The sequence below is a fragment of the Chelonia mydas genome, chromosome 1, assembly GCF_015237465.2.
Source record: "Chelonia mydas isolate rCheMyd1 chromosome 1, rCheMyd1.pri.v2, whole genome shotgun sequence".
Lineage (NCBI taxonomy): Eukaryota > Metazoa > Chordata > Testudines > Cheloniidae > Chelonia > Chelonia mydas.
The window spans coordinates 317,866,484-317,938,572 of record NC_057849.1 but is presented as its reverse complement, the minus strand read 5'-3'; the positions used below and the strand labels follow the sequence as shown (position 1 = coordinate 317,938,572).

The following is a 72,089-nucleotide window of genomic DNA, read 5'->3' as shown; positions in this document are numbered from 1 at the left end:
GAACCTATGGAACTCTTTGCCAGAGGATATTATGAAGGCCAAGACTATAACAGGGTTCAAAAAACAACTAGATAAGTTCATGGAGGATAGGTCCATCAATGGCTATTAGCCAGGATGGGAGGATAGGTCCATCAATGGCTATTAGCCAGGATGGGCAAGGATGGTGTCCCTAGCCTCTGTTTGCCAGAAGCTGGGAATGGGTGACAAGATGGATCACTTGATGATTACCTGTTCTGTGCATTCCCTCTAGGGCACCTGGCATTGGTCACCGTCGGAAGACAGGATACTGGGCTATATGGTCTGATCCAGTATGGCTATTCTTATGAACTAGAGTCTTCAATTGTGAGCCTCTCATATGATGGACCCCTGCTGTCTTTAAGGCTTCTTTTGAGTGACATTTCTCATGTTTAATCCTCACCATGAATTATATTATTTTAGAAGGTTTGATAAAGAACTAAATAATGAATAGGAAGATATCTTAATACGGAAGAAGAAGGAAAGATTTTTTCCATCTATAAAGAAATATTTCAGCCCCGTCTCTTGTACTCAAATGGTTCTTCTAAAACTTCTTATTTACATAGCCCTTATCAAGGGCTCACAATGTGGCCATTTGGGTTATTTGTGCATGTATGCATTTATTCTGAGGTGCAGAGATGGAAACCATAAGTGCATGACCAGTGTTACCATATGTCCAGCTTCATCTTTACTGAATAATCTGTTGTTTTTCTGATCCTTTTACCTTCACAGGTTCTAGCCAAGTGCTGTCTCAAATGAAATGGAGAATCTGTAGTTTACATGCATCTTTCTGTCTCTCAGGAAAATTTAGACATGACCAATATGATTTCTGGAATTTTAGGACATTGCACAACTGTTGAGAAAATAGATTTTATACATTCATGTACAATAAGAGTACGAGGCTTTGATCTCTAATCCCTTAGGATCCATTAACCGTTAACCCGGGGGAGCAACTTCTCAGGGAGAACAAGGTTTTAAAAGCCAGTTCCTAAGCGACCAGTGAAGCTACCAAACAGGAGTTTTCAGAGGAAGTTTAGAGAGGGAGTGTGAGTCAGATACACCTAACATTTTCTAAACTTAGACCAATAAACACCGCATCCCAAAAGTAAAACAACAACAACAAAACTGCAAGTGTAAAAAAAATGCAGGCAGAAGTCCAGCAGCTACCCAGTTTATTGAACTGAAGGCAGTACGTATGATTATCTGCCTTGTGGGCAGGTGGTACACGTGTGCATTCACTGCAAGATACTCCTGGCCCTTGGAGACTGTATGGGCTCTTGAGACCTGAGTGGCTGAACTGGAGGAGCTAAGGGAGACAGAGAGGTACGTAGATGAGAGTTTCTGGGACACAGAGTGATCCCATCCCTAGTCTGAGAGCCTCTGTGCTGTTGAGGAGGATGAAAGTCTTGGGGAAGACCATCATACTGGAGTGGAGGGAAATGATCCCATAGTTGGGACCCTCCTTCCAAATGATCTCAGTATGAGAGGATTCCATGACGATCTCTCTCCAGAGGAGGAAATCCCAGGTATTAGGAAGAGACAGGTAATAGTAATGAGAGATTCAATCATTAGATATACAGATAGTTGGGTTTGAGATGACCGGGAGAAATGCATGGTGAATTGCCTGCTGGGTGCGAAGGTTGCAGATCTCTACAAACATCTAGACAGACATATGTGCAGTGCTGGAGAGGAGCTGGTGGTCTTGGTACATGTAGGTACTAATGACATAGGAAAAAGGTAGGAGAGAGGTCCTGGAGGCCACATTTAGCCTGCTAGGAAAGAGATTGAAGTCCAGGTCCTTCATGGTAGCATTCTCTGAAATGCCTCCAGTTCCACACGGAGTCAGACAGACAGGCAGAACTGCAGGGTCTCAAGACATGGATGAAACAGTGGTGTAGGGAGGCGAGTTTGATGTTTATTCGGAACTGGGGAACCTTTTGGGAAAGGAGGAGCCTAAAGAGGAAGGATGGGCTCCACCTAACCAAAATGGAACCAGACTGCTGGCATGTCAAACTGAAAAGGTCGTAGTAGAGTTTTTAAACTGAAGCCTTGGGGGGAAAGCCAACAGATGCAGAGCAGCATACGGTTTGGACAGAGACATCCCATAGGGAAGGATCTATTAACGGGGATTCTCTATAGTCTCATAAAAAGGAGAGGGTAGAAGCTGATAAAGCACAGATAGGAACTGACGAGAAAGAGTCAAATGAAAACGTCCCATTCAATTACGTCACATGAAGGCAGACAACTAAAAAGTGACCAATTTTATAAGTGCTTATCTACAAATGCTATATACTAAGATGCATGAACTTGATATGATATTAAATGAGAATATTGATATAATAAGCATCACAGAAACTTGATGGAATGATGACAATAATGGGACACTGTAATGCCGGGGTACAAAATATATAGGAATGACGGAATAGGTTGTGCTGGTGGGGAACTGGCACTATATGAGAAAAAAAGGCATAGAGTTAAATTTAGTAAAAAAAAAAATCTTAAAATGAATCAAACAGTATCATAGGATTGCTATGGATTGAAATACTGTTATTATTCAAGCATGGAATAACAGTAGGAATATACTATCAACCTCCTGATGGTTATGATGATTGTGAGATGCTCAGGAGATTGGAGAGGCTATAAAAATAGAAAACTCAATAATAAGGGGGGATTTCAGCTGTGCCCATATTGACTGTGTTCAGAAATGGCTGCAGAAATAAAGTTTCTGAACACTATTAATGACTGCTTCTTGGAGCAACTAAGTCCTGGAACCCACAAGGGAAGATGCAATTCTTGATTTAATCCTAAGTGGTGCACAGGATCTGGTCCAAGAGGTGAATATAGCTGAACAGCTCAGTAATAGCGACCATAATATAATTAAATTTAACGGGGGGGGGGGGGGGGTGTGGAAACTGACCACCATAGCATTTAACTTGAGAAAGGGGAACTACACAAAAATGAGGAAGCTAGTTAAACGGAAATTAAAAGGAACAATCACAAGAGTGAAATGCCTGCAAGCTGCACAGAAAATTTTTAAAACCACCATTGAGGTGGCAATAGAGGAGGTTTTGGAACAAATTGATTAATTAAACAGGAGTAAGTCACCAGGACCAGGTGCTATTCAGCCAGAGTTCTGACGGAACTCAAACATGAAATTGCAGAACTATTAACTGTGATATGTAACCTATCACTTAAATCAGCTTCTGTACCAGATGACTGGAGGATAGCTAGTGTGATGCCAATTTTTAAAAAAGGCCCCAGAGGCAATCATTGCAGTTACAGGCCAGTAAGTCTAACTTCAGTACCAGGCAAATTGGTTGAAAATATAGTGAAGAACAGAATTATCAGACACTATTTGAACATGATTTGTTAGAGAAGAGTCAATGCAGCTTTTGTAAGGGAAAATCATGCCTTACCAGTCTACTAGAATTCTTTGAGGGTATCAGCAAACGTGTGGACATGGGTGATCCAGTGGATATAGTGTACTTAGACTGTCAGATCCCTCACCTAAGGCTCTTAAGCAAAATAAGCAGTCATGGGATAAGAGGGAAGGTCCTCTCATGGATTGGTAACTGGAGAAAAGGTAGGAAACAAAGGACAGGAATAAATGGTCAGTTTTCAAAATGGAGGCAGGTAAATAACGGTGTACCACGGGACCTGTACTGGGGCCAGTATTGTTCAACATATTTATAAGTAAGGAGGTAAACAATGAGATGGCAAAATTTGCAGATGATAATTATGTTGAGTAATTTTGTAAGTCCAAAGCAGACCGCAAAGAGTTTACTATGCAATCTCATAAAACTAGGTGACTGGGGAATAAAATAGCAGATGAAATTCAATATTGATAAGTGCAAAGTAATGCACACTGGAAAACATAATCCCAGCTATATATACAAAATAGGGCTGTCAAGTGATCAAAAAAAATAATTGCGATTAATCACGCAATTAAAAATGTTAATCGTGATTAACTGCACTGTTAATAACAATAATAATAGAATTTTTGAGTTAATCACGTGAGTTAATTGTGATTAATCGACAGCCCTAATAAAAAATGATGAAGTCTAAATTAGCTGTTGCCTCTCAAGAAAGAGATTGTGGAGTCATTGTGGATAGTTCTCTGAAAACATCCACTCAATGTGAAGCAGCTGTCAAAAAAGCAAACAGCATGCTAGGAACCATTAGGAAAGGGAAAGATAATAAAACAGAAAATATCTTAATGCCACTATATAAATCCATGGTATGCCCACACCTTGAATACTGTGTGCAGTTCCAGTTGCCCCATCTAAAACAAGATATATTAGAAATGGAAAAGGTACAGAGAAGGGCAATAAAAATGATTAAGGGGATGGAATACCTTCTATATGAGGCGAGAATAAAAAGACTGGGACTTTTCAGATTGGAAAAGAGGCAACTAAGGGGGAATAATTATAGACATATATAAAATCATGAATGGTATGTAGAAAGGGAATAGGAAAGTGTTATTTTCCCCTTTACATAACACAAAAGCCACACAAGAAGATAATGGGCAGAAGGTTTTAAAACAAACAAAAGCAAGTATGTCTTCACAGGACGCACAGTCAACCTGTGCGACTCATTGCCAGGGAATGTTGTGAAGACCAAAACTATAACTGGATTCAAAAAAGAACTAGATAAGTTCATGGAGGATAGGTCCATCAATACCTATTAGACAAGATAGTCACAGATGCAACTCCATGATCTGGGTGTCCATTAATTCTGACTGCCAGATGTTGGGACTGGATGACAGGAGATGGATCATTTGATGATTGATGATTGATGATTGCCCTGTTCTGTCTTTTCCCTCTGAAGCATTGGAGTTAGGAATATTGACTACGTATCTGTGTTACAAATATGTTTACAGCTGGGGAACGCCTACTAGGCAAAAGGCTCTCAATCTAGACGGCTGGCTGGGAAGGGCCCATTCAGGTTAATGAGCCATTTGAGAAAACAATAGGCCTTAGAAGAAGTTTATCTCCCACTGGGGTAGGGGTGCGGGATTCCTTCCTGAGGATGCTACAGACAGCCTCTGAGTTATGGCTGCTGTGACACTACAGAGACATGTGACCTGGCACTGGACTCCATCTTGGGATACCACTGTTATTCCACTGACTGGTGTGGGAACCAAGCTTTGAAATAAATGGTTCCTGCCATATGTAAAAGCTATTTAAGGCAGAGGAGTGACATCATTGTGGTTCTTCACTGACTCCCCATCCAAAGAGACTCCTGGAAACACCTGAGGAACAAAGACTGAACTGGGGGAAGTGCTGGACCCAGGCTAACGGGATTTTTAGCCTGCAAATGAAACACCTGGGGATTCCTAGGTGTAAGTTAGTGCAGCTTGCGCCTTAAGAAGCTGCAGCCTGCTTGAATCACCATTTAGGGTGAGAATTTTCTATTCATATCCAATCTATGTGGTATATTGAGTTTAGTTTGCATGTTTTGTTTATTTGCTAGGTAATCTGATTTAACTTGATTGCTATCCCTTATAATTAATTAAAATCTATCTTTTGTAGTTAATAAGCTTGTTTTTGCTTTTTCTAAAACCAGTATGTGGAAATCATAACTCAGGGCAGAAAGCTGTTGCATATTTCTTCTCCACATTGAGAGGGGGTGAATTTCATGAGCTTACACCGTACAGTTACCTGTCCAGCGCAAAATGGTATAATTTTGGGTTTACACTCCAGGGTGTGTGTGTGCCTGGGTAGCTGTGAAGTTCCTCAGCTGTCCCCCATCTGTATGTGTGTTGGTAAAAGTGCAGGCTGGAGTCTGGGAGAGGGCTTGGCTGGCTGGGCGGGCATAGCAATACAGTGTAAAGGGAGCCCAGGCTGGTGCTTCGGGGGGCCCAGTTCCAGGTGGTATCCCGGGGGGGAACCCATCACAATAAGATACTGGGCTAGATGGAACATAGGAATGGCCATACTGGGTCAGACCAATGTTCTTATATTTCCCAGGTATTAGCAGTAATCTGTCAATGACAAGTTACATGCCATTAAAGAACAGGCATCATACATCGAAGTCACCAAAACCCAGACACCTGATGAGCACTCACATATTTCCCTTCCCCACCAACGTCAGGAGAAGAAAGGGAGTTTATAGGGCCATTTTATTAGGATTTGGTGAGGGTTCTGCATGTCACCTAGACAAGAGGGTAGGATCTCCCCTTTTCTTTCTCCACCCTGGGTAGTGCAGCCCAGCCAGCATGAGTACAGAATGTCCTTAGAAGAAAATGAACAGACAGAAGACTCGCCCATAGAATACCTCTTCTCCCAGACAGGCACTGTTGCTGCATCATGTTTGGAAAGGATCAAAAGCTCCTCAGCCAGGTACTAGTTACTCTGGCTGCTCCTAACTTCCATGTTTTCTCCAAACCTATTATTAAAAATTATCTGCTCTGCAAGGATATTTTAAATGAAATGACATATTGAGAAACCAAAGGCATTTTATTTAGAGATACAGTGGTTCAACACACTGTCTTGCTCTCTAGTTGCTTCATCTGAAAGGACTACAATGTCTCCCCAGTAAAACTGCCTCACTTGGACATTACTATATACACCAGTCGTGATTATGTTAGTTTCCCAATCTTAGCTGTGAAAACCCATCTGTCTGTGTCACCCTTTAACTACAGAGTCTAGCAAAATAATGGGGCAAAGAAACAACAGCCACATATGACTATTAAAGCTCTGAAATCGTCTAGTGAATATAGATTCCCACTGAATAATAAAGTCACCTTTCTCAGAAATTGTGTGCCTAGGAGTGCCTTCTTGACAGTTTCACTTTAAACAGACTATGATATTGAAATCAAGTACTGTCTCACAATCCTTCTGACAAAATCTGTGGTTTTATAAATCACATCTTTTTGCTCAATCTTTACCTTTGTGAAAAACATGGGAAACTATTCAGAGAAAATATTGAAAATGTATTTAACAGCATTGTGTGTACAGTCAAAGATCTATTCTTTGTTCTGATCAATGTTATAGCAATCAATCTATTGTTACAAACACTTAAAAGAATGTTCAGAAAAGGGTGATTTTATGTTGACAAGAGAGAGACATACACACACACACCCTTCATACCTGCCTGAACAACAGTGAATACAAACATCAGTAATAACTTCTAGCTTCCCAATGAGAAGTACACATTTTGCTTTGCTCAGTGAAGGAAATTTTTACAAGAAAGAAACAGCTAGTGACAAAAGCTATTTTTCCTCCCATTAGTGTATTCTGCTCCCCTGCCCCGCCAAGTTACATAGAAATCTTGTGCCATATCTGAATGTGTTGATGCTTTGTAAGATGTTAGGAGTCACAAAGCCCTACACACTCCAGTGCAGAAGAAGAAAACATTGGTTTCAGGCACTTATTAGTAATTTGGAACCACAAGCTGCACTGAAACAAACTAAAAGCAAGAAGTGTGGCTTTCAGCCTGTGTTGCAATGTCTGCATCTCAGGCTCAACATTCAGATGTGAATCAAAATCATGTTGCATATCTCACCATAGCTAGATGTTAAAAATGAAGATAGCCAAAAATAAGTCAAGGAACCTTTACAGCACTCCAAAGCATTCTGTAGCATTCCTTAGAAACACCATGTATATTTGCACACTAGACTTCAAAAAGGTTTGGGCTTGGTTCAGAAAAGCATCAAAATCTGGATCCTTAACCAAAGCTGATCGAACTTCTTGAGCCTGGAAAATGTTCAGCCTCTTTGTGCAACAACGAACTTCCTTGTGAGATACCCACTCCTATTCCTGGTGCATGAGAATAGTGCTTCTTGTGGTATAATGGCACTTTCAACTTTGGTGGGAATCCAGGAATGCAGAGACACAATAATGGGGGTAGTGAGGGCAGAGACATTAGTTACATATTTCAGAATCACAAACACAGCTTGGTTTGAGCTGGGTTCCCGAAATGAGGAAAATTTACAGAAGTGGCTATTTTTTCTAGACCTGTTTCACCCATCCATTTACTATTTACCATGACATTTGCAAAAGCAGTGCCTAGGAGTTTAGCATGTGTGAGTCCAATTTCAGTTAATAAAGAACCCTAAGCAGTACTTTGAAAGTGTAGCTGTTCAAGTTAGGTGTCAGGTTTTTAACCGGAACCCCTGGTAGAAAAGGGACCCTGGCAGCTCCAGTCAGCACCGCCGACTGGGCCGTTAAAAGTCTGGTAGGTGGTGCTGCCCAGCTAAGGCAGGCTAGTCCCTACCTGTTCTGACACTGCACTGCACCCCAGAAGCGGCCAGCAGGTCCAGCTCCTAGTTTGGGGGGCTACAGGGCTCCACGCACTGCTCCTGCCCCGAGCACTGGCTTCACACTCCCATTGGCCAGAAACCAGGCCGGCCAATGAGAGCTGGGGGGCAGTGCCTGCAGGCGAGAGCAGCGCGTAGAGCTAGCTGCATGCCTCCGCCTAGGAACCATCCATTTTTGGGGTGCAGTGTGGTCCACGGTGCCAGGAGAGGCAAGAAGCCTGCCTTAGCACCTGAGCTGTGCCACTGACCGGGAGCCACAGGAGATAAGCATGTGCTGCAATTCCCTGCCCCAAACCTCCCAAACCCAGAGCCCCCTCCTGTACCCCAAATCCCTCATCCCCGGCCCCATCCCAGAGCCCTCACCCCCACACACCCTAACCCCCTGCTCCAGCCCAGAGCTCCCTCCCACACCTGAACCCCTCATCTTCGGCCCCAGCCCAAAGCCTGCACCTCCAGGCCAGAGCCCTCACCCCCTCCCACATCCCAATCTCCTGCCCCAGCCCAGCGCCCCCTCCCACACCCTGCACCCCTAATCCCCAGCGCAGAGCCAGCATTCCCAGTCCAGAGCCCTCACCCCTTCCCAAACCCCAACCCCTGCCTCAAACAGCAGCACTCTCCCATACTGCGAATCCCTCTGCCCCATCCCCAAGCCTGGAGCCCACTCCTGCACCCCAACCCCCCTCATCCTTGGCCCCACCCCAGAGCCTGCACCCCCCCAGCGAAACCCCCCCCTCACACCCCAAGTCTCTGCCTCAACCTGCAACTCCCTTCCACATTCCAATCCCTCTGTCCCACTCCCCAGCCTGGAACCGCTTCCTGCACCCCAACGCCCTGCCCCAGCCCAGTGAAAGTGAATGAGGGAGGGGAGAGCAAGCCACCGAGGGCAGGGGAAATGTAGTGAGCAGGTGGTGGGGCCTCGGGGAGGGGGCAGGGCTAGGGTGTTCAGTTTTGTGCAATTAGAGTGTTGGCAACCCTAGTTCAAGTGCCAACACCAGCAAAAACTATTATATTATTAGTCTCTCTAAACCAGGGGTTCTCAAACTGGGGGTCAGGACCCTTCGGGGAGTTGCAAGGTTATTACTGGGGGGGGGGGTTACAAGCTGTCAGCCTCAACCCCAAACCCTGCTTCGCCTCCAGCATTTATAAGTGTTTAAAAAAATATATGTAAGTGTTTTTAATTTATAAGGGGGGGGGGTCGCACTTATAGACTTGCTGTGTGAAAGGGGTCACCAATACAAAAAGGTTTTAGAACCACTGCTCTAAGCTATCAAATTCTATTTAAAATTCACTTCAGCAAGGCCTACAGGTAATGAGCCTGCCAGTGAAGTTCTGGAATTAAAAAAACAGACATCTTGTCCATTTCCTCCCTGCACCTGGAAAATATCCACAAGAGGGGCTAGGAGGTGAGGGAAACTTTTGGTTTTCCCAATTGTTCCATGATGGAGATGTTCCTCCTCACAGAACAGAGGCAGTTCTACCTTCAGAGAACATTATTATCTGTGAAGGGGCTATATGCCCCTGCACCAGCTCTAACGATAGGACTCCTCCCACTGTCAGCATCCACTAGTACTTTCCTTCACCTGACCTCTACCTGACCTCCATAGAGCAAAGGGTGACTGTAGAAAAGTTAGTGAACCTGTGGTAAATGAAGGGTGTGGGGGGTAGCTCCCTTTTATGGACACCCAGCCCTCTTAGTAGCTGTTCTCTAATTGCTCTACCTGTAAAGGGTTAAAAAGTCTCACAGCTATACATAGGTAAAGGGAAGTGAGTGGGCACCTGGCCAAAAGACCCAATGGGAAGGCTAGAACTTTTAAAAATTGAAAAATTTTATTTCTTTATGGCTTGTGGATTCCTCTGTGCTAACCCCAGGTGTTTTTGTTTTGCTTGTAACCTTTAAGCTGGACCTCAAGAGAGCTATACTTGATGCTTGATCCTTGTAGGTTTTTTTTTTAATCTAGCAAAAGCCTAAGTTCCCAGATACATTTTCTTTTTATTAATAAAATTTACCTTTAAGAACAGAATTGGATTTGTGTGTCTTAAGAGGTTTGTGCACACGTTGTTGAATTAGCTGGTGGCAACAGTTGATTTCCCTTTTTTTCCTGAGCTCTTCCCCAGAAAGGTGGGGGGGCCGCAGTGAAAGGCCTTGAGGATACCCCACAGGAAGGAATTGCCAAGTGCGCCTTCCTGGGCTCTCAAAGGGGTTTTGCACTTGGGTGGTGGCAGCATCTGCCAGTCCAAGGTCAGAGAGAAGCTGTAACCTTGGAAGTTTAATACAAGCCTGGAGTGGCAAGTATTAATTTTTAGAGTCCTTGCGGGCCCCCACCATCTGCACTCGAAGTGCCAGAGTGGGGATTCAGCCTTGATAGAACTTAAGGCTGTTACCTCTTAACAATTCCCCACATGACTCAGGGAAGCTGTTGTTCATCTAAGGCCCTCTCTCCTGCCCTAGCCTATTCACATCCCAGGCACAAATCCCAACTCCATGGAGGGCTCTTCATGGGGAATGAAATAAGGAGCAAGAGCCAGTGCTATAGAGGTGGCGGACCTATCACCTGGTCCTCTCTGAGGAGCAAAGGGAAAGAACACTAACAGAAGGCTACTAAAATTGCCATGATGTACGAATCTCAGGATATTAGCATCATCTTCTGGAAGTCCAAGTGCATCTTGTGTTGTCTACCTATTTCAATTTTAAGATCCTTGGAGGACGACATTTTGTAAGGAGTGAAATAAAAAGTAGCAATAATAAACATCAACTGGAAAACAAATCACCTACCCACACTGTGATAACTTCAAAGAAGCAGAAAATTAAGAAATTTTGTTTACAAGACTAGATTTTATATTTTTTAAATATTTCCTGCCTTTTCTGTGCATCTTCCTCAAAAGAGTATTCCCCCCCACCCGCATACACTAGATGCCTTTAAAAATAGCTCCGAGATTGTTTCTTCTAGCAATTGTGATGACATGATACAAGGTTTTTTCCTACACTATTTTGTAGGTGATAAAAATAGAATGACTAAAGTGCTACTCGCTATAATTTTAACCTCCTACACAGGATTGTTTGTGTCTCTTCCCCCCTCCCCAATATAAATTACAGGTCTTGTAACTAAAATTGTAAATCAATTTGTTGAAGCATGCATACTAGAATCATTGGCAACTTTATCTTCCAATCAGTTTGAGTTTACATAGAAAATACAGGATCCCAGTTACTAGATGAGGTACTATACTATTCATGTCTTTTGAAAAAGTTATTTCAAAATGATTCAGTATTAGAGTGGGTTTTTTTATATAAATGTCCAACTAAGTCTTAAGTTTTAATCCTGATACATTAGGTGAATCTTTCATTATTTTCCCTCCCTCCCAATTATTTTTGGGAAAGTGCACTTAATAGAAAATACCCGTACACAAATTTTATTTGACCAATGCTACAAGAAAGATTTAATTTGCACTATAGTCAAGATAAATTTAAATTTTCAAAGAGAAATAAAAAGTGGAGGGGGAGGAGCAGTCGGAATGCCAATGTTGCTAGAATATAGAATTAAAGCACCTGCCATAAAGCAGGGTTGGTGCTAGATTTAGATGTACTAAAAGACTTTAGGGGGGGGAAGTTACATAGAATAGAGCTTGATATCACACTATACTGTGAACCATTATAAGTTAGATTCCAACAATGAGATTCTGATGCCACTTACAATGGAGTAAATATGGAAAATGAAATCCTGGCCCTATTAAGGTCAATGGCAAAACATCTATTGACTTCACTGGAGCCAAGATTTCATCCAGAGTACCTCCATCAAATTCAATGAAATGAGTTTGGACTTACACTGTGGTTAGAAAGGTCAAAATCTGGCCCAACTCTGTGTGCATCTTTGCAGAGGACTATTATTATTAATTACTACTATTATAGAAATTCCAATTAAAACCGGTTGGCCTTGGGAATCAGACTATGATCTTGAGAGTATAGTATCTTGTTTAAAATCCCATTGGGTTAGAAAGTTGTTCTGGTGTTTTATGTTGAAGATAAATTTTAATCAAACTGGATTCTTTCTTGCCAACCTGCTTAGTCACAGCGATGTATTCAAGAGGATCTGAGAATATTTGGAGCCTGTTATGACTCTGGAGGAGCTAAAAAGAAAGGAGGAAAAAAGGTAAATTTGGAGAACCTAAAAGCTGAATCTCCCTCTTACCCTTGCTGTCTGGGGAATTCAACACATAATAGCAGGTGCAGCAGACAAAATTAATTTAAAAAATAAATATACATCCAAAAAAAAAAACTGTTACAAATCATTTGCCACCAGAAATGATCTATGCATCGCTTCTGACCACAGAGACATGACAAACCTACTTTCCTTTGATCTTTAATTAATAAAGCTGAAGAAGAATAGGTTCAGTGGCAGCAAGGACCACTCTGACACCAGTGACATTCCAATGTGTGCTTAGTGACCTTGCTTAGACAAACTCTGCCTGACCAGCTCTTTCTGGCTAACTAACATCCCTTGGGTGCTGTCTATGGGTAACAAGGTATTTGCAGAACAGATAGGACTTTTCACAACACATGCCATGTTAAATGAAAATCTTATACTGTTCTCCATGGGAGAAAAAAACCCAGATGATCAGCTCTGTTAAGGAATTTCCATTCATGGGGTCCTATTTAGTGGATTACGGGTTCCAATGCATATAGTGGATACCAGGCTCTCATTGCCATTAGAACAGAAAAAAACCCCACTTTTTGAGCATGGATTGCTTTTTGTCGGAGAAAAATCAGAGATTTTGTAGCATGGACATGCTATAGAACTGCTCATACATTTAAGGGAAATACAGCACGTTTTACAATGAACTGGACAACTGGGCTGACAGGTTTGTTGTCTAGGTCTCTGTTTATCCCTTATTGTTACAGTAGCACTGAGGAGAGAAATTGAAGTGTCAGTTTAGAAATAAATAGCTGGCATGCCTGTGGCCTTTAGCAATAGGTCTCCTACCCTCACACAGATTTGGGCTGTCAGCAGTTATTTTAAATTACACTGACGTGAAATCATTTGTTTCAGTCAGAGTGGAGCAACGCTTCACAGTTGCTGATGAATTGTACGGTTCCTTAAGTTTCCTGCGCTCAGATTGGCTGTAGCTGACTGATTTGCATAATGACCATACAGCTATTTAAATAATAATCAGAGGAGGTGACTTTTATTATTAATTAATAACAGTGTCCTGGGCTAAACAAACTCTTCACCTGAAGGTGAATCTATTGCTTAGCCCAGGATAAACTTACCACCATGTTACCAGGAGCCCATCATTTTTATTACACTAAAAGATGCATTCCCTCTTCTCACTCCTGCACTCCGCTGACTACTGTTCTCCTCTCCCTGTCTACAAGCCCACAACAAACATGAACACACTAACATGTAATTCACCTCCCCATCCTCTCAAGCTACCAAACCCCAGGCTCCTCAATATTTCCCCATATACATCCATGTCTCTTTAGGAAGAGATGGTCTGACCCTGCCCTTCTATCATTAGAGCAATTCCTTTTTAAAAGTAATGTTACTTCTTATCTTGCATTAAATGTGGTGACGGGGTAAGGATGTGGGGAGGTGAGTAGGTAGAGGAGCCATGCTTGTTATGGGCACATGGGTGAGGTATTATGGGAAAAGTGGCCAAATCAGAATGCACACCCTATAGAGTTAATTGCTCAGTAGTTACGGGCAGAAGGACAAAAACCTTAATGTAAACATTCAACAAGCTTCTTGCACCAAACCAATTAATCCTGGAGTAGTTGTAGAAGAGCTATATGCCAGAAAGATAGGTGAGAAGAAATACCACAGCAAAAATGCCAAACAGGTAATAACCCCAAACAGGTAATAACCCCCACTGCAAGTAGGAGAAAATGCTACATTTCAGCGAGAAAACGGCTGCCAGCCTGCAAAGCTAACTGTCTGCATTCGGATCATACATCATAACCAGGAGCAGAAAACAGGCTCCAGGTGGCACAGCCACCTCAGTAGCTGAACAAGCTACCACAGAAAAAACTATTTTGAGAACAAGTAGAGACTATATTCTCAAAGAGTCACTGAAGTTCAGAAACACTTATTGACAGATGTCCAGTACTCTGACTTTTATCCCAGATTTGTGTGTTTTATTAATTGGCTGTACTGGTTTGTGGTTGTTATTTTTGGTTCCTAGGCTCCAAGGCCAGAAGGGACCATTGTGATCTTCTAGACTGACCTTCTGCATAACTCAGTCCACAAAACTTTAAAATAACTCCTAGAGCATATATTTTAGGAAAAACATCAAATCTTGATTTAAAAATTGCCAGTGATGGTGCATTCACTGCAACCCATGGAAAATTTTTCCAATAGTTAATTGCCCTCACTGTTTAAAAAAAAAAAAAAAAAAAAAGGTATGCCTTGCATCTGGTTGATAGGATTTCTTGTTTAAAGTATATTTTAAAAGGGAAGTGCAACAGAAGCCATAGGAGTCAGGGGATATTGATCTCTGCCATGTGAGAGGGGTATAATTTTTGGTAACTTTGACTTTTGTCCTGCAATAAGAGACAGAAGCTAAAGCTTAGTGTCTTACCAGCACTGCTGGTAAGCCAATATTTTCTTCAAGTCTGCATAAGGAGGCTACCACTCATTAGCTTTGGTTTAAAGAGTATTGTAGATAATGTTTTCTTTATTTGTATTTAATATGAATATTTGTATACTAAGCAACTGTGCAATATTCTTTGACAGAGCTTCTAATGAGACCTAAAATACCAGAGTTTAACTAAAATGGGCCAAATTTTTACTTTAAATAGAATTGTAGGCGTTCAACACTTCTGAAAAATCAGGCCCAATAGCACTAGGTTGGACTCTAAGACTCTCTGAAAAGTCTGTAGATGACAGAACTCCATTTTAACTCTTTGCTAAAGCACAGGCTGAAGAGCAGGAGGGAAGAGTTCTACATAGTTAGCCCCAATCTTCTAGTTACACATATTAGAATGTGTTTTTGCTGTAATCAATGGGGGGGCGGGGGGAGGGAATAAAGTTTCCCACTTTTTTTTGGCTAAATGTCAGCCTTAGTAAGAATATGTATTCAAGAAAGGATACATGCAGGGAGAGCAATTTGCCATGTAGCGTAAGTAAAATATATTAAAGAAGCAGGTAGTTAGGATGGAGTGTAAGCAAGAAGTAACTGGCAAAAAACCAGAAACCCTATTGTTTACTGACGTCAGCCTGCTCTGCAATCATGTATTGTAAAGGGTAGCAACTCCTAGTGAGACACTCCAGAGAACCTTGAGATAGGAGAAACAGTATATTTTCTTTTATTCCACATAAGGACATATTTATATGCAGCAATGCAAAGTAGTTTTTATTTTCTACTAATATTTGTAATGAAAAAATGTCCTTGTGTGCATAAATATCTAGTATCAACTGTTGAGTAGGAAACAATACAGGACTCAAACAAATGACAACAGTAAGGAGAAAGAACAAAAGCATTGTGTGCTTACTTGACATATCTTTGCCTCCCATATCCATTTTCACTCTTATTTGAGCTATATTTAGCATATTGTGTTTTAGACTGAGATATTGAGAAGGGCCAACTAACGTCATTTGCTCCTTTGATTTTCATTAACATTCTGGGTAGATTTCCGTACACTTCATTGTCCTAACATCAGAGCCTCAAAAACACAATCACAATACCGGGAACTAATTGTCTATTTGCTCCGAGTAAGTTGGGGCCACGGGAATTTATTTCAGCTTTTCTTTTCCTTCACAGCCCTTACAGCTCCCCTTCTTTCACTCTGCTCTATACTCTCTCCATATTTAATCCACTTCTGGAGTTACTGAGACTAAATATGATCATGTTGCTCACTGCATGTTGCTCTTATAATAGGAATCATGTTGCCTGAGGACTTTTAAGACAATATTTCAGATTTGGCTAATTTAGGTTGAGATTTTCAAACTTGACTAAGAGATTTAGTCACAAAACTGCTATTATTTTCAATGGAGTTTTGTGGATCTTTTGAGACCCAGAAGTTGCTTTTTGCTTGTCTAAGGCCATACATCTGAGGTTTTCAAAGATGACTAAAAGGGTGTTTTTCAAAGTTACAGGTGGGAGTTAAGTGTTGAGATGCTTTTAGGCACCTGGGGGGGGGAAACAACAACACTGTGATCCACTAAGTCAAGAGTTAGGCACTTAGGTTGCCTACTCGATGAATGGAGAGAGATAGGTACCTCAGAACACAATCCACAAGTCAGCATGCTAGGTGAGGAGTTGCCTAAGCTAGTGAAAGAGCTGTGCTGACAAGAAGCTTGTGCCCTAAACTCTGCCCCTCTCACAGAGCTAGATGCCTAAGTCCAGGCTGCAGGGAGGCACCTATCTCTGTTTGCAAACCCAGGGAAGATAAGTGTTTGACTACCTAACTCATTGTGGCATCCGCTCCAGTAGGCGTGCTCAGAGCCTGCGTAGGCCTACACAAAACAGCTGGGGGAAGAGGGAGGAGACCAACCTCCCTTAAAGCCTTTAGTCCAGTGGTTAGAGCACTCATCTGGGATATGGTAGACCTACATTCAATTCCCCTTCTGCCTCATAAGGAGAAGGGATATGAACAGGGATCTGTTATACCGGAGATGAGTGCCCTAATCCCTGCACTATACTCATTTTGGTGTGGGGTTTCCTCAATCTCTCCTATTGAAGCTGTTCCACTTTAATTAAATAATTAAAATATTAATTGGGCCAGAGAAGAGTGAGAATCACTCTATACTCTAGTGCAGAGGTTCCCAAACTTTTTTTATTGCGTACCCCCTTCCAGACCTACCAGCTGACCACATACCCCATCCCTCCTCATCAGGTACTTTGTGTGTTCTTCTTAACACTACCTGTCTTTAGCCATCTGTCCATATTTCACTGTTACAAACAGATATACTTATAGTGCAACATATACAACTGAAAAAAAACCCTGACTAGGTTCTGAGCTCAGCTAGAATGGACAGTTGCTGGGTAACTGAACCCATGCTGTACGGTGATTGGAAGTGAGGGCTCTGTACATCAGTGTATCTGTGTTCTCATTGGAACATCGACATAAATTAACTACTGTCTTTTATATACTAAATTCCCATAGTTTTAAAGCTCTGAGTAGCCTATTATGAAAATGCAATAAATAAAATTAGATAAAATCCACCATTACACAATTTCTCCCATGTACCCCCCAGAGATGTCTCACGTATCCCCAGGGGTATGCATACCATGGTTCGGGAACCCTTGCTCTAGTGGTTAGGGCACTCAGCTCAGAGGTGGCAGAACCCTGTTCAAATCCCTTCTCATCAGGCAGAAGGGGGACTTTAAGTAGGAGTCACCCACCTCCCAGCTAAGTACTTAACCACTGAACTAAACATTGTAAGAGGGCGTTTTCACGTTATCATCTCTGTCTCCCTCCCCAAGCTGTTTTGCATAGATCAGGGCACCTCTGAGCACATCTACTAGACTGGACCTCACGGGGGAGACAGGCAGTCCTCCATCTATTTCCCCCATAGTTCGTGAAGCACTCTGGGGCTTTGGTGTGAGATAAGCGCCTGGATGCCTACAGTGAAACAGCAGCGCACTTGCTCAGAGGCAGAAACTTAGGCACTGAGGGAACATCTATTGCCAAACTTAGGTGGTGAGTGAGTTCACTTGACTGTTGCCTAACCCTAGACACCTGGAGTTTGGTGGATTGCCCTGGCACCTAAAAATGGGACAGAGTAAGCACCTGTAGAAGTTGTGCCTGATTCAGATGGGAAAGCCAGGCTTGGGTCATGACCATCTACCTCCAGCTGCAGTGTAGGTGCATCCTTAGAATTTACAGCTCATGTAGATGTACCTACAGTATCTTTGATCAAGCTAGCATACTTAAAAATAGCAGCATAGATGCATACCACCTGACTACAATCCTCCCTGACCTCCATGGTAGGAATTTGGACAGCTAACTCATGCCACCACCAGCATAGCTGCAGCCACAGTGCTATTTTTAAGCATGCTAGCTTGACTGAAGTTAACACGAGTATGTCTACTTGAGGCTCCTAGGGTTGCCAGCTTTGTAATATTTAAAGACTGGACACTCCAGGAGGAGTGCCGCAACCTCCCCAGCCCTGCCTCTTCCCCAAGGCCCCCCACTCGCTTTTCTTCCCCTACTGTGAACATAGGGTAAAGCAAGGTTGGAGAAGGGACCTTTATCTATATCCTTTGATATTTTAGGTTGCACCATTAGTACTGTTTTAAATGTTTTGTCTTACTTATGCCTGCACTATGCTTTAGGACAGTTCTAATGATTTTAAAATGCCCACATAGTAATATATTCTCTATATGTGCAGATACGCTTCAGTTTTTCACTTTGAAAAAATAAAAATATGCAATTCTTTATTGGAGAGCCACCATATATAACTTCAGTAAGGGAAGTTACGTTCTGTGAAACAGAGCTCAAAAACTATCAAATAGCATTCACCACTGGAAATCCATCATAGCAAAAGCTGTCAAAGCTTTTAAACCTATTTGCTAAAAGAAAAGCATTCGCTACAAGAAGTTGCTTTTGAGATGCTGTTTTCAGAGTTAGCCGCAGACTACAAGAGTTCATACACCAGGCTTTAAAGGTTTGTTTACTGCCAAGTGTTTGGCAAGAAAATTTGGATGAAACAAGTTTGCTATAATATATGACTTACACGCTAAATTATATGCAACAGCTTTTTGCTAGTCTCTAATATCTTTGTGGTAAAGAGTAAAGATAAAACATGAATCAACTGCAAAGAAATCCAGCTCAAACTTTTATATTACTTACTAAAAATGTTTTGACAGCTTAGGAGCCAAGATAGATAACTTATAGAATTCATCAAAAGCAAAATTGAGTTTTGGACTTACATTTCAGATCTTGCACCATATTATATTATGGAGATGCATGACAAGTCAGAAGCAGACCCGGAGGCATTACAGTTACTAGAATGTATACAGTATAGTCATGAACTGAATTAGTCAACTATAAAAAGATGAAGTATCCTAGTTACATTAACTGGTCATTTCAAAACTTATATAGTAATGTTTCTTTAAAAATGTTCATGAGATTATTTAAGCAAATAATCCTTATGTTCACAGGGCAACCCTAAGCATAAAATTAAATTTTATAGTTGGGGGTGCTGGATGTCTCTGTAGAAACAGAAGGAACTGAAAAATTTATACCATTTGGTGGTTAACAAAACAAAAACCCACACAAAAACAAGCATTTTAATCATGTAGATTTCCAGATTGTTCAGAGTTACACTGGAGGATTCCTCTCCTGCATAGGTCTTCTGAGGCTTATAAAGTTAAAGTGGGTGATCAGTCAGCCAAAGCAGCACTTAAAAGTTAATGCACTTAAAACTTAAGTGCTGAAGCACTTAGAGGCCAAGCCAGTAAACATCAACTGGCATCTATACTTTGTGATATAGTGAATTCATCATTACTTGTAGTCTTCAAATTGGGTGCATTAATGTCTAGAAGATAATGCTCTAGCTCAGCTATAAGATATTAAAGCTCAGTACATGTAACCCAGGCCTGCTTGGTGTGGTGCTCTGATCCCCTCTAAGGGCACCTAGCCAAGACTGTAGCAGACTCATCAATCTCTAGCTGGGCTAAGAGACATGTGGCTATTAACTCATGCCTTTAGCTCCAGGGGTCCCAGGTTCGATCCTGCCTGTGGAGGACCAGAGTCTATCAGCATTACATACTCACTTACATAATGTGGAAATAATTTGAGTCTAAAAGGCCTAGTGTTATGCAGGAGATAAGACTCAATCTTAGCACTACCTTCTGGTATTTTTAAAATGTTTGAACAAAAAAAAAAAAAAAAAAAAAAAAAAGAGCCACACACAGAAAAATTGTAGCATCTAGCCTGAACAGAAGCCCAAAGCTCCTTGAGGATAAGGCAAACCAAAAAATCCCCAAAACCCTTTAGAGTCAAGCAAAGTCTCAGGTTTCTCCTATTCGTCAGAAAAGAGCAAAAGTACAAACATGAATCAGTTACAGAGAAACCCAAACAATGACATAGTTGAACATTTATAATAGCTCCTAAAAATGTTTTCAGCTAATAGCCTATCCTTCTTGCTTCCGGAAAGGAGAGTAGAAAAAACTCCCTTTTCATCAGAAGTTAAACAGAACCCACAACTCTTGAAGGAGGATTACAACTGTCTTCTTTCAGCACAAGTATATAACTCCTTCTCACAGCAATCACAGAACTTCCTCTTCCTTTAATATGCTCCAGGCTGTCTTCCTGAGAGCCTAATGGGCCCCAGCTGCTGCAAAGCCCTACCTATTAACTCTTTCTGCCCTAATAAAACCTTGTCTGGAACTCTAGGGTTTTCTCAATCAGCCACCTTTCTGGGCTCCACCACAAACATGTATGTATCTGAATTTTCAAGTTTTAAAACAGCTCCATCCCTTAGACAGAATTAGTGAAAAATTCTTGAGAAATGTGATAGTTTCAACGGGTAAGTTAAAGCTTCTTACAAATATGAAAAGTTTATTCCACATATTTAAAATGTATAGCAAAAAACTGTATCCTGCATATTATAAAACATTTCAGAGGGAAATGTTGTTCCTGTGAAAAGTTAAAAGGGTGTGAAAAATATTTCCCAAACTAGAAGTCTGGTTGCAGCCTTAAATATGGAATGACTGCATGATCTTATCACTTTTTCCATTGTCTTTCTTCCCCATCTGTATTTTTACAATTGGTGCATCTTGTCTGAAATTACATTGTATGGCCCAGATCCACAAAGGGACTGTGGTGTTGCAATGCTGAGTGTCACGGTGCCTAAATGGAATAGCAATGGGATCACAAACCACAAAGTTTGGTGCCATACAATGAGTGGGAAGAGACAGGCAGCTAAGAATGCCATTCACAAAAGCCAGCATGCTAGGTAGGAAGCCACCTAAGCTAGTCAATAGGAGACATCAAGGAGAAGGATATAGCCCACTTCTCATGGAGTTAGGTGCCTGAATCCAGGATGCAGGGAGGTGCCTATCTCTGCTTACAAAATCCACAGCCAGGAACCCTCCCCTGGAGTCAGAGTGCTTAGGTGCCTAAGTCATTTACTGAGAAAATAAGTCAGGCACCTGTCTCGCTCCACACAAAACAGCCAGCGGAGGCGTGATGGTGCTGCTACCAACCTTATAACTTTTATCCCAGTGATTAAAGTACTCGCCCATGATATAGAAGACCCAGAGTCAATTCCCCCATTACCTGAGTAGGAATTTGAACAGGGTTCTCCCACACAGAGGTGATGTAAGGGGCTGGGGGATCACATTCCCCCGCAACCCCCGATTTCTGCCTGGGTTTATATCTCCAGCCCTGAACCCTGCTGCATACCATCAGAATCTTTAAATTGTGCCCCCCCCCCTATCAACAGTTATGCATCATCTTTAGCAAAGCTTTTGATATGATCTCCCACAGTATTCTTGCCAGGAAGTTAAAAAAGTATGGATTGGATGAAAGGACTATAAGGTAGATAGAAAGCTGGCTAGATCATCAGGCTCAATGCGTAGTGATGAATGGCTCGATGTGTAGCTGGCAGCCAGTATCAAGCACAGGGCCCCGGGGCCGGTTTTGTTCAACATCTTCATTAATGATCTGGATGATGGGATGGATTGCACCCTCAGCAAGTTTGCAGATGACACTTGAGGTAGATATGCTGGAGGGTAGTGATAGGGTCCAGAGTGACTGAGACAAACTGGAGGATTGAGCTAAAAGAAATCTGATGAGGTTCAACAAGGATTAGTCCAGAGTGCTGCACTTAGGATGAAAGAATCCCATACACTGCTATAGATTGGGGACCGACTGTCTAGGCGGAAGTTCTGCAGAAAAGGACCTGGGGATTACAGTGGACGAGAACAGTGTGCCCTTGTTGCCAAGAAGGCTAACAGCATATTGGGCTCTATAAGTAGAAGCATTGCCAGCAGATCAAGGGAAGTGATTATTCCTCACTATTCAACACTGGTGAGACCACACCTGGAGTATTGTGTCCAATTTTGGGCCCCTGACTACAGAAAGGATGTGGACAAATTGGAGAGTCCACCGGAGGGCAATGAAAATGCTTAGCAGGCTGCGGCACATGACTTATGAGAGGCTGAGGGAACTAGGCTTATTTAGTCTGCAGAAGAGAAGAGCGAGGGGGGATTTGATAGCAGCCTTCAACTACCTGAAAAGGGGGTTCCAAAGAGGATGGAGCTAGGCTGTTCTCAGTGGTGGCAGATGACAGAACAAGGACTAGTGATCTCAAGTTACAGTTGGGGAGTCTAGGTTGGATATTAGGAAAAACTATTTCACTAGAAGGGTGGTGAAGCACTGGAAGGTGTTACCTAGGTAAGTGGTGGAATCTCCATCCTTAGAGGTTTTTCAGGCCTGACTTGACAAAGCCCTGGCTGGGATGATTTAGTTGGGGTTGGTCCTGCTTTGAGCAGGAGGTTGGACTAACTGACCTCCTGAGGTCTCTTCCAACTCTAATATTCTATGATTTCTGCTCCCCACCTTGCAAATAAGTGCTCTCACCACTGAGCTATGGGATATTCTGATGTGGGGCTCCCTAAGTTTCCCCCGATTAAGCTGTTCCACTGTGGATAAATAATGAAACAGTATTTAGAGCAAGAGGTCTGGGCTCTTGGTGTCCCATCTCCAATGTGGGCAGCCAAACCACCAGGCTAGAGCGTCATTCTCTCTCTCTCTGGCCCAGTAACTAATTCATACACAGTGGAACAGCTTCAACAGGAGGGACTGGGAGAGCTCCCACATCAGAATATCCCATAGCTCAGTAGTTAGAGCAACCTCCTAAGAGGCAGGAAACCCCTCTTCAAAGCCTTTCTTCCTTCTTCAGCAGAGGGGGAAACTGAACCCGTGTTTCCCAGTGATTTAGAGCACTGAAGAAAAAAAGTTGTAAGGTAGGACATGTGATGCGTTCCTCCAGGGTGCCACCTGAAACTGGGGTACCTCTGCGCCCACCTGTCCCACCAGCCTGGGCTCCCTTCACACTATATTGCTGAGCCAAGCCCTCAGGCTTCAGGCTGCACTTTACCAGCACATACACAGGTAGTGACACATCCAGCTGCAGTTTCACAAAGATGCTGAGATCAGCTCAGCTAAGGAATTGCCCAGCACTCAAGTGCACCCCCCTCCTAGAGTGTAAACCCAAGATTATGTCATCTTGCACTGAACAGAGAACTATACAGCATAAACTCATTGAAATTCATCCCCCCACCCTCCCCCAATGTGGAGGAAGATATGAACAGCTTTTTGCCCCCCCTCCCCAGTTATGAATTCCACAAACTGGTTTTAGATCAAATAAAAAAGTTTATTACCTGCAAAAGATAGATTTTAAGTAATTATAAAGCGTTAGCAAACAGATCAAAGCAGATCACCTTAGGAAATAAACAAAACCACAGACTGAGCTTAAGATACTAGAGAAACCAGTATAAGTAGCAAATTCTCACCCTAAATGTTGTTTTAGGCAGATTGCAGAGATTCTTGAAGGCCAGCTGCACTGACCTGCAGCTTAAAACTTCAGATATTTCATTCACAGGCTAGACACCCTTCCAGCCTGGGCTCAGTCCTTCTCTCCCCACCCCTTCTTAGTTTCCTAGATGTTAACAGCAGTCATCGTTGGTGGGGATTCAGTGAAGAACCAACCACAATTATAGCACTCCCCTGCCTTAAATAGGTTTTACATATGGCAGGAATCCTTTGTCTTCCAGCATAATTCCCACCCCAGCTCAGTGAAAAAGTACTAATTTTATCATGGAGTCCAGTATCAGGTGATGTGATCACATGACCCTCCAGCCACAACTAAAAGTCTGTTTGCAGTGCCCACAGGAAGGTGGGAGATTAGCATCTTCAAAGACCTATTGTTTTTCCTAATGGCCCTTTCCAGCCTGCAATCTAGACTGATTGCATTCTGTCTAGTGGGCATTCCCCAGGTGTAAACAGATTTGTAATAGGTGCATAGACAATATTCCTAAGGTCAGATACAAAAATGATACATGCATACAAATATAATAATCATAATCATAACCTTTCCAATGATATCTCACATGACCGATCTTGTGTAAAATACAATCTTAGATATGCTATAATCATATAACAATATTTCTATGAATAATATGAGGCATAGTATCACAGGACACCTCCACCTCTGGCCAGATTTTGAATGGGAGCCACACTGGAAGGCATGCCCACTAGATCACACATGAGTTAGGCAGAGGAACACTTAATCTTTCCATTGTTTGTGGACTGCACTGGGAATTAAGCAGGAGAAAGGCATCTGGACACCTCACATGAGGCAGCAGTGCACATGCCCAGAGGCAGCAACTTAGACATTTGAGGAACTTTATTATGAAAACTTAGGCCCCAAGTGACTTTAGGCATCTACAGGGTCAGGCAGCAGCTGAACAGAGGGCTTGTGGATTAGTGCTTACATCTGGTACTTAGGTGACTAAATTCCTTGGTGGATCTGGGCCTTAGTTCTTTGGGAAAGGGACTGTGTCCTCCCTCTGTGTTACTTTAGCAGGTACCAAATGTGCCCACATCCTGATCAGTTCTTTTGGGCACTGTTATAATAAACACGACTGAAATGTAGAACCTCTGGGGTGAAATGTGTCCACAATTCAACTGTGCATAACTGCTTACAGCAGGAAGTGAAAAAGAGCTAACAAACTTCAAGTGTACTTTAAAAAGCCTAATTACCCAAATTGCAATTAGCCTAAGACAGGGGTTAATGTTCTTACTCCTACAAAAAGGATGCTCCCTAACACAATGTGGTAGCACTTCTTCAGTTCAGGGAACAGAGTGCCAGCTCTGAAATCAACAACATCCCTTACTGGTGTTCTCATGAAGCTGCATCTGAATACTAATTCCACCAGCCACTGCTCAGTTTTAGATATCTGAAGAGATCCCAGTAAAATTGACATGATTTATGTATTCTAAATCAAGCTGGGTTTTAAGCAATACTCTAAAATTACAGCCTTTGTGGATAGCAATCATCAAAAATATTCTATTTACATTGGATAAATGACAAGCTTTTCTATAGCAATGGTAGTGGGGGCTCCTCGCCCCTAGAGCACCCCCCAGCAGCTCCATACAGGGCTGCCATTGCACCTCTACCTCAGTTTCCCAGGTGTTTTTAATTAGTCCCATGAGGCTTGTACATTGAACAGCACCCTTCAAGTGTCTAGTTTATTCAACCCCAAAAGCAGATCATCACAAAAATAGACCTCCCTCTCAGCCTCTCTGGCACCTACCAGGGTGTCTTCAAACCTGTGCTCATAGTTTCCCACAGCTCTCTTCCACTGAGCTGGAGCTAGGGTTCCCTGCTAATTCAGGGGCCCTGCAGAAGCCTTATTGCTCTCTAAAGTGTCTAGTCACCTGCCCTGCTGTGTGGGAGGAGACAGCATTATGCTGGCCCCTGCTCCCAGGTCATTTCTTATTGCCTGGGTCAGAGGGGATCCCTGCCTCACCTTCTCTGCAAGGCTCCAGGTCCTTAAAGATATGCTAATGAGATTCCTTTTAACCGCTATTTTTTCCCCAGGACCCTTTTCTTCTCTGTCCGTATCTCCTTAGTCCTTATGTGTAAGACCATCCCCAAACTCTTAAAGGCCATGCATGTGATAGGGAGGACTGACTGGTAGCAGAAATGCTCTTAAGCAGACTACCCCATCACAACAATATATTTTGGAGACCTGATGGGAACAAATGGAATTCACATCTTATTAAAACAGATATGAAGGTAGCTAAAGAGTGTTTTACATCACTGAAAAGATGTACAACAATATTTTTAATTAATTCAATGCAATTTGAATCAAACATACAGTGCACACAATGCCAAAAATTGGCAAAATATACAAAGAACCATTTATTTATTTAAAAACACAGAAAAACAATATGTTCATGGCATCCCTTTGAAAGGGATCATATATATATATATATATATATATATATATATATATATATATATACACACATATATAAAAATAGACTTGGAATTTGTATTTATTTATTACTTTATAAAACACCTACATTAGTCTTTGGATGATGAACAATATGAAAAAACATATAACAAAAACATAGCAGTCACAAGTCCAATTAGCATAATACTTTTCTTGACAGCAAAGAGGCAGATTATATTTCTTGTATTTAACTATCGTTGTTTTAATAATTTGATGAACTATTACAAAACAGACATTCAGTGAGGTCAGTCACACAAATGAGCAGACCTGTTCCAGGAGTACTTCCCATTCTAAAGGGAAATTTCCAGATGCTGTCAGCCACAAGTAGATTAACAACTCCCCCCATCTGGCTATATACACGATCCAATCACTGTGCACCACCAATGGGAGAAGGTATCCAAAAACCAGCATGAATCACCTCTCTCCACTTCTGCTCCTAGTAGCAACTCTCATTCCATCTGTAACAAGATTACAATAATGTTTTCCTTCTGAAAAATCTCTTTCTTTCCTTTTAGCTCCTGCAAGGAGCATCTCAAATTCTCACTGAAGACAAAGGAAGTTCAAAGAGTTCAGCATATTGCAGGACTGAGAACAAAGTCCTTAGAGATTAAAAGTGAAGGCCCACGGGCATTTTATCCAGATCCAAATGTCAATACGCCTGGGCTAGGCAAGCATTCATGCCTTAGAAACAAACTCTTTATTGCTAGAAAGAGTGAGTAACCAATCTGATTATGCTGGCTTAGCTCTAAACCACTCTTACTAAGGATATTTTGTAAGCAAATATTGTACAAGTCACTGAAATGCACATAAGGGACAGACACTAAAGCAAAAAATATATATTAGTGAGCCAAAACTTTTTTAAAAAATTAAGGTTGTTAATACAGCACAACAGTTAGAGATATGCAGGCAAATATTCTTGAGAAATTCCTGGCTCTACATATTTCAAGTACACCAAAAATTAAGTGACATTTAACACATAATAAGTCTACCATATGGCTCAAAGCCCTTTGAGTATACATTTTTCAAAAGTACAGAGTCCAACAAAAAAAGCATGAATATTTTAGAAAGACACCACCTGTGCCAGTCTCACAAACACAATTACTTTGCTTTCTTTTCTCAATGTGTCTGTTTGCCATATTTGTATCTCAGGTATGGCAGAATGGCTCTCTGTCTAAAATATGGATGGGGTGAAACAGTTAATTCAAGAAATCAGTTAGGAAATTAAACAAGTTTCCTGCTAAAAAGCTATTTTGACATTACACACCATAAAATACTATGTAAAGTAAGTACCTCATTTCAACAGTGAGCTTTCAGGCTTAATTTCTGTTTTTTTCTAATATCAAGTATGAAAAGAGATCAAGGATTTCACAGACACAAAATACCAAATCTTGCTAGAATTAAAACAAATATTTTTAAAATAATAAGCAAAAATACAGGGCTTTTAGAAACCTAACAAAAAGGTTAACAAATTAAGAACACAAACATTGTAGCTACACAAGTTATTGAAAAAGTTACATAAGGATATATGCTAAAGTACTTTAAATGTTTTAACTCTTGAACATGAACTAAGGGTAGGAAACATGACACTATAATTCAAAATATCATTAAAATAAATATCTGGTCATTTGAAAAAGATGGTTCAAGGCTGCCACCTTGTGAGGATTTTTAAAAGTGTGTATCACAAGACAAAATTAACCATCCCTCCTCAAAGATTACAAAAATGGACTACATCATTTTCAGAAAATAATTCTGAACATAAATTATGTACATGGTATGAGCTATTTACTATCAAAAGTTATTAGTATAGTCCCCAATGAAGAAAATTTTATGAATGCACCTATCTATAGTAGATTTTGCATCCGAAATGAACCAATATTATGTGTTGTTGAAGGATTAAAGAGGAATGAAGCAAGTCAAGTAACACTTCTAAGCAAAAGAAAATAGAATTACTCCTACAGGACTAGTCACACACTGTTGTCCAAAAGACCCCTCTGAAACAATAATCTCATTTTTTGATTAAGAACTGTATGCAAAGCCCCTGTAGCTCAGCCTCTATTTGCTGACCACCACAATTATTTTTATGTAAAATATGTGCTATATTTTCCCACATTAACAAAGCAAACACATTATTGTAGCTAATTCAGTTGTACCTGCTCTTCTCTTGACTTTAAACTACATACATTGTTGAGCTAATAGGATCCACATGGCACAATGTTCTGAAGATTCAGAACAGGCTGGGCAGTGGGGACAGGAGGACAGTGAAGAAATTTGGCAGCATGTGACCTCCAGAAGAAGAAAGGGGAGCGTCCATGTACCAGCAACTCAGATACAGGTAAGTAACCGTTTTCATGTTCTCTCCACAGGTACTAATGCGGAGAGTGGACTAGATGATACATCTGAGGGAAGGGAACAGAAGGAGACTCCGCCGATTGGAAGGCATGAAATGCACTGTCCTAGGGTTGGGGGTTCCACGACCACCGCTCCCAAGAGAAGGAGGCGGGTGGTGGTGGTCGGGGACTCTCTCCTCAGGGGGACTGAGTCATCTATCTGCCGCCCCGACCGGGAAAACCGAGAAGTCTGCTGCTTGCCAGGAGCTAGGATTCACGATGTGACGGAGAGACTGCCGAGACTCATCAAGCCCTCGGATCGCTACCCCTTCCTGCTTCTCCACGTGGGCACCAATGATACTGCCAAGAATGACCTTGAGCGGATTACTGCGGACTACGTGGCTCTGGGAAGAAGGATAAAGGAGTTTGAGGCACAAGTGGTCTTCTCGTCCATCCTGCCCGTGGAAGGAAAAGGCCTGGGTAGAGACCGTCGAATCGTGGAAGTCAACGAATGGCTATGCAGGTGGTGTCGGAGAGAAGGCTTTGGATTCTTTGACCATGGGATGGTGTTCCAAGAAGGAGGCGTGCTAGGCAGAGACGGGCTCCACCTAACGAAGAGAGGGAAGAGCATCTTCGCAAGCAGGCTGGCTAACCTAGTGAGGAGCTCTTTAAACTAGGTTCACCGGGGGAAGGAGACCAAAGCCCTCAGGTAAGTGGGATACCGGGAGGAAGCACGAGCAGGAGCGCGCGAGAGGGCAGGGGTCCTGCCTCATACTGAGAAAGAGGGACGATCAGCGAGTTATCTCAAGTGCCTATACACAAATGCAAGAAGCCTGGGAAACAAGCAGGAAGAACTGGAAGTCCTGGCACAGTCAAGGAATTATGATGTGATTGGAATAACAGAGACTTGGTGGGATAACTCACATGACTGGAGTACTGTCATGGATGGATATAAACTGTTCAGGAAGGAAAGGCAGGGCAGAAAAGGTGGGGGAGTTGCACTGTATGTAAGGGAGCAGTATGACTGCGCAGAGTTCAAGTATGAAACTGCAGAAAAACCTGAGTGTCTCTGGATTAAGTTTAGAAGCGTGAGCAACAAGGGTGATGTCGTGGTGGGAGCCTGCTATAGACCACCGGACCAGGGGGATGAGGTGGACGAGGCTTTCTTCCGGCAACTCACGGAAGTTACTAGATCACAGGCCCTGGTTCTCATGGGAGACTTCAATCACCCTGATATCTGCTGGGAGAGCAATACAGTAGTGCACAGACAATCCAGGAAGTTTTTGGAAAGTGTAGGGGACAATTTCCTGGTGCAAATGCTGGAGGAACCAACTAGGGGCAGAGCTCTTCTTGACCTGCTGCTCACAAACCGGGAAGAATTAGTAGGGGAAGCAAAAGTAGATTGGAACCTGGGACGCAGTGACCATGAGATGGTCGAGTTCAGGATCCTGACACAGGGAAGAAAGGAGAGCAGCAGAATACGGACCCTGGACTTCAGAAAAGCAGACTCTGACTCCCTCAGGGAACTGATGGGCAGGATCCCCTGGGAGAATAACATGAGGGGGAAAGGAGTCCAGGAGAGCTAGCTATATTTTAAAGAATCCTTATTGAGGTTACAGGGACAAACCATCCCGATGTGTAGAAAGAATAGTAAATATGGCAGGCGACCAGCTTGGCTTACCAGTGAAATCCTTGCTGATCTTGAACACAAAAAAGAAGCTTACAAGAAGTGGAAGATTGGACAAATGACCAGGGAAGAGTATAACAATATTGCTCGGGGATGCAGGAGTGAAATCAGGAAGGCCAAATCACACCTGGCGTTGCAGCTAGCAAAAGATGTTAAGAGTAACAAGAAGGGTTTCTTCAGGTATGTTAGCAACAAGAAGAAAGTCAAGGAAAGTGTGGGCCCCTTACTGAATGAGAGAGGCAACCTAGTGACAGAGGATGTGGAAAAAGCTAATGTACTCAATCCTTTTTTTGCCTCTGTCTTCACGAACAAGGTCAGCTCCCAGACTGCTGCACTGGGCAGCACAGCATGGGGAGGAGGTGACCAGCCCTCTGTGGAGACAGAAGTGGTTCGGGACTATTTAGAAAAGCTAGACGAGCACAAGTCCATGGGTCCGGATGCGCTGCATTCGAGAGTGCTAAAGGAGTTGGCGGATGTGATTGCAGAGCCATTGGCCATTATCTTTGAAAACTCATGGCAATCAGGGGAGGTCCCAGACGACTGGAAAAAGGCTAATGTAGTACCCATCTTTAAAAAAAGGAAGAAGAAGGACCCTGGGAACTACAGGCCAATAAGCCTCACCTCAGTCCCTGGAAAAATCATGGAGCAGGTCCTCAAGGAATCAATTCTGAAGCACTTGGAGGAGAGGAAAGTGATCAGGAACAGTCAGCATGGATTCACCAAGGGCAAGTCATGCCTGACTAATCTAATTGCCTTCTATGACGAGATAACTGGCTCTGTGGATGAGGGGAAAGCGGTGGACGTGTTGTTCCTTGACTTTAGCAAAGCTTTTGACACCGTCTCCCACAGTATTCTTGCCAGCAAGTTAAAGTAGTATGGGCTGGCTGAATGGACTATAAGGTGGATAGAAAGTTGGCTAGATTGTCGGGCTCAACGGATAGTGATCAATGGCTCCATGTCTAGTTGGCAGCCGGTACCAAGTGGAGTGCCCCAAGGGTCGGTCCTCGGGCCGGTTTTGTTCAATATCTCCATAAATGATCCGGAGGATGGTGTGGATTGCACCCTCAGCAAGTTTGCAGATCACACTAAACTGGGAGGAGAGGTAGATACGCTGGAGGGTAGGGATAGGATACAGAGGGCCCTAGACAAATTAAAGGATTGGGCCAAAAGAAATCTGATGAGGTTCAACAAGGACAAGTGCAGAGTCCTGCACTTAGGATGGAAGAATCCCATGCACCGCTACAGACTAGGGACCAAATGGCTCAGCAGCAGTTCTGCAGAAAAGGACCTAGGGGTTACAGTGGACGAGAAGCTGGATATGAGTCAACAGTGTGCCCTTGTTGCCAAGAGGGCTAATGGCATTTTGGGATGTATAAGTAGAGGCATTGCCAGCAGATCAAGGTATGTGATCATTCCCCTCTATTCGACACTGGTGAGGCCTCATCTGGAGTACTGTGTCCAGTTTTGGGCCCCACACTTCAAGAAGGATGTGGAAAAATTGGAGAGAGTCCAGCGGAGGGCAACAAAAATGATTAGGGGACTGGAACACATGACTTATGAGGAGAGGCTGAGGGAACTGGGATTGTTTAGTCAGCAGAAGAGAAGAATGAGGGGGGATTTGATAGCTGCTTTCAACTACCTGAAAGGGGGTTCCAAAGAGGATGGATCTAGACTGTTCTCAGTGGTGGCAGATGACAGAATGAGGAGTAATGGTCTCAAGTTGCAGTGGATATTAGGAAAAACTTTTTCACCAGGAGGGTGGTGAAGCACTGGAATGCGTTACCTAGGGAGGTGGTGGAATCTCCTTCCTTAGAAGTTTTTAAGGTCAGGCTTGACAAAGCCCTGGCTGGGATGATTTAGTTGGGGATTGGTCCTGCTTTGAGCAGGGGGTTGGACTAGATGACCTCCTGAGGTCCCTTCCAACCCTAATATTCTATGATTCTATGGTTTTTCCCTCATATATAATTCAGCAGAAGTAACCTCAAAAGTTCAAAACTCAGTCTTTTCTCTATATATTTCTCTGTTGTCTGAGATGCAAGTTTTTTTGATTTTCCCAATATTGACTGTGGAAGATCACCCTTCACTTTCCTAGTTTAATAAAAAAAAAAAATCAATCAATCTAAAGCTACCACTTTTGGATGCTGTTAAAACACGACATTAGCTGCCACCCAGGACAAAACCATCTGTTTCAACAAATTAGCATGATGAAATTATTTTTTAAATGGATGCCTCATTAGAAACATTTACAGTAATTCATTTTTATAATGCTTCAGTAAATCATTTCACCTACAAGACATTTTGGGGCTGAGGATGTGCCCCTCTGTTTTTAAAATTGCAGGCTGGCATTGTCTCCCACAATAAATTTCAAAAATTGAAATATTTTAGGGGCAAAAGACAAAGATTAGAATTTTTCAAAACAGAAACTACTCTATTCCAGGATTATTAAAATCACAGAACCTTGGTCCACTAAAAATAGATTAAAACAATGCCATTATTAATGGTAGTTGCAGAATTTCAAATGTGATTTCAGTAAATCTTGAAACCTTTCCTATGACTGATAGCATTGTGACTACGACCATATCTATTTCTGAAAAATACAGTATTGCTAAAATAATATTGCATTTGTTTTCTAAATTCACTGTTCAGGAATAAATTGAATTAAATCCAATAAAGAGCCTCTAGCTCATCAGCAAAAGTGATGTATATGTATATGTATTTATACAAAGTGAATGTATATTCGAAAGCGCTCTCTCTCTCTCTCATATTCTGTGTTTTAGTAACTTACTAATGCATGAATACCAGAACTCCCCTGGTTGGGAACATTATCTGAAAGAACAGTGAGCTGTTAAGAATGCCAAATGCCTTTTTTTTTAAATGAAAAAGTAAGTATTTCAATTCCATCCTGGTTTTAAATTAGTAAGATACATAAGTACGGCCACTCTGGGTCAGACCAATGGTCCATCTAGCCCAGTATCCTGTCTTCCGACAGTGGCCAATGCCAGATGGTTCAGAGGGATGAATAGAACAGGTAATCATCAAGTGATCCATCCTTTTGCCCATTCCCAGCATCTGGCAAACAGAGGCTAGGGAGACTTCAGAGCATCAAGAACAGGAAGTAGCACCCTAAAGTATTCATTCAAAATGCAATTAACACATTTCACTGGGGAAGAAAATTCATGGTGTTAAAATGTTGAGGTGTTTCAGTTTGTAAACGTCACCCTTTTTATTTTAAATAGTTCCTAAGACCTATGTATAAGTCATTCATGAACTGCTTGATTACTAGTATCCTGTACTAAAAAGCCCATCAGAAAATTCATGGTGCTCTGAGTTCGGGGGCTTCTACAATGGGTTCCCTTCTCTTTACAGGACCAGAAGAATATGACTGCATCACGATTTTTCTATGTTTAAATTCACTCTTTTCAACTGAAACACAACTGAGCTCTCTCAATTAAGGATAAGGAGAAAGAGAGCACAAAAGCTATCCATCCTTACGTTTATCTGAAAGACATTCAGATACCACAATATCAAGAGAGATCTACACAGAAAATATGTGTACATGGACTATATAAATTCAGACCCACTCTCCTTCATCTAATCAAGGAAAAGCCAGCTCTCCCATAACCCAAACATTCACAAAAGCTCGATCATGAAGAGGTCAGAATTCTAGACAAAAAACTACTTGAATCCCCTTGGCTAGCCCTTCCATTCTCCCCCACAGCAAAATTAAGGAGTGTCTGTTTAAAGTTGTATTTAAAGCTTACGCACACACCTTTTACATAACAACACTAATTACTGTTTTAATTAAACAAGCATAATGATGGGAGCCATGAAGAATTCTCTCCCATAAACTGTCACATTGAAATCGTAAATTAAGACAGTGGTACGGACTGGGCTTGGAAGCAATGATGTGTGGAGGTGCTTGAAATGCAACCCAGCTCATGCTTCTGCTATCTCTTTCCCAGTTGGTTCTGTTATGTGGAATTATCTGAGTGGGCTTCCCTATTCAAATGCTACATACAGATTAACAATAAATTACAGTTATTGGAGGCAGGGCAAGAAAGAAAGCAGGAAGCAGGGGAGTGCTTTAAATACAATACTCAAAAGAAATTACTCATTGAAGGGTGGCTCTAAGCCTTCCTCAAGAGAAGTGGTGTGCGAGTATGTTGTGAATGGATAGATGGGATTCCAAGCCAGAGTGCAACGTTTTGCATGCTGCACAGCTGAGGGTCAGTAACTACACATCTCTGACCTTCTGAGAAACAATTCCATTTCAGAATAATTGGAATGGTAGTCGTATAGGTTTTACAGGCTGAATTTGCTGTGAATACACAGACCTGACTGCAATATTTCCGTCCCAGAACAAGGAGTAGCTTGGAGACACTTCATTCTAGGGCATTCTATTTATAAAGCTGCTTTATAAGCTATTAGAAATGTCCAAAGAATACTTGCAAGTCTAATTAAAGTAATTTACTGAGGGGAAAAGACACAGCATTCTTTGATTCTGAAAATACACAAAGGTGCTTTTTTAAAAACAAAAATTTCCATATACAGTACACCTTTGTATGAAAAAAGTACTAGTTCTATATATATGAAAAACATGTAAAAGTACAATTAAATAATGCCATTGGTACTTTTTTAAGATTATATGTCAGATCTTAGAAACAATCAATTCTACTTGGGAGAACACTTACATCCCACTTAAGTGCAAACTTGTTAAGCACATAACCTCAGGACAGAGAAAGCCTATTATTTTAAAGAGTGTTCATTATACTAAGCTCCACAGTGTAATGATGTGTTTTAGAAACTGCTCCCTTTTTAACACGTCATGTTATCAAATGCAATTTATCTTTTGTTGTACAATTACATGTATTTCTGAAAAAGAAGGTTCATGAGTAAGGTCTGCATTATGAGTTTATAAATACTGATCTAGGGTAAAATGTTCAAAACACCTAAGTGACTTAGGAGCCTAGGTCACATTTTCAAGGGTGACTTAGGCACTTAGCAGCCTAAATCTCACTGAAAGTCATTGGAAAGTAGGAACTTTTGAAAATTTTACCCCTGAAGAATCTGGGGTGAAATCCTGGCTCCACTGGATTTAACCCCTGATCTCTAACAGGTATGGATGGAAATGACCTATGCTGCAGATTTTTACTGTTTATGAAACCCGGTCATTACTGTTAGACAAATATTTAACTGCTGAAATACTTTGGAAACAAAACCCTACAACCTGAAATCAGAATGCTTACCAATTAATTTGCAATTTTTTTGGAAGTTTTATTTGTGCTGGTCTCCGACCAAGAATTTAACTTTTACTCCAACATTTCCAAGTATCACTGTTACGTCTTTCTTCAGAGCCCCCACTAGAGGAAAAATAGTTTTAAATATTTACCATAGAACAACAGTATTATTATGAAATATGACTGTAAACATCTCCCTCATTTCACATTAATTGCAGAATGTTTGGAAACACTTCTGAATTTTCCCTGATGCCATATTTATTAAATCCAGGACCCTAAAGCCTTATAAATTTGGTGTAATACCCTATCATGTAGAAACAGTAAATCAAATCTCACATTCATTTCCAAGAATATAAATATCCAACTCACTTCAGTCCCCACACCGTCCACCGAAAAGTTACATATAGCAATACACTCTACTTAATTTTAGGGCTCGTAGTCACTTATTCATTGCAGAAAAGGCACAGAATTGAGTCTTCTTAAGAGTACAAAATCACCACATAAACCTCTGGATTTCTTCACTATTTGGCCACTGAAATGTTTTGTTCAGAAATAGATGAAAGCTTACTGCATTCACAACAACATATAAAGTCAGCTCAAGGAGAAGCCTGGAAAGAGGTGGAACTGGAATATTGAGCCTATATATTAAAAATGGCAAAATGAAGTAACGAAATTCCAGTAGCTTTTGAGGAACTGTGACAGCAAACACACATACAAAATATATCAAGTTCCAGAAAATAGATTTTGATTTCAGTGAGTCAGCCAAACTCCAGCCAGCAAATATATAGGCTGGAACAAATATGTATTTCACAAGGTCATGTCTTTGGAAGACTTTCCTCCATACATAAAATGTGTAATGTCTGTTATCTGCAATCAAGTATTTATGAACATATGTAAATTTCCAGACCAGGAATAAAGAGATGGCAATGAGTATGCTATATTGAATCAAGTGCTTCCGTACTGATCGAAGGAAATTTCCAATTTTATTAGGTGTCATTAGATGAGGAAAGGAAAAAAAGAGAGTAAAAGAAAAAAAGTAGAACAGTTGAGGGATGTGGAAACAGGCTTCATGGCTACTCCTGTCACCAACAACTATTCCACCATTGATTACCACAAAAGCAAAGAACACAATTACTAAGAGGATGTACGGCCAGGTCAAAACAATAAGAGTTACTAGGTTTTTAAATGACATGATGTACTCAGTAAGAAATTGTACTACTTTGATTAATTCTGAAAATGATCCCTTCGTTGCTGAAATCCTTTCTTCTTTTTTCTTCTGTAATTCTGTCTTCCAGGCTTCACTTAGCTTTTGTGCAACAACACTTCCCCCACAGAAAATAGTCCATATAATATTTGTTTGACGAAACATAAAGCCACAAAACCCAAGTAGGGCTGAAGTTTTATGGTTACCATAAAGGCACATTAAATATGCAAACAGAGTAAAAAACACTGATCCTGTGTCTGTATAATAAAGGAATGTAAAAAAATAGAGGGTAGGAAACATTGCAAGTGTTAATGTAGATAAGATTCTCTGGAAACCAGACACAGTCTAGAGAGAGAGGGAGAAAAAAAACTATCAGTAGTATTACTTCCATCAAAGAACAAAAATCACAATTATTTAAAGGGTACCATTCTTTAGAATCCTCAGTACCATAAAACAGCATCTCTTCTGAGCTGAATCAGTTTTTATTACACCAGTATGCACACTGCACTCAATTTATTGTCAACCTTCCGCTACACTAATATGGAACATAAGACAATAAAACATAAGAGAAATATGAGTATGTAGACTATTAGAGCACCGCTGGTGATTTAAAAGTAAACTGTGAAGACAATAGGAAAATTACATTAATTTCAATTCTATTTTAGGTGTTTATATAGTGTCTGTCATGGTATATCTAAGGCCCCTATCCTGCAACTATCTTACTGCAGTTCCCTATGACATCCAGAATGCACCATTCTCTGACAGCACAGTTACCATAACTTCTGCTGAAACTGGCCATAGAGCGTCATTTAAGCCTATTTAATCTGTGCTGCAGTTTCTACAGTTCCTTTTCATTATTATTTTATAAAGTAATAAAGAAACTCTGGGGGAAAAAAAGTCTTACAGTTGAAAATACTAAAGCCAACACTTTCACTTATATACCGGGTATTTTACATTTATATTTGCATCTACAAATATAAAATAAAAGCTATTCCAAAAGAATGAATCCTTTATTAAATTAGACCCTGACCTTGCAAAGATTTATGCATGTGTTTTTTAAGAGATGACTTTATCCTGGATTGAGAATATCTATATGGAGAGATGATTTCTGATGATAAAGGGATCCTTAATCTAGCCGACAAAGGCATAAACTGATCTCAAGGCTGGAAGCTGAAGCTAGGCAAATTCAGACTAGAACTAAGGTGCAAATTTTTAATTAGGGTAATTAACCACTGGATCAATTTACCTAGGGATGTTACTTGAAATCTTTATATCAAAATTAGATATTTTTCCAGACAATAAGTTCTAGCTCTGTAATGCTCAGACCGCAGTGGTTCAGGAGCCAAATTAGTGATTAACATTTCCCAAAAGAGCCACAGTAGTGTGAATTCATTGTTTCATTTGCTACAGTACTATATATTCATATTTAAACAGCATGACCGGGGAAATATTTTGTATGTGTGTATGTATGTATATATAAAATTATTCTAGCAGCAAAATGACTGACCAAGTATTATTATTTTATCAACTACAATTGGTTAATAACATAGTAAAAACATCCTGATTGGTTAATAACTTAGATTGGTTAATAATTAAATCACACAGTGTTTTAATATTATGTGCTGCAAAGAGTCACAGAAGACACATTAAAAAGACGCCTGTGGCTCACAAGCCTCAATCTGAGTACCACTGTTCTAGCTCAACCCCAAGTTATGGGCTTGATGAAGGAATTACTCGGTGAAGTTCTAATGCCTGTGTAGCGCAGGTCAGACTAGATTACCATAAGGGTCACTTTCAAGCTATACAAATCCATTAATATTAACTTTATAAATACAGTAGTCCCATCAACTTGAATAGGACTGTTCAAATGTGTAAAACTGAACACAAATGTAAGTCTTTACAGCATCAAGCCCTAAGGGAAGGGAAAAAACCTGGTTTTAGAGAAGAAGGAAGGAGCCAATAAAATAATCTAAATGATATAAATATTTGTTGCATAAAACTGAGGAGATCTGAAACTCCTCATATAGTCAGGGATAGCTTAGAGTCTCATCAAAATTTGTATTTATTACTGTATGTAATTCTAATGGATTCGGAGTATACCTTGTTTTTATGATGTATCTTGCACAAAAGCAAATACAGTAAGTAGAAGTTCCCAACACTGAAAAGGAGATTAATAAATCGGAGCATTCCTGTAGAGCACACTACACTTCCAGACCATCCAAAGAGCCAAACTGCAGGTTTCACTATTCCAACCGACATCAAGTATAAGCCAGGCAATGTCGTGATCATGGGGTCCCACTTAAAAATAAAAAAAAACCAGGGGATTAAAGGATTGGGAAAACCCAAAGATGCATCACAGAAACAATTAAAAACAATAATAGGTTTATAAGTAGTTCTATCTTACATTCCAACTCATTAATTTTCCATTTAGATATGTTATATTGTAAAGGTGAGTATAAATTCTGAAAACACTTTTGCACACGACTAACGTGTTTCATGCAAGTAGTTCCATTAAGTTATTGGTCATCTTTATATTCAGTATTAGTCAGATCAGTAAACAAAAACAGTCTCATCCTACTTTCAATCACAAAAAAAAAGTTTTAGTTTTTTTTTATAGTATTCTATGGATTTTGGTTTTGGAAAAAACAATCAATCATTTTTATCTGGAAGAGCTAAAGACAACATGAAAAGGAAAAGAAATTGCACCTGTGCCCTTTTTTTGCTTCTTTATGATGTATACAAATGTTTCCTCTCCACTAACCCAGCCATAAAAATGTGTATTTTTCTGCTTAGTTTTTGTTTTGTTTTGTTTTTACATGACTAGACATTTAGGTTTCTCTACCCTATTATTTTTCTTTACGGACAACCAACTGACAAACCAGAGGACTATGTCATTAAGTGCACCAAGCAAGTGAAACTTGACTGCAAGTAGAAACCAGACATCTATTAAAATCTCAGTTTTTGTTAATACCTAACAGACAACTAGAAGAAAAGAGGTAGATAAGTGGTAGATGCCCAGTTGCTTCGGAGATTGACTGGATAGACTTTCTAAATGGAATAACCCTGCAATCCTGGCAGGAGGTGGACTAAATGGTTTTGATTTTGTTTTCTTTTTTCCCATTCCCTCCACCTTTGTCCTTTATTCCTCTTTGTCAATGATGTCTAGGGTAGATTTATTCTCTTTAGTTTTTACTTTTTCTTTTATTTTTTCCTCCATTTTTTTTCTACCCCTCTCTAACCTCTGAGAACAATTCCCATCTACTTCCCCATCTTAGCCAAACTCAGGGCAGACCATTCTTGGCATTACTGATATATCTTAAGTAAAAATAACAAGCATGCAAAAATCCTTAATTTCAAAAAAAATGCCAAGCCTTCTTTATATATGATAAACAAAAAAGAGTCCAAGCAATATTTTCCTTCTTTGTGGTCACCCTTAAGTGAAACATAAGTATTGTACATGCATTCCTCAAACTATTGTTATTAACAAGCACTTATTAGCTGAGAAATTATGACTATAATTATACCATCACATTTTTCTGTTGCTAGCTAAGGCCTGACAATTGCTCCCCCTCAGAAATAACTTGTGCGGTCCACCAAGCAGTAAGAATTGTTAAAAGCTCATCTTCATTTCTCACATAATTTGAGTGCCAAAGCAGTTTAATCTGCTCCAGCAAATAGGAGGCATATATTCTAGAAAAAAGGTTATATCTACGCTGCACATTTCTTTCCGTGGCATGGGGAATACATACACAGGTAGTCCCCCTAGAATGCGTATCTATAGCAGCACAGACATTAGGACATGACTTAAGCAAGTAAAGACACACCTGAACGGTGTTAGTATGTACCCGAGTACATACCCTGTACTGTCTACCTGTCCAAGCCATACATCACTGCTGCTGGAGCCTCTCCTAGCCACAGGAAAAGACTCCCACAGCAGGGAAGGATTCTGGCAGGGGGGAGGCAGAGAGGAAAGAACCCAGTAGCTCCATGCTGTTGGAGTCTTTCCCTGCCACAGGGAGAGATTTCAGCAGCAGGGAAAGACTCCTCCAGCTCCCCACTGCTAGGGTCTTTCCCTGCTGCTAGGAAGGGCCCTGGCAGGGAGAAGGCAGCAGAGAAAACCTACTTTTCCTGTTGCATCCCCCCCCAGCCAGAGTCTTTCCTCACCACAGTGAACCGCTGCAGCAGTGGCGAGCTGCTGAAGCCTTTTCCTGCCAACGCCACCAGAGCCTTTTACCGATATGCATAGCTATATACACCATACTGTGGGTGAAGCCTGCTTTCCACTGTGACCTGTAGCTGAGTACACCCTACATGCCGCACCTGTGGTGCTCAGTGTGTAGACATAGCTAAAGACAGCTCCACTGCTCCCATCCAAACAGACCAATGATTGATACCAAAAAACAAAGAGGTATCCAGGGGTGCTGGAACAATTGGTATAATGGGGGTGCTGAGAGCCCTGCACCAAACTGTAAAATCCTGTATGTGCTGGAAACCACTTCAAGCCAGGGGATGCTGCAGCATCCCCAGCACTCCTGGTTCCAGCACCTGTGGAGGTCCCATAACTGATTGTATTATGCCATGCCAGGATGGCGACAGAAAAAATAAAGGAGGACAGTGCTCTGAGTAGTGTCATTCCCCTCAGTGGAGTGTCACTGGAGGGGGGGAGGAGATAAGGAGCAGGACACCTTGAGACCCTGCCTCGAGCTGGGGCGTCCAGAGCTTGGGGCTGTCACGACTGCCAGGCTCCGGCTCCCAGGCCTGTCTGAGCGCTAGGCTCCCAGCCACGCAGCAGGCACCTTGGCGGGGCGGGGCTGCGTTTCCACAGAGGTTCGTGGAAATGGAAACATTCGGGTTTGGGCAGCATTTGCCCGCAGACAACCCGATCGGACCAGCCGGCTCTCCGCAGGCTCCTCGGGGAAGGCCCCGGGGGCGGGAGCTGGGGCCCGCTTAGCGGAGCAGGCGGCGCCCTGGGTAGGGGTGGCACAAAGCCGGGGCTGGGCCGTGGCTCGGCAGCGCCCTGTCAGAAGCGGCCCCGGCGGGGGCGGAGGTGGGGGCCCGTGCGGGCCGGGCCGGGCCCCCCCCGCCTGGACGCGACCCCGGGGCGGGGCCGCCGGGGAGCCCCGTACGCACCTGCTGGAAGAGGCCCTCGCAGTAGGCCTGCGCCTGCGGGACGTGGAAGGCCTCGTCCATGTAGGGCGCGCGCTGCTCGCGGTTCAGGGCCGAGAAGAGCAGGCACGCGAGCAGGAAGGTGCCGCTGATGGCGGCGGAGAAGCCGTAGGCCTCGGAGCGCTCCATGGCGCGGGCCGGCCGGAGCTCGGGGCGAGCCTGGGTTTCCGGGGAAGGAAGGGATTGTCCGCAGCACGCGGAGGAGGAAGCGGGTAGGTCGGGCGGACGGACAGACGGACGCGCGGGGAGGGAGCTGCTGAGGCGGACGCGGAGCGCTGCCCACGCCGGCTGGCAGCTGAAGCTCCCCCTGCTCTGAGCAGCCCCAGCGGGAGCGCTCCGGGGTGGGTGATGCCTCAGGCAGGTGCCTGCTGGAGAGGGCTGGGTACTGTGCAGGGCTGAGTGCCCCTGCCCCGTGTCCCACGATGGGAGGCCAGAGCCACTGAAAGTGGCACTGTGGCCGCCCCTCGTCTGGCGTCTCCGGTCCAGCAATGGACAGACAGACAGACAGAGCTCGGGGGCGATCGGGGTGAACTGTGACAGGAGCTGTAAGGCATAAAGCTTTTCTCTGTCCCTGCCAGAGCATTGTAGAGCCACCTCGGCCCAGTGTTACACCACTTCAGAGGCGCCTTCAACCTCCGGCCGGCGGCCTGGAGCTGATGATAATTGGAGCTAATATTGCTTACGCTTTTTTTTCTGTTTTTTGGGTAAGAAAAAATTCTTAGTAATGATATGAAGATTTTTTGTCTTGGGCATATTCAGATTAATCACATACAATGGATTCAATTTCTAAAGTTAATGTTTAACTTTTTTTGTCCGAATAAAAATAACAAATGGAATATTTTACAAATCTTTTTACAGTGTATTAACTTTTACATAATGATCGTGTTTACTTATTTTATTAAAGGAGAGAGAAAAGGAGGAAAGAAAGCGTGTAAAACTGAATCAGACCATAGTCACCAAAGGCCTTTCTTACAAGGTCCCAGTGTGCTTTCAACTCCCATTTAAGAGAAGGGCAGGTCAGCACCTTGTTAAGATCTTAGAGGACTGGGACCTTCCAGTGGACAGCTTACTGGTCACGTACTGCTGCCTGGGCTTCCTTCTTGTTTCCATCTGCCAAACTTTCATCTGCCAATACTTCCTTATTATTTTTTCCATATCAGCTACTGAGATGTCATCTGATTATGAATGGCTGGGGAAGTGATTTGCACAATCCTGAGTAGGAGAGGTGGTGGTCCATACTAAGAAAATATTTGCAAATTCCTGTCTTAACACATAGGAGTGGTTATTTTATGCAGTATTTTTGTAGCTGTGTCAGTCCCAGCATGATAGAGATGCCTGCTGGGTGAGGTAATATCTTTTATTGGTGAGCAAGACAAGCTTTCTACCTTACAGAGAGTTGTTCTTCAGCTCTGGGAAACTTAATCAGAGTGTCTCAGCTAATAACAAGGTGGAACAGATTGTTTAGCACGGTGCTTTTCAACCTGTGCTCTGTGAACCCGTGCGGGTCCGCAGACTATGTCTAAGATTTCCAGAAGGGTCCACGCCTCCATTCAAAATTTGTTAGGGGTCTGCAAATTTAAAATAGGTTGAAAACCACTGGTGTAGCATAAGTAGTTAACACACATGTCAAGGAACCATTCAAGGTGAAGTGACCCATATTTTATAGTATTTGCCACTTAAGCTTCATTAAGAACTTTGTCTCTTTCAGAATAATGTTTATCTTAAGTATTATGAATCCTGTGCAATAATTATGTTTATAAATACTCTAGGTTTGGCTGTTTTATACTGGTTCAAGGCAAACTCACTCTTTTGTTACAAGATGCAGCATTTCACACATCAACTGGAACTGTTTCCTGACTGTAGTGTGACTCTTGTTTTGTTTAACGATGTCAAAAATGCTGTTGCTCTAAGAAAAAAAGCAATGGAAGGATCTATTGATGGAGCATTAATAAATCCTACAATGGTAAGCAAATCACCAAATAATTACACATTGTAACTGTTTATATTGTATTACAGTTTTGTAAGCTATAATTCCTTCTCTGGATATGTTTGTATTCCTGCAAGCTTCTGCATATGGTCGGACTTCTGTGCCTATCCACAGCCCCATGGACTTCATGCAAGTGTAAGGGTCCACCCATGCAGATCTGATTGTAGGATTGGGCTTTAAGAGTTTACAGCCTTCTGTCTTTGATTCACTTCACCTCCTAGATGTAGCTATTTGAATGATTTACTTCCATCTGTCAAAGTAAATGCTAATCATTTAAAGATTTAGTTCCAGAAATACAGTAGTTTGAATAGTCTTCATGTCCTAATATCTAACATCTGGAGCCTTTGTTCTTCTTTAACTCCATAACTATTTTCAGAACCTGCCATTACCTTTTGTTAGCAATAGCAAAGCAATGTTTGGGGGAGAGAAAAAGAACTTTATTAAACAATCCTGACACGTTAGATTACTGAATTTTATTCCAATTCTTTGATTTGAGACAGTTTAATCAGTGGTGTTATTCATCCATCACTAAGGGACAGAGTTAGTCATCCTAACAGGTTGAGTACTACCTGTCTCAGTGAGTAGTCCCATTGACTTCAGTAGGAAGACTCACAGAATAATCTACTGCTCAATGTAAGGGTGGCAGATTTTAGGGCAGTAAACCAGGAGTAATTGAGTGAGAAAGTTAACATTATTAAGATTATATGATTTGAATGGGGGAAAAAACCTAATTCTTTATAGTTTTAATCTATTCCTATTCTGTTCTGCAGATTGTTGATCCATTTCAGATACTTGTGGCAACAAACAAAGCAGTTCACCTACACAGGATTGGTAAAATGAAGACTAGAACTCTTAATGCAGAAATTATTTTCAACCTTTCCCCAAACAACAATGTAAGATTTACTTTGCTGAACAAATGTCTCTGTTGCCAGATGAACTTTCCAAAATCTATCCAGCCAAGCTGAACATAAGCATTAACTGAATACTATACTTGTCTCAAGGGCCCAATTCTGTGAGGTACTGAGTTACTTTCTTAGATCGCGACAATGGTTAAACTTCCGTGGTCATATTTCAGTGCACACTTATCAGCTCTCAGGGCTATGACCTCTCCTCTAGGTCATCCCTGAGAATCCAGGAATACTCCTGATTGACCAATTTTCTTTTTTTTGTGGACTGCAGGTGGTAGCAGCCCTGAGCCTGTCATAACAAATAAGTTCAGATTTTTAAAATTACCACAATACAGAGAACAGAAAATACAATTTTGGTTTTTCTCATTCAATTTACACTTTTAAAACACTGTGGAAAACAATATACGAGGATAAACTTGCATAAAATTAATGATCAATTAATCCATTTTGTCCATAGCAAAATTAATTTCATACAATCCTTTATTTTTGCCACCAACCAAGCAAATATGAGAACTGTCCAGATAACCAAACTATTATAATTGCATAACAAATATTCTAATTTTTGAGTCAATAAGACAAAGGACATCTGAGCCAAAACTGGAAAAAACTTGTATTTCTCTGATGACAATAAGCGCTACAAAATAATAAGTAATGTGGCAAATCTTCAACATGGCTAGACCTACATGTGCATAAACAATTGTGCCTCCTAGTGCAAGCTCACTTCCTTTTTAAGAAAGCCCCCTTTGTTTGAAAATTGTGTGTTTCTAATTAGCTTATTATTAAGATTTCCACATATTTCTCTATTATACCCTAAGTTCCAGAAAACCCCAGGAATGAAAAAATTAGTGGACTTGCAAAAGCAAGGGAATTTTAAAGTTTTAGACTTACTAAGGTGTTCCTCCAGAATGTAAATTCACATTCTGAATGCATAACCAGTCATTAATATAGAGGAATTGTGCTTTTGGTTGAGATAAAGCATTCACTCACCTCTGCCGTAAGTAAGAGTTGGGACAGAATTAGGAAGACCAAACATTTTCCTCAAAAATATATTTTTGCACTATCTCTAATGACCTAAGAAAAATTTTCAAGTCCCAAATTTCTGTACCACTGAATATTTAACCACAAACTTTGCCTTAAACGCTCTGAGCACTGAAGCAATTAAATTACCTCCATATATATATATATGAGGAAAAATAAAGAACTGCTTGTATAGACTTTAAGGCATGCTCATTAACCTTCTGTATATGCTTATCCTATTTATCACTGCATGTAAAAAAAAAAAAAAAATGCCCAGATAAGAAAAGGACTTGATTTGTTCAATACAGTGGTCATTGTCCATTTACGCAACTTTGGTCTGTGGCCAAAGGTAATTACTTTAGTTTTCTGATCATTTATGAATATACTCTCCTGTTGAGGAAAAAAAAAACAATAAAATTTCTCAACAAACACTTTAGACACAACGTATTTGGGACAACAAAATCATATGACTTACTAAAGTAAAAATTGGGTCTGTATTCTCTGCTGCTATAAACTGGCACTGCTCCACAGGTGTGGAACTATGCCAATTTACACGATTAGAAAATTTAGCAAAATGATTGAAAAGATTATACCAGACACTTGCTTCCATGTAATAAGAAAATGACCAATACAATTTCAATATTTCTCATTTTATCTTAGATTTCAGATGCATTGAAAAAGTTTGGTATTTCAGACAATGATTCTGCAGTGCTCATTGTTCTGATTGAAGATAAAGAAAAAACTGTAAATCTGGAAGGCATAATATCTCAAGTGGAAGGTCAGCAGGTTTCTCTAGCAGAACTCCACAAAATAACAGATATAGCCAAAGTTAAAAAGGTTTGTAAAGGCTTGTTTTAAGAATATATGAAATATGACTGGGGCTGGTATATTTTACTTAACTAGCTCATTAAATCCAAATTAGCTTCTAAAGATTCCCAAATCTGTAGTGTGAGTACTCATTACTTTTCTTTAACCTTGTGGGTTTTTGTGTGTGTGATTGGAAACTTTTGTTTTAAGTGGAAATAGAGTATTTGTTTGCTGCTGCTTCTGTTCAGGGAATTTCATTTTTCAATGGATGTTGATCCAGCAGCATCCAAAACTGTCACTGGCTTCAGTGAGAGTTTTGGATACACAAGGAATGCTGGGTTGAGTCCTTTTGAGGTTTCTCACAACAGCAGGCCCAAATACTGCAAAGATTTACCCAATTTCTTAAGGCATGTGAATAACCCAATTGGAGGGTCCTAAAATAATAATATTGAGTTGACAGGCTGCTGGCAGTTGCTTTAGAAATCAAAAGATTTTGCACTAATGTCATAGCCTTTATTTTAAGTCCTTGCTGCTTTTTTTGACGTGTGTTATAGACTTCTGGAAACCAAAACAGGAGTCTGGTTAACTGTGCTAGAAAATAAAATAGCTGTTCAGTGCCTGAAACTCTTCATCATATAATAAATCTATTTAAAGTAATGGTTGCAAACCCATTTTCATATTTAAACATGATCAGCAAAGGACTTTTTAAAAGCTGTTTGTGCCCTTTTTTCTTTTCTATAATATGTAAAGAAGACTTGGGCTATTTAAAAAAAAACAAACCTCCTTTTTTTCTACCTTTAGAAATATCAAGAATGTCAAGTCTAGTATTCCTTGCTTTTGCTGGAGAAACTTTCATAAATCTTTGAGATGTGTGTTGGGAGCTCTCACACTCAAATGAGGGGCAAAGGTGTTAAATATGTAAGAGACAGATCCTGTGTGGAATCCTGGTCCCATTGAAGACAGTAGGAGTTTTGCTAGGGTGAAGATTTCAGTCCCAGTTTCCAAAATGCTCATTATGTTAAAAAAAGTTAATGAGATGCAAACCAAGAAAACATAGAGCTCTTAATTGCGGGCTAAAAGTCCCATTCCTGCCGTTTCTTCCTTTCACTCTCTTGCCTCCTGTGATGTAAAAATGTGTCTAGGTCCTCAGTCTCCATCAAGTCTAGCCTGAAAGACAAGATCTACATTTCTAATGTAAAAAAAAAAAAGGGGGGGGGGGAGAATCTTCAAAAATACTTAAATATCTCCTTTATAAAGAAATGTGTTTCGTTGTTTTGGGGGGGGGGTTAAGAAAAGGGGTACATGCCCACCTTTTTTCTTTTCCGTGTAACCTTTACATGTTGGGGGGTTTTTTTGTTTCTACAGATGTACAAACTTACTCCACAGGAAGAAAAAATTGGCACGTTACTTGATGGCATCATTTGCAGAATGTCAACAAAAGATATTTCATGAAAACATTCAAATAAAATCCATTTTAAAACTACAGGAACAACTGTTGCAACCATTCTTATTAGTTTTGGACTCTGTCTCAATTCTAAAATACTTTGCACTCCTTTATTTTATTTTGCGTGGAAAAGTACGAAGAGTCACTAAAACATTCTGTGAAAGAAACGGTCAGGACCTAAACCACTAAAGGAACACTGAAGCAATATTTTATCTTAAGCTTCATTCCACTTCAGAAATGTGTCAGTGCAGTACTGAGCAGAGTCTGAATTCTCACAACTTGTACAGATTCTACTCAGTGTTTTATTTAAAAATATTATTTAAAATTTTTCCCAATATATTTTAACTGGTCATAAACATAAGGTTTCAAAATCTATTACTACTTACCTTTGTAGTAAAGTGCTTTAAGATCATCAGATATGCCATGAACAGTGCAAACTATTTTTATTATCCCCAAGGCCTGCAATGACTTGGTTTGCATAGGCACGGAGAATAAAGGATGATATGGAGACATTTTTAGCTGCTAAGTGTTTATGTATGTATCATACTTGTCTAACCATCATTCACTAGGAGAGCATATACAAAATGCTTCTTGTGATTTCCTAACACTCACAAGTGTCTGTCAAAAACACATAGAAAATGGGTCCCTGCCCCAAGGAACTTACAGTCCAACTGAGAGATTTGACAAATGGGGATAACACATACACTATGGAAGGGGGAGAGGAGAGGAAGGAAGCAGCTCATAGAGCTGTGTTTACATTGCTATTGTGTATTAGTGATACACATTTAATAGGTTCATAAACTTTAGTGTAAATGCACTCATTTATTTGTAGATATTGCAGAAGTTATTTTTTAGGAAGGATTTGAATGAGGTAATTGTGGAGGCTTGAACAAATTTTTGGAAGACATTCCAAGCATAAGAGCTAACAAGGAAGAAGCCACAGAAATGTTTGCAAGAGGAGATGTAAGGGGTATTGAGGCTGGTGTCAGTGAAAGGTCAGGAGCTGATACAACCTGTCCTATGGAAGGTTTTCTCAACAGTCTAGCTATACAGCTATTGTGGCTCATAATTTGAGAACTCAAAAGTAGTCAGGATAGACATGGGTAAAGATTTTTTTTTTCCATTCAGCTTGTGATGAAAGAAGCAGAAGAATGTAGAAGCATACAAAAAGAAATTTGGAGGGTTCTTGCCTTCAAGATATCTCTAACAAAACTACAATAGCGTGTAGTAAGAAAGCCAGAGGATCTTCTACTAATCCATCTAAACTTCTACGGGTGCCTGCGTTTTCATCCATGACATTCTGCTTGCTATGCTTTTTTGAATAAATAGTTATCTTCTTTCTATGCCTTTGCCATATCATTCTTCGACAATTTATTTCTCTAACACCACTCCCTTATGAATTGCTCACAGTCGCAGCTTTGTTCCTCCCATATATCCCACTATTAATTTTTCTCCAAAGATGTCTTTGACTGAAATGAAGACACACTGCTCGAGTCCCTTCCCAGGTGCCTGTTTCATCAGCCTTTATTAACTCCTTTCTCTGCCTGTGTTTTGGTGCTTGGGTAAGAATTCTATATAGTTCTTAGACTGCAGTCATCACTGTAGTACCTGAGCACTCAGCAGTTGTGCATTAAGCAACGTGACTACACATTTGTCATGTGTTCTCTCATCCCCTCCCAAGGGGAGAAGCACGTCCTGTGGAATGTCTTATTTTGGTAGAGTTTTAGGTTTTTGTTTTGTTTTTAAATACCATAGGTTCCACATATTAGCAAGTCCTCGGTCTTCAGCAAAAAGTTGCTATTATCCAGCAGTTGCTAATAAGTGGAAGGCAGGTTTGCAAGACTACAGCCAGGGAAGGTAGCTCTGGGATGTGCTTTCCCTGGCGGCAAAGCAGCAGTAGGAAGGAGGATTGCAGCCTGGATGCCAGGGTTCTCTGTGGGGAGTGAAGGCGCTAGGGGTCCCGTGGGACTATAAGTACCTCTCCTTTCCTCTGTGTGTTGGGGCTCAGCATGTCCCATCGCTTGCTTCCATGCATGCAGTCTCCTGGCAAGATACAATGAGGGTTACCATGCAGCTCAGCATCCAAGCTACAGCCTCCTTTTCTGCTACTGCCTTGCCCACAGCCTCCCCTCCCTTACCTTACCTCCTCTGCAGTTCCTCTGCATGGGCAAGTTTGCTGAGCTGCAGGCAATTGCCATGCTGTCCAGAGTGGTTCACAAGTGTGAGTGCCAACTTCAGGGCATGCTGTCAAGAAGCAGGGCAGACACCCCAGGCTGGTTGTATGTTCTATAATTAGATTTTACCAATCCAGTAATAAATGTTTACTCCTAAAGCACTATGACAGTTTTACTGTGGAGTCACGAACAGTCTCCTTGGGCATTCCAGTCTATCTTGCCTCCCAGGCAAGCTGGACTTCGTGATAGTTGGTTGTTATATACCAAAAATCACAAAAATTTCAGGTTGCTTTCAGTCCTAAGGGATCAGTCACTTACCCCAGGTAAGCCAATGTGTACCTTCAGTTTCTCACCAAAGACAACGCTTGTAGCCAATTCTGTAATAAACTAAAGATTTATTAACTAGGAAAAAGAAATTAGAGAGTTATTAAAAGGTTAAAGCAAGCAAACATATACCTAAATGAGTTACATTTTGTGGTTTTAAAAGGTGACAGCTATAGTAATGTTAGCTCTGAATCTCTTTTAGGGCTAACCCAGGCTGAATGCGGGGATCTCTGCTTCTCTTTCATAGCTCTGGCCTGGTGAGAGTCCAAATGGAAAAAAAAAAAATCTTGTGAGCTGTTTTTATTTCCTTCTTCCAGAATTTGAGCTGGTGGGAAAAGCCCTTTTTCACGTAGCTTCTTCATGGGTTTGAAAGGGCAATTAACATAGCCTTTGTATGGCGATGTCCCACAGTGGCTCATTTAGTTTTGATAGGTCTCCTTGACAGTTAGAAGACAATTTCTCCTGACTGGGTTCACAGTTTGTGTCATAAATATACAGGGAAGGGTAGCCACCTTTCTGTACACAGTGCTATAAAATCCCTCCTGGCCAGAGGCAAAATCCTTTCACCTGTAAAGGGTTAAGAAGCTAAGGTAACCTTGCTGGCACCTGACCCAAAATGACCAATGAGGGGACAAGATACTTTCAAATCTGGAGGGGGGGAAAAAGGTTTTTGTCTGTCTGTGTGATACCTTTGCTGGGAACAGATCAAGGATGCAAGCCCTTCAACTCCTGTAAAGTTAGTAAGTAATCTAGCTCGAAAATGCGTTAGGTTTTCTTTGTTTTGGCTTGTAAATTCGCTGTGCTGGAGGAAATGTGTATTCCTGTTTTTGTGGGAGTTTTGTATCTTAAGGTTTTGCCTAGAGGGATTCTCTGTGTTTTGAATCTGACTGCCTGTATGATTATCTTCCATTCTGATCTTACAGAGTTGTTCTCTTACCTTTTTTTTTTTTTTTGTTCTTCTAATAAAGTTCTAATTTATAAGAATCTGATTGGGTTTTTTGAGTCTTAAAAATCCAAGGGGTTTGTCTCATCTTGTTTATTCTCAAGCCTCCCCAGGAAAGGGGGTGTAAGGACTTGGGGGAATATTTTAGGGAAATAGGAACTCCAAGTGGTCCTTTCCCTGTTCTTTGTCTAAAACACTTGGTGGTGGCAGCGTTTTACCTAATCCAAGGGCAAAGACTTTGTGCCTTGGGGAAGTTTTAACCTAAACTGGAAGAAATAAGCTTAGGGGGTCTTTCATGCGGGTCCCCATATCTGCACCCTAGAGTTCAGAGTGGGGAAGGAACCTTGACAGTTTCAGAGCAAACATTTTTTACAGTTATAAAGCAGGAACTTAAATATTACCTTCTAGCATGTGATAAAGAAATAATAAGTGAGATTATTGCATGCAGCAATTTACAAGCATTTCATAAAGTCTAAACACATTGTGACAAGTTCAATATCCATCTCAACCATACTAACACACAGGTGAAACAGACTAGTTTCCAGAAATGAATTTGTCAGTGTGCAGCTGATGCCTAAAGCCTTGGCAAGCACCAGCACCTGGTCTGCCAGCATCACACAGCCCCAGAAAGACGTGCTGGGACAGGCTGAGCACCGGCAGTGGGCAAGTTTGAAGGGCTGCAGCTTGGGAAGGCATGTCCTAGTGCTTCCTTCTCTGGCTGCAGCTTACAAACCTGCCTGCAGTTGTGGCCTTTCTTCCCCCAAAAAGATGGGTGGCAGGTATCATAGGCTCGGGGAGGCTGCACCTCCCCAAACAGCCTGGAGTGGCCCCACCTACACTCCACCCCCAAGTCCCCTCCTGCAGCTCCCGGCACTCTGCTGGGACTGGGGCTGGCTGGCCTGCCGCAGGAACTCAGGGTGACTGGTGCTCGGACTGTGCCGCCCAGCGCACCAGGGCTGGGGACACTGCGGCTGTGCCACCCGGCACACTGGGACTGAGGGCGCTGCTGCCCAGCACTCTGGGGCTGGCCACCCAGTGCACCTGGGCTGGGGGTGCTGCAGCTGTGCTGCCAGGCACTGGGCAGAGGGCTGTGGTGGGGGTGCTTTGGGCTCCTGGCGGTGGGCAAATGGGGAGAGGCAGACAAAGGGGTAGGGGTCAGGGACTAGCCTCCCCCAACAGCCAGATCACCGGCTGCCCAGGCCCAAAACATTCTTAATAAGCAGTATGCCATTGCCAGTATCGAAATCCTATTTACACTGATGTTAATGGGAGGGGATTGGTTCCCAGAAGAATGTTGCCATCAACCAGAAGAATCTACTGTATATACATTTTGCTGTGTATTTGCATTTTAAAAAGGTGAAGTCAAAGAAATGCACCTGGAAGGTAGTGAGGTTTGTGATGGTTCTTTGTTTCTGGGGGAGTTCATTCCAGTCTTGGATCAGCTTCCAAGAAGTTCTATTTCCTGCACAGATGAGCTTTATCCTTATAGTCGAGAGTTCCATTGTGCCAAAGGAGCATAGTTGTTGAACACAGTCTTCATGCTGGAGCATTAGGCAGTCTTTTAGATATCCTGGGCCCAGACCATGGAGCACCCTGAAGGTATTAAAGGACAGAGGCCTTTAATTTGATTCAAATTTCTATGGGAAGCCAGTTTAGGGAGTGGAGAATAAGTTGGACATGCTCACTGTCACCTGTCTTGCTCAGGAGGTGCACTCCGGTATTCTGTACGAGCTGGAGTTTCCGAAGTGCTGAAAGCTTCGTGTCCAGCTATGTTGCACTGCTGTCGTCCAGCCAAGAAGTGACAAAGGCGTGACTAACTGAGGCGAGAGCATCCTGTGTTGGGATGGAACAGTCTCCTAACTAGCTGGAGAAAGCATTAATCGTTGGTGCCGTGTGAAATCAAGTATCAGTGGGGAGTGAAAAGTGCTCCTAAACTACAGCCTGAATTAACCTTATGAATTAACCTTTGTCTTATGAAAGGAGACTCAAGGAGCTTGGCTTGTTTAGCCTAACCAAAAGAAGGCTGAGGGGAGATATGATTGCTCTCTATAAATATATCAGAGGGATAAATACCGGAGAGGGAGAGGAATTATTTAAGCTCAGTACTGATGTGGGCACAAGAACAAATGGATATAAACTGGCCATCAGGAAGTTTAGACTTGAAATTAGACAAAGGTTTCTAACCCTCAGAGGAGTGAAGTTCTGGAATAACCTTCCAAGAGAAGCAGTGGGGGCAAAAGACCTATCTGATTTCAAGATTAAACTCGATAAGTTTATGGAGGAGATGGTATGATGGGATAACATGACTTTGGCAATTAACTGATCTTTAAATATTCATGGTAAATAGGCCCAATGGCCTGTGATGGGATGTTAGATGGGGTGGGATCTGAGTTACTACAGAGAATTCTTTCCTGGGTATCTGGCTGGTGAATCTTGCCCACATGCTCAGGGTTCAGCTGATCACCATATTTGGGGTCGGGAAGGAATTTTCCTCCAGGGCAGACTGGCAGAGGCCCTGGGGTTTTTTTGCCTTCCTCTGTAGCATGGGGCTCGGGTCACTTGCTGGAGGATTCTCTGCACCTTGAAGTCTTTAAACCATGATTTGAGGACTTCAATAGCTCAGACACAGGTGAGAGGTTTATTGCAGGAGTGGGTGGGTGAGATTCTGTGGCCTGCGTTGTGCAGGAGGTCGGACTAGATGATCATGATGGTCCCTTCTGACCTTAATATCTGTGCGTCTATGAACCATTTGTGGGTATGCACCTTCAACCAACGGAGGCTGTATTGTGGCTGCAAACTCTTTAAATGTTTTCCTCTGCCCACCAGCATCACTTCTGTCTGTAGATAACTTAAGGCCCTGATTCTTGGGTTTGTCCAAGCTACACTCTGCCCAGGACTTGCTTTGCATCACCTTGGCAACTCACCGATTCTGGGGTGGGTAAGTGGTCATTTTAATAGCCACAAATATTCAGAGCACAGTGAGGCTCCAGCCACACCCTCTATGCCAGACTGTTGATGGGGTGGCTTACTTGCTCACCACCAAATGGGGATTTCTCCTATACTGTGGGAAATGCTGGGAGGTCAGTTAAACCAGGCTCCTTTCACTGTCAGAGCAGCACAAGGAAGGGCCATAGCAGATCTAAGAATTAGGCCTCAAATTTTAACTTATACAGTTAACAATGGGGGAAGTATGCACAAATCCAAACTGTTCAGCGTAGCATTCTGTAAAGCATCTCTGAAGTTGAATAGCAAACCCTCAGCCTCACATGAACAATATCTGGGGAAGGAGGAGGGAGAGAGATTCCACCGCATTCTAGCTGATGGCTCTACAAATGCTTTTCACCCTAATTTTCAAAGACAAATGTTTTGATTATATAGTAAAATTCTTTTGAGTGTGGGTGCCCCTTTGGATAGCCCATCATCCCAATTAAACAGATTTCCCTATTGAGAGAAGATGCCTTTTTTAAAATCAGAAATGATTCTCAAATTCCCTTACTTCATTCACATCAAACCTGATAGCTCTAAAGACTGAAAGGTCTCTCACTGACAAAAGGCTTAAAGTGTTTGTTCCCCAAAAGGAGATGAAATAAAATTGAAGGAGAGAAATCCACCGCCATAGAGTATTAGAAAAGTCTGATGATACCAACTTAAAGTGAGCTTATTTTAAATGATGCTTGGAAAGGGTCATTGAAGTAATTTTGTTTAATTGAACCTGTATTAGAAAGGGTCTTTAGAGGAAAGACCATGTGTTTTCAATAGTCACCAGGTCCCTATGTCAATACCACCTATCATATGGAGGCATCCCTATTTAGGTAGCAGTTCTTACCATTGAGTATCATTAGGCTATGTATCTTTCCTTGGAAAAGGTCATGTATAGCACTGCACAACTGTCTGCATTTTTTTCCATTTTCCCCCATTCTCTGAGGCACTCAGAAGTAGATACTGACAGGCTAACAGGAAGGTGCAGAAGAATAGGTCATGCCTCAACTTTTTGACTGCTAATGGTTGAAAAAGGGTGTGTGTGTTGAAGGAGAAGGAGGTAGGAATACCGTGAAGCGTACTCTCACTTTTCTTTGTCCAGTCTGCTGCTGAAAGTAATGAACTGACATCCTGATCTGGTTAAGGTGCATCTTCTATTCCTATATTTAATATGGAACTCTCTCCCTTCCAGATTTCTGACAACTGTCCTGTTTTTGTGATCTGATATCTGTTAGGGTTTTCTCCTCCTCTACCTTTTAAGTAAGCAGAACATAACATGTCCTCCTTTTTGTTGAACTTGCCATTGATTTGATTTGCATCACATCTCAGGTGCATGAAAGACATGCCAATTTACAGAGCAAAATAAGTATCATGAAATTAGATGATTAACAAGTTTAAAACTCATTTCATACTACTTCCAAACTAAAGCCAAGATTTTCAAAAATAAGACCCTAATGTTAGGCTCCTAAAAAAGTGATTTTCTACTGCTAAAATGGTTCCAATTCACTTCAGTAGAAAAAAATAAGCTCCTATTTTTGAAAATCTTGGTCTCAGGAAACAAACAGAAATGCAGAGGGCCCTGAGAGACAATATTTATAAATTAGGACCCACGTACAAAGATGACAAAAAAGTTTTGGCAACAGAAAAGCTCCAAACAGAAAAGAACCAGACCTATTTTTGTGCTAAATATCATGTTTTGGAACATGTTGTCTTTTTTAAAAAGGGAGAAATAAGACGGTATTGAAGATGGCGTAGGGAAGAGTTTGAAGCTTCTGAAATAAAACATTCACAAGAGCAGCCTGGGACTATTATCGTGGAAAATTAAAGACTTGTTTTCATTGTCTGACAAAGCAAATGGTACATGGAATATATCACCAGGCTTGTTGGCTGAAGTGCTGACGTTGTTTTTGGTAGTTTAAAATAACGGCAGACAGGTATGTTTAAATCACATCCTTTTTTGAACATGTGCAAAAAATCAGTCCAAGCCCGTTTAACATAAACAGACGAATTAATAAAAAGATCACTACGTAATAACTGACACATACTTTCCAAACTTGTGTTCGCATTTTCTCTTTTTCGTCAGTCATGTCCATAGGTGCAAAAAGTATAAACAGCTTATGATTGTGTGCATTTTTATGAACCATTTTAGTATTTAAATTATGCTACTGTTGTGTCTCTTGGGTTTAAGTGCTGTATTATGATTTGCTCTGAGAGCTGAATGATGTATTTTATCCTTTTAACAAAAAAAGGCTATAAATCCTTTATAGAATCAAATGTTAGAGCCCACTGGAAATTTTTGCACTGTGGGGCATGAGATTTATTTAGTTAGTTTATTTATTTATCAATTTTAAAAGAAGCACATCCAACATAGTTATGTTTGGGCGGCTGAATACACTAGACGTGAATAGCCTGAAATCCAGAATTCAGCTGTTAAATATAACACAGATTTTCACACACCTCCTATTGATCCCCTCAAGCAAAAATCCAAACAGATGGTTTTACCATGTGACTTGGATTTGAGTCCCGGTCTGGGCTCAGGCTTGGGACTCTCCTAAAGAACTTAAAGCTCCCCTCCACAAAACTGGTGAAAGGAGAGTTAGGTCAGGAGAATGGGATAGGTGTCACACAGTAGCTATTACGTTCACCTTTACCACTGCTGTGGCTACAATGTGAAAATTCATCTCTGCATGTTACATGGCATGTCTGGCCAGGATGGGGAAACGTCAGGAACCAGATGCTCAACACAATGTGTTCCCTTTTCAGGACAGCATAACAGTTCAGGGTATAAGCGTGTGCCTGCTAGCCAGGGCAGACAGCTGTGCTGCAGAGCCTGGAGAAGCATGGAAAGGCCACAATCTATGAGAATCTGCAGCTCTAAGGCTTCTTTGAGAATTGACGTTTCTGGCCATTCCACTGCACTGCCAGCCTCCCATCCTGCAAGGAACGATGCAGTAACGTAGAAATAGAATAGGAGTCATTAATCAATATGTAGACACCCTCCTTTACAAAACAGAGAGGATAGTCATCAGGGAGTGCTGTCATGTCCCTGAGAAGAGTATCTGATACTCAACAGTAACCCCTCAGCCAGGAGCAGTTAATCCTCAGACTAAAGGATGGTTTCTGTGGCAAAGAGGAATGAAGGAGTGAATTAAAATTGGAAAATATCAAGAAATCCGATCCTTTCAAAGAGAAAAAAAAATGGTTACCTATCTTTCCGGAACGTTGTTCTTCAAGATGTGGTGCATGTGCCCATTCCATTGTCGGTGTTTGTGTGCTCCAGTGCACCGTTGTCAGAGAGTTTTTCCTTTAGTGGTACCTGTCAGGGCAGCATAAGCATCCTCTGCTGCCTCATGTACCATACGCAGGCATAAAGGGCCAAGCCACCCCGACATTACACCCCATATTCTTTATGGAAATATGCTTATGATATGGATATGGCATAACTGAGATATATTTTATGCAAGATGGACCTTGTGAGGTATCATCGGAAAGGTTATAATTTACTGAATGTGATTATCCAATTTGTATGCATGTATCATTTCTATATCTAAAGTTAGGAATATTGGCTATGTAACAATTTCAACTGGGTGTGTACTTGGGAAACAGACAACAGGCCATCAGCCTTGATGGGCCATTAAGAAGAAACAATAAGACTTTGAAGATACTAATCTCTCTCCTTCCTGAGAAGCCTCCTGGGACATTGCTTTGACACAACAAGGTCAGGTGGTCATGTCACCTTGTACCAAAAACCACTTTGGACACTGCTAGTACTTTTCCACTGGAAACAAAGACTTCCCGCCTTATGTACATTCTATGTAAGGCTGGGGAGTAATGCAAACAGGACTCTTCTCCATTGCCTTCCTGCCCAAGAAGAAAGAGTACCTGCAGAGACAAAGGAACTGGGCAGTGGGAAAGGCAAGGGCTGAGTCCAGACTAAGACAGGAATCTAGTCTGTAAAGAGAAATAACTGGAACTCTAAGCTACAGAAACTCTGCAACTTGCCTAAAACAACATTTAGGGTAAGAAATTACTTATTGAAACCAGTCTCTTTAAGATCTTAAGCTTGGTATGCGTGTTTTGTTTTATTTGCTTGGTAATATGCTTTGTTCTCTTTGTTATCCCTTATAATCACTTAAAATTTACCTTTTATAGTTAATAAATTTATTTCTTGTTTATAACATAACCCAGATTGTGTAATTCATATCAGTGGGGAGGGGAGGGCAAGAAGCTGTGCATATCTCTCTCCACATTGGGGGAGAGGAAGAATTTTTATGAGCTTGCACTGTGCAGAACTTTCTATACAGTGCAAGACAATATTATTTTGGGTTTACTCTCAAAAAGGGGGTGTGCACTTGAGTGCTGGGCAATTTCCTAGATGAATCTCCCCATAGAAAGCTGCTTTCAGACTCTATGTGATTCTACAGCTGATGCTTCCCTACCTGTGTGTGTGCTGCCAGAGGCCAGAGAGGCTGATTCAGCAAAACAGGGAAAGGGAGCCCAGGCTAGTGGAGCAGGCAGGCTCAATGAAACCCCAGCACATCAGGTGGCATCCTGGATGGGGGTGTCTAACTCTACACAGGTTCAGAGTCTATTTGGACATGGACTAGAGGGCCTCTTGTCCAAATTTAGCATTGTCTCTAGAGTTTTGAGAGATAAGTGTAGTGATAGGTAAACGTGTGAAGTGACACAATGACCAGGTTGCCACTTTGCAAATGTCTAATATTGGCATGGCATGTTAACCAGAAATGCTGCAGAAGTCACTTGGGATCTAGTCGAATGACCCAATACTCTATCCAGCGGCTTCACATTAGCCAAGATGTAACACAGGCGAATATAGCCAGATATCCATGAAAAAATCCTTTGCGTGGAAAAAGGACTGCCCTTCTTTCTGTGTGCAAATGCATTGAACAATTGAGATGAAGACCTGAAAAGTTTAGACTATTCCAGATAAAACTCTAAACCTCTTCTAGTGTCTACAGTATGCAGTCTCGCCTCCCCCTTATGACTATGAGGTTTTGGGATGGTCAGTAAGAAAACGGCTTGGTTGATATGAAAAGTGGAGATCGCTTTCATAAGAAAACTTGGATGGGGATGAAGGTAAACTTTATCTGCGTAAAAAAGATATATAGAGGATCTGATACTCATGTCCTCAACTCCCCCACTCTCCTGGTCGATGTAATGGCTACTAAAAATGCTACTTTCATTGAAAGATGCAACAGAGAGCAGCTAAAAGGGAGGCCCCATCAGCTGTGGTAAGGCTCCGTGGTGGAATAGGGTTCTGTATATACGGCAACAGTCTATCCAAACCCTTTAAAAATCTTACAGCCATTGAATTGGAAAAAAGGGAGAGGTTATCCACAGGAGGGTGAAATGCCGATATAGCCGATAGGTGTACCCTGATCAGGCTAATCACCAAATTCAGAAGATAGTCAAGCACGTGCTGAATATAAGCAAGAATAAGAGAGACACATTTAAGCCATGACCAGATGGAAAACCTCTTCCCTTTAGCAAGGTAAGTTGTCCTAGTTGATTGTTTTCTACTATTCAGCAATACCTCCTGCACCTTTCCAGAGTAGAACTTCTCTGCTGATGCTAACCATGAAGCCTCCAGGCCATCAGGTGAAGGGCCTGAAGATTGGGCTGGAGAAGGAGGCAGCTGCGATTATGTAAAATTAGGTCTGTGTGAAATGAGAGTGCTGGAGCCATGCTGGAGCAATAAGTGTAAGATGGGCCTTGCCTAGAACTCTGGGCAGAAGAGGGACGGGAGAAAGCATACATCAGACTCTCTCACTATGGCAGTAGAAAAGGGTCCATCAACAAACCCAGGGTGCACTTGGGGAGTTCCCCAGAGCTGGAAAATGAACCTTAGTATGTTTGGGTGAAGGTGATTAATAAAAAACCTGCTCAGGTGATCTGCTAGTGTATTTAGAATCCCCAGGAGGTAAACTGCTTTCAGAAGTATAGAGTTGTCAATGCAGAAATCCCAGAGTAGTATTGCTTCGCGACACAGTAGTGAGGAATGGACTCCCCACTGCTTGTTTACATAAAATATTGTGGTCATATTGTCAGTCAGCACCAATACGCTCCTGATGAGGAAGGAACACCATGCAAGCTAACTGGACAATCCATAACTTCCTGATGTTGATGTATAGATAGAGATCTTGGGGAGACCAGAGACCTAGATTCTGCAGGGGTTCCAGGTAAGCCCCCCAACTAAGGTCCAAAGCATCCATGACTAAGGTAAGAGATTGAGGTGGGGCAAAAGGAATGCCCTTGCAGACACTGGTTGGGTCCATCCACCAATCTAGGGAGGATAAGATATGACTTGGAACATGCACTAACATGTGCACTATGTGGTGCCTTCATGGAGAATACATCTCTGCCAACCAGCCTTGAAGAAGCATGAAATGCAGTCTGGCATACTGGACTGCACAAGTGCACACTGCCATGTGCCCCAGCAGCCTTAAACAGTTTCTCAAGTTGGTGAGAGGGTAAGCCTTTAAATCCAGAATGAGGGTTTGCATTGCATGAAAACTGGCCTGAGGTAGTGAGGCCCTAGCCATTGTTGAGTCCAGGACTTCTCCAATAAATTCTATTTTCTGTACTGAAGACTAAACTGACTTGTCTGTGTTGATCAGTAGGCCAAGCACATTGCAGGTGGATTGGATTATGTTCATACTGTATGCCACCTGTGACATGGATCGACATCTTATCAGCTAGTCATCCAGTAAGGGTAGACATGGACCCCTGACTTACGAAGGAAAGCTGCTATCACTGCCATGCACTTTGTAAAAACACATAGGGCAGCTCAGAGACCAAAGGGGAGCACTGTGAACTGATAGTGGTGACCAGTGACAGTAAATCTCGGAAATTTTCTGTGTCTCTGACGAATTGCCACGTGAAAGTAGGTGTCCTTTAAGTCAAGAGCAGCATACCAGTCTTCCAGCTCCAAGGAAGAAATAATGGAAGCTAGAGGGACTGTCTGGAATTTTGATTTTTTTTTCAGGAACTTGTTTAACTGCCTTACATCTAAAATACCCCTGAGATTTCCTTTTGCCTTCAGGGTCAGGAAGTATCGGGAATAAACTCCCTTTCTCCCGAACAAAGGAGAGACCTCTTCTATAGCTCTGACTAGGAGGAGCAGTTGTATCTTTTGGAGTAACACTGCCTCATGCAAGAGGTCGCTGAAGAGGGACAGGGAAGGGTGGGGGTAGAAATAAATTGGAGTGTATATCCCAATTTCACCATGCTTAGAACCCACTAACCTATTGTGATGTGGGCCCAAGCATGACAGAAGTTGGACAGGTGGTTTGCAAAAAATTGGAAAAGAACAAGATGGCACTCTTAGAACTGGTAGTCTGCTCTTGACCTGCGCATCAAAATGAGCTCTTGGAAGATACTGTCTGATTTGATGAACCAGCGGCTGCCAAAGCAGGGGGAGATGGTGAACATCTTTTGTAACCTCTGCTCCTTCTGCTTGGCAGGCCTTGGACTTGAGGGGCAAATCCCTGAAAATACTGGGACTGATGAGAACAGAACACTTTTTGCTTCACTGCTGGGGTGATTTCAGGGTTGCTCTAGAGTCTTTGAGACTCTGCAGAGTCTCGTCCATCTTTTCTGAGAAGAGCAATGCCTCTTAAAAAGGTAAGCCCTTTTGTCTGTTGCACCTGTGCAGGGAGGCCAGAAAAGTGTAACCAGGATGAGCACCTCACTGTGAAAGCAGAGGTCATGCTGTGAGCTGCAGAAACTGCTGCATCCAGGCTTGCCTATAGAGCTGTTCTAGAGACCAACTTGCCCTATTGTATTAAAGACTATAGCTCCTGTTTACCTCATTTCAGAGTTTGTCTTTGAACTTTAAAACGGTATCCCACAGGGTGAAATCACAGTGACACAGTAAAGCTTGCTAGTTTTCAATACGAAGCTGTAATCTGCTTGTGGAATAAAGCTTCCTCCCAAATAAATGTATCTTCACACGCTCTTTATTTTTGGGAATTAATGCCTCGTGCCCTTGTCTTTCTTTCTCATTGGCTGCCAGCGTTACAAGGGAACCTGATTATATAGGTGCTTGAACCTCTAAGAGGAGACAGAGTATCTCCTCTACACTCTTCTTGCAGTCAGAGACAGGGAAGCTGGGGTCTGCTGGAGGACCCTGGTAAGATCTAAGATAGCCTCATTTATAGGCTGCAGCCTATAAATATATATATTCTAGCTGCAGCCACAGATGTCAAAATGTCCACCACCTTGTGGGATTTTTCTTGGACCTCCTCTGGGTGGATGTCTGGGGCCACAGCCATCCTCCTCAACAATTCCGGGTGAGTCTTAAAATCATCAGGCGGCAGAGAAGTAGGCTCTACCACAATTGCCTCATCAGGAGATGAGGAAGAGGATGCCAACAGTACCGGGTGCTGGTCCAGTTCCTGCTCCTCTTGTGGTTGCTCATGAGAGGTATCCCCAGCACCCCTGGTTCCAGCACCGATGGGCAGTAGGAAGGAACTGGAGGGGGCCTAGGTGACTTGGCCCTTTATGCCTATGTGTGGTGGGCAAGGAAACAGACGTGCTGCCCCAATGGGTATGGTTAACGGAAAAACTCTCCATGGAGTGCGCAAACACCTGGAATGGTGGAATGGGCATGTTCAATAACTCAAAGAACAAATAAAAATTAGGTCATTACCTCCTTTATAGTTTCTTCTAAATAATTGGTTTTAATAAGGTCATTCAACCAAATCTACTATAAGAGAAGACTACTTAAATATATCAGTTGATACATTTTCCATTAAAAAAAACCAAAAATATTCAAAACACACTGAAATGTGGCAAAGTCATATTAAATATACTACTGTTAAAGGGGATAATCTTGCACCAGTGGGATAAGCACAACAGAAAATCTAGCTAAATGTTATATATCTATTCATATATCAGGTTGCTCATATATCAGATTAACATCTAACACATCACCCAACCTATCCCACACATTGCATCAGTCTTATATTTTCCACACAAAAAAGTGTGAAACTGAAAAGTTATTCAACTATTTTTACTCAATGAATAAATATAATCAGCAAATCATGGTTCTTGTTATGTGCCTGTGCAGGGGAATAAAGAGCCTCTTCACTCCCATAAGGGGTTAGTCATTTTACAGTTGTAACACAGTGGGAAGAACAGCTTCCTCAGGGGCACTATCTCTCATCCCATGCAGATGGGTAAACAGAGATTCCAACCTCCTGAGCCCCAACATACTTACCAGCACAGTTGTTCTGGCACAGAAGAGGAGTAAGCTACACCAAGAAAACAGCTTACTTCCTACCAGGGTCAAGGGGGAACCCAGAACTAAACCATGGCTCTGTGTCACAATTCAGTCTGTGAGCTACACTGCCCCAAAAGAAGATATCTGGTGTCCTTTATTCAGGGCTCATAGTAACTGCCTCATTTAATCTGATATCTGTACAATTTATGTGAAGCGTAGCTGAGCTCCAGAAAATATACAGGCTAGAAAAAGTATGAGGTGAGGCATAGTCCTTCAGATATATCTCAGGATATGGGTTAGGAGTTCTGGATTGTGTTCTTGTTTCTGCCACAGAATTTCTTAACTTCCAACCAAAATGGAAATAACAACAATTACCTGAAATAGTACTGAGAATTAATTAACATTTGTAATATGCTTTGAGGTCCTTGAATGAAAGGTGCTATAGATGTGCAAAGTAGGAAGAGTATTACTGAATATATATCTCCTCTGAACTATGGAGGAAAGATTAAGTGTAGGATACCCTTTTATCAGGGGGTGGTGAACTTTCATATCAAGAAATAATAGATACATTTTAACTTAATAAGACAACTCAGTTTAGAACTCTCCACAGAACTTTCTTGTGGTGCATTTCTGCCAAAAATTATCAGCATTTCTCAGGAACTTGTGAAAACAATAGCATAATATTTCCCCTTGCAACATCTTTTCATAATAAGTTGAACATGGAGCTAGTGAACAGGCTCTGGGCATACTGGTACCATAAAAATTTCTAAAAATACTTGTGTACTATACTTATGGGGCACTTAGTTACCATGGAGGGGGAAAATTGTACAAAAGCTTCAGACAATTTCATTAGCTGCCAAATATCCTTTACTAATGGGAATGGAACATTTTCAAAATGTCAATATTTTTTTGCAGCTGACAGTTGTTTTCCTGGCCTGTGCCAACTGCCCTGTGAGTAACAAGGAATCCATATGAAAGAAGAGGGGGTCTTATTAGCTTTCATCTTTAAGTGTTAGCATCAATATAGCAGCAACAGCAGCAAAAAAATTTTAAATTATACTGCCCTTTTCTAGGATGAAAAAAGAGTGAAGGTCTCTCTTTAGTATGTAGTTTATGCCAGTGAGAGAGTGAATAAACATTGGAACAAATTACAAAGGGAAGAGGTAGATTTTCCTGGGATCCAGACCTAATGCCCTTCTGAAAGATATGCTTTAGTCAAACACAAGTTATTGGGCTCAATACAGGAGTAACTGGGTGAAATATGAATGGCTTGTGTCACACAGGAGGTCAGACTAGATGATCTAATGATCCCTTCTGGCCTTAAAAATCTATGAATCTTCTTAGCTAAAAATCTTTCCCCTTTCCCCCGACCCAAGGGCAGAAAAAAGGCTCTGAATCTAAACAGTGATGGGATTGTTGAATTTCAGTGATAAGATTACATGAAAGAGGACGGCAACCCTCCTGATTTAGGGCTCAAATTCCCATTTATTTTCACTGAGTTTTGTCTGGAATGAATGAGTAAGAAGTGTAGTATGGGGCCTTAAACTGTATGAAGGGTACCATATAGGAAACTATTTTGGTGCCATGTTTTGTGTATCCAACCTGACACCTTGAGGTGAACACCTGCAGCTCCCATTTACTTCAGTTGGATTGTTGATCCTCATTACTTCTGAAAATCAGGCTCTGAGTGTCTCAAATTGAGCAATCAGAAAAATTAGACACCCAAAATCAGGCCACTTGAAAATATTGGTATTAATTTATTTAATTTGAGACTGTAGTGCCAGCACTGAAAATTGTGGACCAATTTTGCTCTCATTTCCACGGATGGAACTCTCTGAGCTTTGATGGGATTGCAATAGTGTAACTGTGAACTGAATTTGACCTAGTACATTATTCTTTCATTATTATTACAGTACTTCTGAAGGTATTCTTTGACATCACATAGACTGAGACTAATTATATTTGTCTTTTGTCTTTTCATTGCCATAATTTGTTTTACAGCCAAATATGATTTCATCATCATACTAATGTTAAGTTTCAGAGTAGCAGATAAGCAGTGTTAAGTAATCTTTTCCTACTGTTGATGAATTTCTAAAAAAGTTACATAATATAAAGAGCATTGTCTGCCCTGATGAGATCAAAAGCCAGACAGCAAATTAAGAGCATGTTCTATAGAAAGATATCATATTAATAAAAAACTTAGAATCTTTCAGAGAAATTCAAAGTTATTTATTATTGTTCAATAATTCACCATCACAACAGTCTTATGACATAGACATAATACTTGTTTCTAGATGTGGAGTCTGAAGCATAGAAGATAAGTGACTTCCCATGATCCATATAGTGAGTCAGCGGAAGAGATGCCATGTGGATGTAGCAGTATTTGGATGGGCCAGAAAGCACAGAGTATTGTAGGCCTCCGCTGCATAACTTTGAAACTCTTCCCATGCCGTGCTTCTTTTACCACCAACCCAAAATCTCATCCCCACCAGTTCCTGCTGATTCTGACTTTCTCCTCACCTCTCCACACCAAGTTGCTTGTGGTACTGCCTCCATTTTCTCTGAAATTTACAGAAACTACCAGAGGCCTTTATCTGTTTTCCAGCACCAGCAAGGAGATCCTTGCAATGAGATAGATCTGGAAGCTATTTGCTGCACTTTGCTGGTCTTCTGCTCTCTCCTCGGAACTTCTATGCTTCTCCCCTTCCAAAGACCAATCAGAGGTAGGAAGAGAGGCGGTCCTGGAAATCTAATAATTTTCTCTGAAGCACCAGGAGCTCTTAAAGTATTCTCTGGACCTGTGGACCACTCTCCAGCACCCCTGAGGCAGGATTTACACCCATAAATTGACAACTGAACCCAGAAATCCTGCCTGCAGTCACTTATTCTAAATGTAAGACTGAACTGCTTGCCTAGTTATAAGTGGAACTATTTCATGTGCTTATTTATACCTACAGTAATAGCAAATATCTTTGAAACAAGACAAGGTTCTTTGGTCAATTATATCCATTGCTTGTTCTCTTCACTTTAATTTATTTGTTCTTCATAGATACTTATCCTCTATTCCTGTTCAGAAATTACTTGATATTTCTTTTTTACTTCAGTAGCTCTGTTTTGGTAAACTCTTCCTGATGTATATTGTCTTTCATGAAGAAGTTTTACCTGCTTCCTGTTTTTATTCCTTTTCAGTGTATTATGGATACATGGTATGCATCCAGTAAAGAGGCAGCCGTATGACCATATAGATAGATAGATGTATAAGACTTCATGTTCCGTTGAATTCCATGTGCCTACATTAATACTGTTTGATACACACATACGGTGCAAACGAATTAACACCTATTAAAAAAGGGACAAGTGACTGGTAAAGAAATAGAATGTAAAATGTCATACTTTTAAAATAGGTCAATTTGTGTGTCCAAACTCTGAAGAAAAATGTCAATAGCTAATCATTAATTATTAAAATACTTATATAACCATATATCTCTGAAGTTTTGTGTGTGAAGTATTCAAAATGTCTTGTAGTCATATAATGTATTAATGTGTTGTCGGTATGTGGGCCACTATTACCTGGCTGAGGTAAATAAAGCATTGGTATAGAGCAGGCAGTGGGTTAAGAATGAGATTACATACGTTGATATAAACTGGTAATGGGCTAGCTGGTCCATTAACAAAAGACTCTTACAAATATAGTTTTCCCCACAGTTTATTCCTGAGCCTGTGCAGATTTTAACAAAAAGAGATATTTACATAAACATAAAATCAAACAGAATGGCCTAACTCAAACTACAACACTTCTCTCTAGCAACTGAGTTGGGAACTCAGCTAGATCAGAGGTCTTTGCTTGCTCATAATCAGGTAGGCTCCCTTCAGTATTATCACAACTCCCTGCTATAACATAAAACAACAAGCAAATGAGCAACTCAAGTCAAAAATGGAAAGTTGGACAGATGTAAAAACATCTTGACCAGCAAAAGTATTAATCACATTCCCCCCCCATCAGATTGTATTTAACATACAGTTTCATTTACACAGTTATACAATTATGTTACACTGAACAGTGTTACTTTACTAATATTCCACTTTCTCATTGAAGTTTGTTCTGTACTTTGTCCATAAAGTGGGTTCACTGGTTCAAATCCACTGGCAGAAGCAGTTCTGCCTTTAAATTAAAGATGAGCTGTAATTTGCAAAGTCCATGAGTTTTGTCCCTTCCTTTGTATTTTTAATCCTCATGAGTGTCTCTAAGTTTTTATCAGAGACGGCATTTTGCAGCTATGAGTAGGCGTCTTTCCTTGCCCAGGCTCCCCAAATTGCCATTAGGATAACCATGATGATTACTGTGTAGAAGAGTGTATGGAGTGTAGCTAGTTCGTCTCTACCCCACTGTTTGGAGCCACAGGAATTCTGCCAGTTCTCCCCAGTATTTGTTGGAGCTTTCTGTCTGTGAGCGCGGAGAGAATGTATTCTGCCAAAACAAAAAGACTAGGATTAAAAATAGCTCTTTTTATTAAGAGTACTGTCGTGTGATAGTGAAGTCCAGGAGGCAAATTAAACCACTAAACAGAGTTCGTAAACAGCTCCTCAAACTGTACAGGGTTAGTAGGGGAATCTCCATAATTGGAAATATAGAACATTTGCCAGCCATTTGTCATATCTGTAACACTGACAGGCAGAATAGGCTGAGTAAATGTTAGTCGACAGACCGTACTCTTGGCAAAAATTATTATTCATTTATTTGTTGATACAAATCAACTTTGTGACAGATTTTTCTTTCTTTTGTTTTTCAGTGTTCATCAGATTGACAGCTCTGGAAACTGAAATCCTCTTTTATCCACAGGAACAGGTACAGCATTGCCATGTAAGCTTCCCCACGCTGCCCTGGCAATGTATTTCCAACTATATTCTACTGTAGAGGGGATACTCCTGAGAAAATACTTCAATCTCCATGCCAGTGTAATCCTTGGCCAGATATACCAGCCAGTGGCAACTGCGCTGTGAGCATATCCACTGGTAACTATACTGAGAATGATAATAATATTTTGCACTTTTATGCCACCTTCCGCATCTGGTTTCAAAACACTTTGCAGACATTAAATGTTGCAACAACTTTGTGAGGTATTATTATCCCCATTTTATAGAGAAGGAACCTGAAGCACAGGGAAATTAAGGCTAAATTTTTCATAGATGACTTATGACTATTGATGCATCAGTTTTATGTGGCCGCTACAGACACCATAGGCCTGATTTTGAGAAATACTGAGGATCCACAACTCCATCTGAATACAATGCAATGGAAATGACAGAGTAGACCAGCTACTAGTGTTTTAACCATCATCGTGCCTAAAACTACTCTGAGAAGGACTAGATGAGATGGTGGTAAAACTCTAGTTTACACTAGTGTTCCCACCATTACTAGCAATGTGCGAGAGCACCAGGTAGTGCTTAATTCATGCCAGGGTTTGCCAGGGCTCTAGGCTTGGCAGTTCATAGCCCCAGCACCTCTGGGCTTGCTGCATCAGTTATGAAAGTAAAAAAAATTGCTTGAGCCCCAGCACCTCTTTTATTACAAATCAAGCAGTGGAACCAGAAGTAGTACGACAGTGGGGGATTTAAGGAAAATGCAGACACAGCCTTCAGGTAAAGACCTCTTAAGCACAAAGATATATGACTGTTATACACTCAGAAAGAGAGCTTTTAGAGCTAACGATTAAAGACAGAAGGCTAATAGGAAATGTAGTCTGCTGAAGGAATTTCACCATTAAAGCAAGAGCTCTGCATACATTATTTTCCAACAGATGAAAAATGATCCTGTTATCCTCAAATTAACTATTTAATGTGTGCTCCTTAGGGCATGGACTGTCTTCTATCTTGTACAGCAACAAATACCAATAATTAATAATAATATCTACCAGTAGCATTTTTAAGACCACAAGAAAAGTGTTATCCTTATCAAGCAGTTTGTCCTCCCTCCTGCTACCTGTCTGCCTGGTGGAATGTAACATGTGTAACTTACCTCCTGGAAACATTCATGATATCCCAATGATTGAGCTCTCAAGAAGACAAGTTTCCAATCCCTCTGAGGTGGAGGAAGGTGTTTGTGGTGTAGGTGGGCAAAGATGTCCTTTCTATCCCTTTGCTCCCTCCCACATGAGGGAAAGATCTGCACTGGGCACACAAAAAGCCAGCTTGGCAATCAATAACGTGGTAGTCACCCAGGAAATGCTCTGGAGCTGCTCAAGAGGAATATAATGAGCAATCTCAGTCATGCTTTCTCCTCCTTCTAGCTGCTGGGATCTTTCCTTATAAACAGAAGCAGCTAAGATGTTGCCAAATTTGCAGAAGCAGCCCGCCCCATGGAGTTATGTGCAGGGGAGAGTGCTAGAAATGGAAAATACAGAAGGATGAAGTGTAGCTCAGAGCTGTTTCAGTCCAACCAAACACAGCCTAAAACCTAAATAGATTTCTAATACAGTGCAGCCTGTCTTTTATGCACAACTTGGTTACTTCCTGCAATGTGGGCATTTGATTGAATTGAACTGGAGAATAAATATTAAGTCATCATCATTCAGACCTGTCCCAAAATTCACAATCAAGTATTTGGGTGATGGGGACTCCCATATTAGGCATCAGCTTGAGGTTGCTTTTAAAATCTGTCATACTTTGGGAGGGAGGACTGTGCTATGTATATGTTTCACTGAGACATTTACAAATTCATTCTCACGTTTTGAAACCTTTAAATTTGTCACTGGCTTGAGAAAGCACTATATATTGTGTAAGATATGCCTACTCTAAATGCTCCTCTTTCTTTGTTCTACTCAGTAGTTCAGAGCACTGGGGAATGTGATGAGGAAAGACAGGAATAGGTAGCTGGGAAAAAGATGAAGGGTAGATTATAGCAGGAAGAAGAGAGGGTGAAGGGAGGTTGGATGGAGAGCACATAGTAGTTGACAGAGGATAGGATGAGGAAGGACTGAAAATAGGACAGATGGTAGCAGGTGAGAGTAGATGGTGGCAGGAGTTTGGATCGAGAACGCAAAGTGAAAGACAAAGGGCAGCATGAGGAAGTGCAGAAGGCAGCAGGAGGAAAAATGGGAAGCAATGTTAATAGTAAAAAGGGCTGGAAGGAGCTGAGAGTAGTGGGTGACTGGAGGAACAGCAAAGAGTGAAAGAAGAAGAAAAAGTAATAGTCTATAAGCTCATAATGTGGATTTTTCACCCTGTATTTGTGCCTTTGGTCTACCAACTTTGTTCTTGAGCCCACTTTCCACTTTCAATACCTTTAATATCCAATTTTAAAAGGAAAAAAACAAAGTATTAGGCAATTAAATCTTTGGGGGGTAATTTTTTAACATTTTTGAACATGGTGTTGGTGCTTAGGCTTCATCAGGGGAAGTTTGACGTCACAAGACTGAGGTCCCAGTTATGCTGGTACACCCTGAATATGAGATTTGGACATTGGACTATAAGCTATGAACTATTTCTGAAAGAACTCTTTGCAACTACAAAGATCACCATCTCTGCTATAAATCTGCACCTCAATGGATTGAACTTATGTTTGTATGTATATCGATCTTTTAACCATACTCTCTCTCTCTCGTTTTTTTAATAAATTTTAGTTTAGTTAATAAGAATTGGCTGTAGCGTGTATTTGGGTAAGATCTGAAACATTCATTAACCTGGAAGGTAATGTGCCCGATCCTTTGGGTTTGGTAAAACCTTTTCTTTTATAGACTAAACTGGGAGGAGAGGTAGATACGCTGGAAGGTAGGAATAGGATACAGAGGGACCTAGACAAATTAGAGGATTGGGCAAAAAGAAATCTGATGAGGTTCAACAAGGACAAGTGCAGAGTCCTGCACTTAGGACAGAAGAATCCCATGCACCGCTACAGACTAGGGACCAAATGGCTAGGCAGCAGTTCTGCAGAAAAGGACCTAGGGGTTACAGTGGACGAGAAGCTGGATATGAGTCAACAGTGTGCCCTTGTTGCCAAGAGGGCTAATGGCATTTTGGGATGTATAAGTAGGGGCATTGCCAGCAGATCGAGGGACGTGATCGTTCCCCTCTATTCGACATTGGTGAGGCCTCATCTGGAGTGCTGTGTCCAGTTTTGGGCCCCACACTACAAGAAGGATGTGGAAAAATTGGAAAGAGTCCAGCGGAGGGCAACAAAAATGATTAGGGGGCTGGAGCACATGATTTATGAGGAGAGGCTGAGGGAACTGGAATTATTTAGTCTGCAGAAGAGAAGAATGAGGGGGGATTCGATAGCAGCCTTCAGCTACCTGAAGGGGGGTTCCAAAGAGGATGGATCTAGACTGTTCTCAGTAGTGGCAGATGACAGAATGAGGAGTAATGGTCTCAAGTTGCAGTGGAGGAGGTTTGGGTTGGATATT

The 72,089-nt window shown here is 41.5% G+C and overlaps 2 protein-coding genes across 11 annotated transcripts; one reads left to right on the top strand and one right to left on the bottom strand.

Annotated features, from left to right (window-relative positions):
* Nucleotides 1-26,269: 26,269 nt before the first annotated feature.
* LOC102934644 (dol-P-Glc:Glc(2)Man(9)GlcNAc(2)-PP-Dol alpha-1,2-glucosyltransferase) lies at nt 26,270-41,992 on the bottom strand. Of its 4 annotated transcripts, none has more exons than XM_037889099.2 (3): nt 41,828-41,992; nt 38,798-38,995; nt 26,270-26,700 (listed from the first exon to the last, which is right to left on the bottom strand). In XM_037889099.2, the coding sequence occupies exons 1-3, from the start codon at nt 41,990-41,992 to the stop codon at nt 26,692-26,694; spliced, it is 372 nt and encodes a 123-aa protein (XP_037745027.1). In that variant the 3' UTR covers nt 26,270-26,691. The 4 variants fall into 4 exon arrangements, with proteins under 4 accessions (XP_037745027.1, XP_037745026.1, XP_043407073.1 ...); XM_037889098.2 differs by lacking the exon at nt 26,270-26,700 and adding an exon at nt 34,709-37,042; XM_043551138.1 differs by lacking the exons at nt 26,270-26,700; nt 41,828-41,992 and adding exons at nt 34,709-37,042; nt 41,383-41,505.
* On the top strand, nt 41,413-48,065 carry TPRKB (TP53RK binding protein). Of its 7 annotated transcripts, none has more exons than XM_043551168.1 (6): nt 41,506-41,524; nt 42,442-42,567; nt 43,683-43,826; nt 44,621-44,743; nt 46,436-46,612; nt 47,948-48,065. In XM_043551168.1, the coding sequence occupies exons 2-6, from the start codon at nt 42,520-42,522 to the stop codon at nt 48,032-48,034; spliced, it is 579 nt and encodes a 192-aa protein (XP_043407103.1). In that variant the 5' UTR covers nt 41,506-41,524; nt 42,442-42,519; the 3' UTR covers nt 48,035-48,065. The 7 variants fall into 7 exon arrangements, with proteins under 7 accessions (XP_043407121.1, XP_043407103.1, XP_037745028.1 ...); XM_037889100.2 differs by lacking the exon at nt 41,506-41,524 and adding an exon at nt 41,934-42,075; XM_037889101.2 differs by lacking the exon at nt 41,506-41,524 and adding an exon at nt 42,059-42,075 and having other exon boundaries at nt 43,633-43,826.
* The last annotated feature ends 24,024 nt before the right edge of the window (nt 48,066-72,089 follow it).

Bases quoted from the DNA above. Each gene is read 5' to 3' on its own strand.
- LOC102934644 (XM_037889098.2), bottom strand. From the start codon at position 41,992: ATGGAGCGCTCCGAGGCCTACGGCTTCTCCGCCGCCATCAGCGGCACC. The intron at 38,996-41,827 runs GTGCGTACGGGG...TTTATTTTTAAG, and splicing joins GCGAGGGCCTCTTCCAGCAG to TGGGACCCCATGATCACGAC. The intron at 37,043-38,797 runs GTATACTCCGAA...CTCTCTCTCTAG, and splicing joins AGATACATCATAAAAACAAG to ACTGTGTCTGGTTTCCAGAG.
- TPRKB (XM_043551186.1), top strand. From the start codon at position 43,614: ATGTTTATAAATACTCTAGGTTTGGCTGTTTTATACTGGTTCAAGGCA. The intron at 43,827-44,620 runs GTAAGCAAATCA...TCTGTTCTGCAG, and splicing joins CATTAATAAATCCTACAATG to ATTGTTGATCCATTTCAGAT. The intron at 46,613-47,947 runs GTTTGTAAAGGC...TTGTTTCTACAG, and splicing joins ATATAGCCAAAGTTAAAAAG to ATGTACAAACTTACTCCACA.